This window comes from Larus michahellis, chromosome Z (genome assembly GCF_964199755.1).
Source record: "Larus michahellis chromosome Z, bLarMic1.1, whole genome shotgun sequence".
NCBI classification, from domain to species: Eukaryota; Metazoa; Chordata; class Aves; order Charadriiformes; family Laridae; genus Larus; species Larus michahellis.
In genome coordinates this window covers 39,170,646-39,242,734 of record NC_133930.1, presented here as the reverse complement: position 1 = coordinate 39,242,734, position 72,089 = coordinate 39,170,646, and the positions used below count along the sequence as shown (strand labels likewise).

Below are 72,089 nucleotides of genomic sequence, written 5' to 3'. Positions count from 1 at the left end.
AATCCAATTTGTGTTGAAACATAAACAAGTCCCTGATGTCCCTAAGTTTCATGGATCGGAGGTAGAACAGCATCTCATTTAAGTGAGGGTCCTCCTGTAGGTGGGATTAAGCCATTATAAACTGTTTATGGTTGCAGTAGAGATTGATGAAGATATTGCTTAAATATTGATTTACTTGCCTAAGGTGACCTGAACAAAAGTCTTTAGAGTTAGATCCTTCCGGGCTTGTCCCAGTAGGATGCTACTATATAGAAAGTGACAATGATTTTCTAGTGTTTCCTGATGCAAAGCTCTACCCCTTACACAGTCTAAGAGCTACAATAACATACGTTTGTACTTTTATTTTTTTCCTTGTATTTTTAGGTAGGTGTTGTAAGAAATCAGGCTCAGAATTTTTCTAAATCAGGCAGTCCTGGTATTTGATTTAGGGGTGAATGCAGCATTGTAATTTGGGTTTTCTCAGTATCACTGAGTTCAACAGTGAGAGCAGCAGGAGGAAACACAGTGGAATCAAATTCTATTTCAGATTTTCTTGATGTTTTAGAAGTCTGTGTGGGGTTTTACATGTTGGTTGTGGCCAATTTTCTCTTCCTCTGATTTCCTCTTAGGCTCCTGAGTCATCTTGTAGTGTAGTCACTGGGCTTTGGTGCAGAGCTAAAATCAAAAGTTTTTTTTCCTTCTGTTCTTGCCCTTGACTACTTTCAAATCAGATCAAAATGTACACTGTCACAAAAAAAAAGAAAAGGTAAAAAAAAAAAAGAGAGAGAAGAAAAAAAGAACTTCCTCTTTCTTTTAGATACTTTTTGAAAGAGAAAAGCTTTGGAAAAGATTATTTGGGGTTCTTCCCTTTATGAGAGTCTCTTACAGTAAGTGCTTTTTCAATAGCGAGAAAGCATAACACAGTATTTCTTTAGGCTCTGTGCTAGCTGTGTGTTTCTCCCTATGTTTCTCCAGTTCTTTCTAGGCTTGAAAAGAAAAGAATTTTGTTTGGGGCTTCAGCTGTCAGCTTTGATTATATGCTGTTATAAAAAGCCACAGCATGCAGAGTACAGGTAGTTATCAGTCATCACAGAGAGGGAAGAGGAGAAGCTGAGGAGAAGACAAAGGAGTCCATTTTGGGTTTAGTTTTGTTTAGGGTTTGGGGTTCTCTGATTGCTTGTTTTTTAATGCTTGTTTTTTAAAACAGAGAAAGTAGCTGGGCTCTAAAAATTACATGGGCATTATATATGTCAGAAAGACAAATACAAGTGGTGACAAACATAGCTAGACAGCTCTTTATCACAGTATTAATAGTTGAAGATGAACAAATATACCAAAACTAAGACAGATCTCTCAGGATCTCCATGGAGGAGCCTGGCTTGTGTTGGGAGGTTGATATAGAACCAGGAAATCTTATGCAGGCTGGTGGGAGAGAGGGAGTAGATAAGGAAGACGCAATTCATTGCTTCAAGCTATAAAATGAAAAAGACCGAAATCATGTTTTCCAATTTTGCAGACAGCTTTTTTTTTTTTTATAACACCTGCACATTTTTTATTGATTAGAGTCATGCTGTGGCCATACCAACTCTCCACAACTGCAGATTGTTTAAATGAAAGCAGAATCAATTAGAACAGAAGCAGTCAGCAAATTATCTCATGAGTTCTTACAAGCTCCATTAAAATAAAGGACTGATGCATACCTAAGATCTTTTTTACATGACATCTTACATCTTAGTGCTCACTTTATACAACTTTTCTTGGATTCATACCCAAAACTTTTTCATCAATCTGCTTTTTTTCCTGGCTTGTATCTACCAGGTATACCCCTTATGGCCAAAGGATCTTCAGTTTCACATTATTTCTCTTCACCATGGTATGCATTTTAATCTTTTCCAAGACAGATCATTTGATTAAAGTGATGGTCAAAAGTTAAAAACACACTTGGAAACCACATCTGTAGATATTCAGCAGGCTAAAAAAGCTGCATTCAGGGCCAGGCTGGGAACTCCTATGGTCTTAAAGCTAGACTACTTTTCAACTTTATTTACAAAAAAATATATGTGAAAAGTCTGCTATTGTAAACTGTGGTTCAATGGCACCATAAGCTGGTTAAATCGTCTTAGGCAGGAACACGAACTTAAGAAACTCTGGTAGAGTTTGTATTGTATGCTAGAGGCAGGTCAAGGTGAAGAATAACTTTGTTGTTCTAGTAGGAAGAGAATCAGAAGGAAACAGTGATAGAGAGAAACAGGACATGAGGAAGGTGGATAAAAATCTTTTTTCAGATTGCTGTGTCGTATTTTGTCTCAGCTATAAAATAACTCAAAATTTCAGCTGAAAAAGCAAACTCCTGGAAAGGCTATACAAACAGCAACAATTTTCAAATGGTCCTTTTGTAATGATGTGTCACCTGGAGGTCAAAAGTATGATTCTGGCATAAGCTTTGGTGAATATGATTTACATAACATTAGGAGACTCCATCTGAGGTTATAACAGCCTTTACTCCTACCAGGAACAATCCTGGGACCCGCACAATGGTCCTCAGAATGAAACAGTGCAAAGCAAATAATTACTGTAATAGCATAGTGAAAGACAGAGAAATGCAGAAATGAGGGGTAAAGTGTGGTAAGAGATTGCTTCCATCTCGTATTTAGGAAGGCTATAGAATGCATTAGCTGCAATTCCTAACATGTATTTTTATAAACCTATGAGTCCTTGTACAATACAGATTTTGACAATTCTCATAATATAAAATGGCTCAAACTACCATCACAATCAACAGCCATTACAATCAACTGCAGGAAATGGTAGGAAGATGCTGAAATGTCTTTTCTGCCAGGCTGTCATTCACTGAGACTGACCTCAGACCATTTTTTTCCCTTGCTGATTAGACCATCCCTTACTGCAGCTAGGACTCTGATTTGATACAAAAGAATCACAGAATAATTCTTTGTTGCTGGGATTTTTTGTTGTCTTGTCACTTTATGCAGATTTCCAACATCTTGCCAATGTCAAGAATGCAGATCAAAGATCTTCAGGGTGTTTTAACAGATTTGTGGGTGCTGGCTGACTACCACTGTCTTTGCTTATTTCATGTCACTAATTACAAGCTGAAGAAAAAGGCAAGCCTTGCCTCTAGAAAGATACTAGCAAGGACTTTCCACAATAGGCACCTGAAAAAAACCCAGAACTTCCCCCTCCTCCCCGAGTTGTCACATTGCAACCTGCTGCTCCCCTGGTTTGCAAATTTTTCTGTTGCCGTGTCTGAAACCAGTGTAGTAGCAACCAGCTTACCTGTCAGTCGCTGTTGTATTATGCTATTAACAGCTTCTGCAAACTCTGGTATTTCATTTCCTGGGAGTACTCTCACTTTCACCTTTGTGAAGGTAGCAGTCCAGACATAACTCCGTACAGGACAGTGAAGTGTTCTCCTAAGCACGCTGCAGAATTGTAATAACCCAATGAACTAAACCCCACCACAGACTGGACTGCGGGGCCTCTTGCTTTTTTAGTAACAGCAGAGTTATGCAAACAAAATTCTGCTGATGCCAGTGAGCTCAGAGAAAGTGGGAACAGAACTGGGAATTTCGGCTTTAAAAACAGAGTTGGCTGGTTTACATCACAGTGGAGATCTCTCTGGTAATTATCGATTGCAAATTAATTGCCATTACGGCATTTGCCATTGGATTAGAAACAGCATCTGGTTTGAAAGAGCAAATAGAATTGGAGATGTTGGGAAGAGGCCGAGTTTGGTATTTGTTTTTCTTCATTTTCCTTTCAGTGGATGGTCATTCATTAAATATCCTTTAACTTGCAGGAGCACGTGGTTGTTCACCAATATGTTGCAACAGTAGCTGAAGATGTATTACAAATAGTTATGTTGACTTTCTCACACCAATGCAAAATTCAGAAGAAGACCTGGATGACCTCAAAAAAAGACTTGCTTATGAGTGTTTTGAAACAACTTATCACCCATCTTTTTTCTAGGGGGACGACAACAGAGTATCGCATATATAGAAGAAGAGACAGATAAAGCAGCGTAATGTTCTCATAAGGGCAGTAGTAATGTTATCTACATATTTTCTGTGGGCTTTATTGATATTGCCTTAAATCTGCCTTCAAGAATGCAGGAAAGTTGTAAAATGACGTATCTCTTCTGGCAGTCCTTGTCTCCATTAGGTAATTTTTAAATTTTTTTTATTATTTTTTTTTTTAAAAGAGAAATCAAATCTCATCAGACACATTTCATATGGAACGATATTCAGTATCATGTTTTTGTTCATTTGTTGTTTCTGTTGCTAAAAGGCCATAGAGTTAATGTTCTAACAGGGAGGGACAGAATTAAATGAAAATGAACTCGAAGGATCTTTCCTATTCATTAGCACCCGCTGAATTAGTTATGGGAGTAGTCATATTTCTTCAGTGGCAAAATATACAGCTCCATTTAAAAAATGGTAAGACAGCTGTTGTCTCTGGAGTCTATGTGTGCAACAGAAATTATCTCTTTAACTCTGGTGTGATTTCTAGAAGGTGATTCTCTGGAAGGAATGTGTATTCCAAAGTAAAGGATGGGCACTGTAAGAGTATAAGAGGCATTCAAGGAGGATTTCCCATGAGTCCAGAAACAAGGAAGAAAACACAGCCCCCACCTTGGAAATAGCTTCAAAAGGCTTCAGCACTTGCTCCAAAACTGTCAGTGGAACTAGAAATCTGTTTGAAAAGGTAAGTAAAAGAGGAGAGTAAAAGACATATCAACAGCCATTCTGGCCTCTTCTCAGCACTTGCACTTACATGTGTCATTGGCCTTAGCGTCAGCCCTTAGCAGTGCTAAAGAGTATGTTGTGTCGTTCTTTTATGTTTTCCAGATTTGAATGTGTTCTCATGCTTCCGTGAACATGTCCAGTAAAATGAAAGCAATTATACACTTTTTTCATCATATGGCAAGCAACATGCTAAATTGCTTCACCGTTAAAACTGCGAGAAATTTTAAAGTACATACTGTGAAGGCAAGTTGTGAGCCAAAGGGCTGGCAAGATGTGGCCGCTGGGGATCTCTAAGGAAGTTTGACCACATGTGCTCTTTCAGATGTATCTTTGTGAATGTTTTCTTCCTGTGTGAATGTTTTCTTCCTTCCTTTCTTTAATGATGATTAACAGTAATTTTGGGTATACAATCTGTAATGTACAGTCACTGGAATAACTACTGCATGTGAGTACATGCTTAGATGTATTATTAAGACATCTCAATACAGTGCAGCTGTGGTCATAGAATCACAGAATCGTTGAGGTTAGAAGCGACCTTCAAGATCACCTAGTTCCAACCCCCCTGCCCTGGGCAGGGACACCTCCCACTAGACCAGGCTGCTCAAAGCCCCATCCGGCCTGGCCTTCAACACTTCCAGGGATGGGGCATCCACAACTTCCCTGGGCAACCTGTTCCAGTGCCTCACCACCCTCACAGTAAAGAATTTCTTCCTAATATCTAATCTAAATCTCCCCTCTTTCAGTTTAAAAGTGTTACCCCTCATCCTATCATTACACTCCCTGACAAAGACTCCCTCTCCATCTTTCCTGTAGGCCCCCGTTAGGTACTGGACGGCTGCTTGTCTTTTAGCTTGTTAATGGATATGTCTATTTCTATGTAAAAACACTCTAAACTGTACTATGAAAATTTATTCTTGATAATACTCGTTTAACAGAACATGGTACTTTCAGTTTTGACAAAGAATACCAGTATTTGTGAAAAATCACATTTAAAGAAAAAGATTATTTTTTATTTTACTTAAAACATCTCAGACTTATTGTGATTGGGATCTACATAAAGCACTTGTGCATGGGCAGATGAGTCCATCCTGAACACTAACAGCTTTATGCTCTTATTAAATTTTTTGTCTTCTAAGACATTATAAAATTTCCAGGGTTTAAAAGGCACTTCAGCTACCTGAAGATTATTAAGTCTAACCAAAAGGGATGTATGTGGCAACAGGGTATTTGAAACTTTAACAAGGATAGCTCCTGTCCCAGTTATTGAAAGGGTTAGTCTAAGTTTGTAATTTAGGACTGCTTTTTGAACACAGACTGTTCTCGTATTTCCATTTGGTTCACCTGATTGAAAGCATTTATATTGATCTGTATCTGACAAGCTTTTCATCAAGGGTCAGGCACACCACAGTGGGTCAGGCACATGTAACTTTTAGACCAAATCACTTTGGTACTCCCTACAATATCCTCAAAAGGCTACTGAAAGCTCTGATGCTGGATGCAGCTGCCCTTCTATTAAGCCATGGCAGCTGTAAAGAGAGTATCAGAGTATCTGCATCCCACTTGTTTCCACCAGCAGTCCAAAGCATTGACCGCTGGTGCTGCACATGCGCCCAGAAATCCTACCATACTTTGCAGGTGCCATGAAGGAAAGGGTTACTTACTGCAGTTCAAGGACCAGAAAAACAGCAAGGGGCAGAGCCGACCTGTGGCCACATTGTCTGATATTTAGTAATTTGTTTATATACACAGGACAGACTTACCCTGTTTCTAGGTGGGTGAAATGTAATGCGATGCTTGCTGTGAACCGAATCAACAAATTCATTGTATCCATAGACAGCAGGCTAAAAAGGTTACATGCATCTTTAGTCAGAGTGAGAGCAGAAAGTTTAAACAAATCAAGAATGCTAGTAATGCGTTGCATTTGCTTTTCTTTTACAAGTGAGTACCATTTTGTGGCAGCAACAAACTCAGTTTCAGAATCATCTTTGTAGTATCTGACAATGCATTTCAGGTTCCATAATGCAGGTACTTCAAGGGGAAAAAAAAATAAAAAAAATTGGATGGGTCTGGTTAAAATCAAACTTCATTTAGTGTAAAATAAATTATGTCAGTTTGGGGGTTTGTTTCTTTTTCCTTTTTTATAACAAATGGTTGAGTCATTGCTGGAACTTTTAAACTGTAGTAGTTTGTTTTGATTGCATTTGGAACTATCTGGTGAAAATGTGCAAATCGGCCACCCTAGAATTTAAATCTTCTTGTTGATTATACAAAAATGACATATACACAGAATGCTTGTTTTCATGACCCACTGTACCATAAACATACAAAGTAAAACTGTTTTGTTGTACCCCTGGGAGGGGCAGCACAGAGTTCGTGGCTCAAGGAAAGCAGACCCCTGTTATGAAACACAGATTAGGTACAGCCTGGGAAACAGATGCAAAAAATTACTTTTCCTACCTTCACAGCTTTTCACTACCTTTCCTTCATAACTTTTTCGTGACAGATATTTCTGAGGTATTTTTTTGTACGCTCTTTCTTCAGCCTGTGTACAAGTTTTGTAATATAGCCCTTGCCTTGTAAGACCTAGACTTTCCAATGGCAGCAGCTATTCAGAGTACAATTTTAGGCGTGAAAATCATACGATAAGTTACCGTCTCTGTACAGGAGGTTAGTAGTCCTCCAGCCGTGTTAATACAAGTAGCAAAATAAGGTAAACGGAGTAGGGGGGGGAATCCCCAAGACATGTGGAACTACTGAGAATTAAAAAATAGCTACTACATAATGCCAAGTTTTATTTCCTTTTTAAAAACCAAACAAACAAAGAGACAAACAAACCACTAACAACTAGGATTTAAGAATTTACTTTTCTACACATTCTATGTATTCTGTTCATTCTATGCAATTTCTTATTTTCAGGACAATGAGTATGACAAAAGAATACAAAAAAAGTTATACACAAATATGAATACATACAGTGAAAATGCACCTAATTTGAACAAGGCTTTTATTCTCAGTAGGTCAACAGTGCAGATATACTTGTTTCGCTTATAGTATCAGTATTTCCTCTCCACTTCATGCAATTACGAATTAGGTATAAAAAAAAAAAAGATCTTTCACCTCCAGATTAGCATCTTTGTTATCTTAACTATTTCCTTAAAGAGAATTCTTGGCCAGAAAAACCTAGAGAAATGACTCCTTTCTTTGTCTGAAAAGAAAAAAAAGCATATTTGTGGCATACCTATATCCCAGAATCAATCCAGACAGATCTAATAGATCCTTGTTTAACAAATTCTGTGTATTTGAAAGACAGCTTTCACCCAGCCTACAGAATTGCACAGAATTTAACTTGGTTCTACAGCATTTTGCAAGTAGAAATATCTGGAGATTTCTCCAATTTGTATGCATAATTTAAGGCTTTGGGGATACAAAAATTCTACCTTTAAAAAACCCTCTCTGAATTCATACGACTCAACATCAGCTGAAAGGCTTAGCCTGAATGTATAGCCCACAATTTATTTACCCCTAACAGAAAGGAGAAGGAGATGCAGAACTACTGTTCATAATAAAGTACATCTTCTTACATCAACTCTTGTAACTTGTTAAGTGACAGCTCATTCATCCTGCACCTGCCTGGGGAGAAGAGGTATACAGATACAGAAAAACAGAATTAAATCGAAAAAGAAAATCGCTGTGATATAAGAATAAATATCCAAGTACAATATTTTCCTTGGAGATTAATGACCACTTGGTGGATGCTAGACATTAATGACAGATAATTCTTGACTGTCCATCTTTCATCTGTCTGTTTCATCTGTGCCATAAGTATGCACACAGTGTGCCCCCATGCACCTGCACCTAGTTCATCATAAAATATGAAATCAGGCAGCAGCAATCTGCTGTTATTAGTTAGGATTGAAGAAGCAGACATGAGGCTAAGAGTATGACTTAGCAGTGGGAAGAGTTGGCTGGCTATGTGTCACTGTAGTCTTCACAGTTTCAGAGGAAAAACTGTAAAAGAAGATGCAGAAGGGGAAAAAAAGATTTGCTGTAAAACTGCCAGCCTTGCAGTGGGGCAGGAGAAAAAAAAAGTCTAAGTGGAAAAACAAGGTGAGGAGGGAAAGAATCAAAACTGTATCAAAATCGGAAGGAAGAGACAAAGGGAGAGGGGACATGAAGATGAAAGTCCTAGTGAAGAGCACCAGAGAGAGAGGGCAAACAGGCAATGATGAAAAGCACCAGTCAATCTCAAAGAAATAACAGGAAGATCAGCAAGAAAATTGTGCAGTATGAAAGGCAAAACAAACGACTAACCTTTCAGCTGAGAGTGAAGCCAGAGCTGCAAGTCAACTGGAGAGATGAGACTAAAGATTTATGAGGGTAAGGACATAAGAGAGTCATCAGTATGGAAGTTGAAGTCCTCAGAGAGAAAGAGAGAAGATACCAATGATAAAGAGAGGTCTAGAAGTCAATGTCTGAAAGGAAAGCTAACACAAAGCAAGAAAACAGATAACATATGGCAGTACAATGTCGAGGAAGTACAGCCAAATGCAGAAATGTCTTTCACAAAATGAAAAAGGTTGAAAAAGAGAAGAAGGAACACAAGAGACAGGGGAAAGAAGACTAAGCCAAAGACCCTGGGGTTTTGATGCAGGATAGAAAGGGGCAAGAGATAGATGGATTCTTCACATGCAAGTGGCTTCAGAGACAGTGCTGGAGGAAGAGTGGTAGTTCTCTACTTCAGACAGACACTGGGGAACTAACCACATACAAAGAAATTATTTCCAAGAGAGGAGCAGCTGTTCTAGAGCTACCAGTAAATGGAGGAAAAGGAGGCAGGTATGATGTTAGAAACCAAAGCAGGGCAGATATTGCCATGAATGGCAAGAAGAGCCTTCATATGAGATCTGAACTTCTACTAGATTTCTGCTATAACATCTTAAGGCCTTGACTTGTATTCCTATATCCCCAGGATATGGAACTTGGAAAAAACCAACCAACCAAACAAACAAACAAAATGAGAAATGAGGGCGGAAGGGTAAAAAGATGGCAGAGAAAGGAAAAACAGCACGGCAAGGCAAGGAGAGGAGGGGAGGGAAGAGGAAGAAACAACGTATTTTATGAGGCTGTCGGAGTGAGAGAAAAACTGCATTGAAGTCAGCAATGGCACGGGACTAAGTGTATGGAAACAGGAGTCAAGGAGTGAAATCAGGGGGACAGAAAAAGAAGCGAGAAGATTCCACTTATGGGGAAGATGAAATAAAACAGGAAAACTTCAGAAAGGGTAAAACTGCTGCTGTTTTTCTCCTGCCTCGGGAAAGATGCCTAAGAAACCAGTGCAATTCATTATCAACTTAATGCTTCAGGTATTAATTTTACTTTGAATTCTCGAGTTCCTCATGGCAAAACCCCTGGAGCCAAATTCTGGTTTTGTTTAAATACCTATAACCACTCTGACCATTAGACTGTTTCTTACACCGACGACCTACTGCACTGATGCCTGGACCAGGCATTTGCCAAGCTTTGAAAGCAAGATGTCTGGACAAGCTGTCAGTGCTTCTGTGCAAATCAGCTGGGCACCATGGAGGCAGAGTACTTATGGATTTACAAATGTTGATATAGGTGTATTTATACCACAGCAATTCCACTAAAAATTATACAAAGTCACAGAAGCACAACTGAGAGCAGAAGGTGGGTTCAAAGGACAAGTGCACAAGGGAGTGGATGACACCATTATGTGACATGTTATTTGTATCTGCAGCATATTTATGTTCATTCATCTAGGGATGTAGATGCAATTGTCCTACCAGAAGTTTGTATGTATAACACAATTCATGTTAATAACAAATAAAACACTTTCACTAACAGTAAACTAAACCCAAATCTTCATTCATCACTCCCAGTAATATAACATTCATAGATGTACTGGTACATGTGCTTGTCAACAGTCAGTCATTAACACTCTCCTATAACTACCATTTTATGATATAAACTATTCGTTTGCATTTGTCAGTTAGAAATCAAAAGCAGCATCAGATCCCTGGCTTCAGTTCTTTTTCATTCACAAGGTATGAATGAAACATAAAAGCCAGGAAAATACACGACCATATTAATCCTTTCTGTCTCCCTCTCCCTTAATGCACATTTTACAATTATACATTTAAAACGCATCTAAATACAAATGTATGTGCCTGCAAATATATTTCTCTTAACTATTGCAGAGGAAAATGATACTAAAAGTTTTGTATATGCTTACACTAATACCTTATTTTTGCAGATAAAGAAATTTGTATTTATACATTGTATTTTCTTAATTAAACTATTCCAATAAAATATTACAGAGTGGCACAGTCAGTACTATTTTGAATTTTACTATAGTACTAGTAGCTGGAAAAAAAAATTTCAGAAGCAGTATAGCAAGTCCGGTATTCTTATAAACGCATTTCCCATGAAAATGATAGAACAGAATACGGAAGATTTCTAGATATCACTGAAAATAAAACCTCATGATATATTTTAATTCACTTCTGCAAGCATTCTCTGATATATTGCCAAGTGGTCATTGAATTCAATAATCTAGACAGATTACTAGAGGACTTCTATTTTTAGGGATCCGTCTGGTATTGTGGCAATTGCAGCTGATCGGATTACTGCTATATCCTAGCTGTGTAAAATGCACTGATGCTGCAAGAGAAACCTGTACTACACCACTCTAGTTGCAATGCCAGGCTGATTGCTGGGAGCATATATCCTAATTTATTTTCAAACATCATTACTTTATAATTAATTCATGAAAACTCATGCCATGTTTAAATTCTATACTTTAACTTTTTGTATCACGTGTAATGGAAGAGAGACTGACAAATCGAGGGACTGTGAAAGTGGCTCCCTAATATTTTAAGTAAATCCACAACATGAAGATTTGTTTAAAAAACAAAAATAATCCAAAACACATCAGACAAAAACCAACAAAATACCTACTTTCTGGAGTGTTAAAAAAAAAAAAAAAAAGCAAGTTTTTCTCCTGCAAGTGTCAACAGCTACATCTAGTGTTTTTAGGCAGTACAGACAATTTCTCCTACATCTAAGTCAGGAAAAGCATTACGTATTCTGCATTAAGGGGAAAAAAAAATATTCTCCAATGTAAAGCTATGTAGCTTACAGCATGTGCTTCACTGAAGCAACTTCTTTTTTTTATTATTTTTATTTTGTGCAAATTAATCTGTGGATACTGGGGTTTCTTTGTCATTGTAAGTTTTGAGTTGTGTATTTGTAAGAGTTTCATATATTACATTGGTGTATTTTTCTTATTAATAGGATAAATTATATCTATAGACAAAATTAACTTGAAATTATAAAGTCAAAATTCTAAGATTTACATTTTGTGGAGTGGGATTAAGCAAGCTTGAGTAATTTTCCACATGTTCATATCTGCATTCAATAGAAAGACATTGATTCCAGACCTGGTTGGTGTACCACGGGTTAAAAAAATCTTCAGTTTTCCGTAAGACGAAGTGTCATGTTTTTAGACATTCTGGAAACATTCACCTCAATCTAATAGAGGCAAACTTGGTACATTTCAAACATTGCCACATACTGATAATTTCAGATAATGCAATAAATATTGCACACACAATTCTTCCCCTCTCTGCGCCCTCCCCCACCCAACGCCCCCCCGCCCAAGTCTTTTCTGAATAACAGAATAGCGTTTGCAGGAATAATAAACAATGTATGGTATTTATTCATGTCCACTTATTATTTGGAATAAAGAAGTCTGGAAATAAAATTATCAATTCATAAATCAAAAGTATTTATTTGTCAATAACTTCACAGTAAATGAAATGTGAAACACCTATAAAAATTAATTAAAAATCACATAATCGTCCTCATAATTAAAGACACATGACTTCACAAAGAATGGAGTGTTTTGCTCTAAAATTGCAAAAATAGCAGAAGAACCTTCACAATTCAGTTGGACTTCTTGAAGTCTAACATAGCCTCCCAAGAACGTTATAAGAAATTTGAATTAAGAATAAGCATACCAGGCAAGTTCTAGCATAGGTTAGAAGATGATAAGAGGTGGTGGAAGAAAAAGAAAGTATTGATTTTCAAAATAGATAAAACTGAGAAGTAAGAAATCCAAACTTTCTGTTCATTCATCAATTTAAATTCATCAGCTATTTGGAAAAATCAAATGGTAGTTTTTGATAATGACCCACAATCATGTAATGTGTATAGGAATGAAGGACTAAGTGGAGTTTGAAATAAGCATAGTGAATTTAGTTGCAGATGCAGGTTATTATTACTAGAGCCATATAAATGCATATTAGACAATACTCATTAACTGCAGCTCTTCAGAAAAACTAGATTAGCATCACAGTGAACAATTCAATGAAACCTCTGCATAGTATGATAAAAGAATATACAAGATCTAATTTCTGCCCTTCTTTATTCAGAAAAATCCAGAAACATCCCGATCTCTTGATGTGTAAAGAATAACATAGAAAACAATACCAAATATGGTGATGGTCACCTCCTTTAGCTATGATAAATTACCACCACTTTTGTAATATCTGAATTCCTTACAAGCAGTTTGTTTAGCTTTTCTATACTTGGTTGAGCTGAATGAAGGAGATACTTCAATAGATTACAAAACAAGACATTGAAAAATTAAACGCCAGATTTTCAAAGACTTTTTGGTGTGCCATAATCCAATGATTTTAACAAAAAAGAAGCATATAATAAATTCAAAAAGCAATTGAAAACATTCTGCACAGATGACCTCTGGAATGGAGATGGAAAACCAGTTTAATTTCCAAAACCAATTTGATGTCTTTTTATCTTTATGCTAAATAAACACACAGGGCTGCTTAGCTGTGTCACCTTGACATATCACCTTCCGTTATGGTATCTATTAGAAGTTCACCCTTATTTGCCCAAATCTGCTGAATACTAATCTCATAAATACCTCTGCTCTGAGCCTCCTGTGGACGATACAAGAGACAGAAAGTCAGGCTGTAGAGTGGGTGGGTCTCTCTTTCAAGTGCAGGGTTTTGTGTCAGCACCCACACACGTTTGATATGTTTTTGGGGGGGGTGATGTTGTGGGGTTTTTTTCATGTTCTACAGTTGTCTGTGTTCTACAGTTGTCTACAGTTCTTTCAGAAACCTCTCTTTGTATCCCCCCTTAAGAATACACAGTTCATTTTCCCCCAGTTCTTTCCTTTTGAAACCAAAGCTCCAAAAAAAGATATTGGATTAAAAAAAGCTGAACTGTTTTAGTCCTCATCATTCCAACAGCCTGGAAAACAATGCCCGGGTAAGCTTTTCGCCTGTTTGTGACTGAATTTTGGTTGTAATACGTTTTCTTGTCCTTGTTCTCAACTTACTCACGAGGTGGCACCAGAGTTCAAATTTTCTGAAACATCGTTTGGAAACTCCAAATGCCTTTTTCTAGCCTCCTGCAAATTTATCATTTGATTTGTCAGGCAAAGCCAAAAGGACCAGAATAGCATTCACAGTGAAAGAGAAAAGGGAAAACCTGTCGAACTGGTGCAGGAGATAGCTGATCAGAAAGTAATAATAAGCTAAATGTGACAAATGTAGCATTTCCAGTGCATTTTATCAAACAGTAGTGAAAAAAATGGTGCTATTTGAAGGAATCATTATAAAAGACTTTTTAGCTGATTAAAAAATCTCCATCCCTTAAGAAATCTTTTCCTGTCTTGCGTCACTGAAGATGAAGGGTGATTATTTCATTTACATTTGAAGCTCTGTCCTCACAGTACTTTCCTTCTTATAGGCTGCAAGTGTACAATGATTAAAAAAAAATCACATTTCAATCCTCTTGTTGCTTTTTTTGTGACCCCGTGGTCCCCTCCCCTTCCACCAACTTACATCATAGCAAGGAAGCCACCTCGTGAATTTTGCTATGGCCTTCCCTGTAAAATATTTCTGATATTTCCTTTCCTCTTGATTTAACCCCTCACCTCCACTTCTTCCAGCTTTAAATGGCTGGATGGCCATTCCCCATGAAGTGGATGGGCTACCACTCCTCAGAAGTCTTAGGTGAATGCAAAACGCCCCACCCTACTGCAATTCTAATATATGTCTTTCCAAGAAAAATACATCTGTCTGTCTTCAAAACATGACAGGTTACTTTCCCTTTATCCCGTTTACATGTGATTAAAGGCTTCTTTATTTTTGTAGGCTGTTATGAATGACTTTCCACACCTCAGAAGAGATATTATAAGATTCATACATTGTGTTTCACTAAAATGGTGGTGAAAATTACAGCGCACTGACTATACCTGAGCAAGACTTCCTCCAAATAGCCTGAGTGGTTCTTCACAGTCTAACTTTGGTGTGATGGAGTTTTTGTTTTGTTTTGAGAGAAGTTTAGAAAGACTTGAAAACACCTTTTTATCCTCTCCCCCCCACACCCTTTTTTTTTCTTGTACTGGTGGTTAATTTCTAATATTGATTAGGAAAACAGCTGCAGCAAATATGCAAACACTCGTCCCTGGTAGAAAGATGTGGACTCATCCCATGCCTTTAACCTTAGCACAGAGAGAAGCATGCTGTTGAAGTCCTTAGGGACTTACATGTCAAACTCATTTGCAGTGATTTTGTGTGACATTTTGTCCTTTGATAAGCAGAAAGATAAGAGCAAACTTTTCTCCTGTGGTAACCCAGCTTCTCAGTAATATTCTGACTAGAGTGACTTATACTTGGAGCTTCATTTATATTGCTTGGTTGAATCTCTTACTAATTTGCATAGAAACCCCTGCCTTATTTGTGCTGGTCCATTAAATACTCCCTCTCTCCCCCCAAACCACCCACCCATCCATCCCCGCCTTAGGTGTGCAAGTTGTGGATAGCTTTTGATAGGTCTTTAAGACAAGGACAGTCTTTTCGTTATGCCAGGAAACCACCTTGCCGCTTAGGTTTTGCTGTAACTGAAAACTATAATTTTTTTTCATTTAGAAATATCCTTCGTTTCCACTCAGACCATCAGGGAGCCTTCTGGCAGTGAAATGGGTGGTGCAATCACTCTGTTCCACAAGTATTAACCTGAGCCCTATTTTTTGCAGTGCTTGAAAAAGTTTCTGGACTATATTAGTTGGCTGCACATTTCCCATGGAAATTATGAGTAGTATAAATACATCATAACACTGAAGAAACTTGCGAAATGACCATATGAGCAGAACATTTTTTAAAAAAATATCTGTTTTTTTAAATTCATGTGGAAGTAGTAGCCTCACTGTACAGAAATACACATCTCTCAGGCAGAAGAGAATGTCTAGGGGGATTTAGCTGGCTTGCAGTGGTAGTAAATCTGTGACTCCTCATTGATACACCACTACACAGACCTCCACCAATTCTTCCTCTTCAAAACAAGCAGCATTTGAAGTCATAGAAATGGGCACAAACAGAAGACAATCAAAATGCAGCTACTCTTGCCTCAGCAAGCATATGTATAGAACTACAGTGAAATATCTTAAAATCAGGAGAGCTGTTTAAAATGCAGCAATGTACAGTAATGATTTCCTTCTGTTGCACAGTCCTGCAAAATTCACAATCAGATAACAACCATTTTTCTATTAATGACACACTTAACTTCATACTATCTCTTCCTTTACTCTTAATGAAAATTCTAGGTGCCCACTTGTTCACATTTTGAAGTTGAATAGTTAGGCTGGGCTCTCACAAAGAGCATGCTTTTCTGCTACCAGGCAGAAAAGGACCTGGGGGTGTTGGTCAACATCTGCCTGAATATGAGCCAGCAGTGTGCTCAGGTGGTCAAGAAGGCCAACAGCATCCTTACTTCTACCAGAAATAGTGTGTCCAGCAGGCCTAGGGAAGTGATCATCCTTCTGTACTTGGCACTGGTGAGGCCCCACCTCACATAGTGTGTTCATTTTTGGGCCCCTCAATATAAGAAAGAGAGCTGCTAGAGTGTGTCCAAACAAGCTGGTGAAGGGTCTAAAGAACAAGTCCTGTTAGGATCAGCTGAGGGAACCAGGGTTGTTTAGCCTGGAGAAAAGGAGGCTGAGGGTAGACCTTATCACTCTCTACTGCTACCTGAAAGGAGGCTGTAGCAAGATGGGTGTCGATCTCTTCTCCCAAGTAACAAGTGATAAGACAAGAGGAAACAGCCTCAAATTGTGCAAGGGGAGGTTTAGATTGGATATTAGTAAAATATTTCTTCACTGAAAGGGTTATCAAGCATTGGAACAGGCTGCCCGGGGAAGTGGTTAAGTCATCATCCCTGGAAGTATTTAAAAGATCTGTAGATGCGGTGCTTAGGGACATGGTTTAGTGGTGGACTTGGCAGCGCTAAGTTAACGGATGGGCTTGATGATCTTACAGGCCTTTTCCAACCTAAATGATTTCATGCTTCTAAAAAGAAAAAGACCACTTCAAATAAATTTAAATTTTCGATCATTCCTTCAGCTTTAATTGTAATTATTTTTTAAAATCCTGCTATAGAGTTTTTATTGTATTTTTTGCATCCTTTGGCTTCTCTGGTGAGCATACCTCTCGAAAAACAACTCTTTCCTATGCTGATGAAATCAAATTTTTTCCCTTTGCATAACTACTGCAATTCTCAATTTCACAATGACTGAAATGTTGAAACAAGAGTTTCATGATTAGGCCTAATAAGCTACTGGCTACAATTTAATTAGTTATGATCCATGCACTGAGTACAGGTTTTCTTGGTTATTTTATTTCTCCTTGGGTCCATCCAGCAACACAGGTAGTATCTCAAAATCCATTGACTGAAGTTTCTTCACTTTTAATAGGTTGTTACCCATGCCAAAGAGGTTAGCAAAACATATATGCTTTATGTGCTTATATATTTTTATATGTACTTATATATCCATAATAAAAATATATGTGATTATCACCACAAGTTCAAAAGGAAACCACAGCTGCAACTAATCATTCCCTTCAAGGGGCTTCTGGTAAAGAATCAAGATACCATCTTCATTTCATATTCAGTCAAGTTAGACTTTCCTTCCAATCAACTTTTACTGTCACAAAGAACCTTTCTAACTCATCATTATATGAACTTGGGGAATTGTATCTGCCACTTAATGCATTTTTCACTAGTGCCACACTAAAAACATACAATGTGGTTTGGTTTTGTTTTCTCTGAAGCTTGTCATTTGACCAAACATATCCCTCAGCACATGATCTTTGTGTATATGTATGCTCGTTTGTTTGTTTTTCTGTTTTAATTGACTACTATCATGTATATGTCCCATAAACTAATTTGGTTGGAATTTCTCTTCATCTTATCCTGTGGGGACAATAAGGACTACCAACAAAGTAAATTATGGTAGGGTGGGCACTATAGATCTTGGAATATAATTGGGGTACATCAAGTCTTGGCCCTGTGGAAGGCACGTGGGAATTTTCTCTCCAGCTCTAGCAATGCCAATGTTTCTTCTAGAATAAGACTTCACCTTTTCCAGACACCTAGTTCTGTTATCCTAGATCATCCCAATATGAAGCAAAGAGGGCCTGCAATGTTTAACATGAATTAGCCAAGAAGACCTTTGATTTCCCAATAGCTTATCATACTGTTGTTCAAATGAGTAATTGGAGGCCACCATAACAAAGACCAGTGTTTGCATGTAACAGAGAACCAACAAGTAATCCTTACTTCCACTAGTGCACCTGAGGGCTCATTTGTACAGCATCTGGCATAATCAGGACAGTAATGCCAGGTATGAACTCTGTCCAAAATAGGGGTAGTGACAGTAGTTTTTTCACTTTGCAGACGATATAAAAAAATTAAACAACTCATCAGGAAAAAGATAAAAGTCCTACATGGGCTGCGAGAGGTATTTTTTTCATTTTTTTTTCTTTTCCTATGTAAAAAAGGTAACAGGTTTATTTGCTCTGGAATTTAAATGAAAAAGAACAAGACAGAGATAGTGTTAGCTTTTGTATATTGTTACATTTTTTTAATAAGTGATCTTCAGTTATTTTTCTTACATCTGGCTTTCATAAACCCTAGCAGAAGTGAAATGGAAAGGTACAGGCTCAGCTATGGTGTGTGATACTGCTACATCCTTTTTTGATTATTAAGTTATTTACTGCTTTTTCTCTCATGCACTATATGCAGATAACTTGAAATTAAATGCAGAAAAGCAACAAAGGACATACAAAGTTTGAAACAGATCAGTTTTCTTTTTAAAAGTTTATTTGCTTTGCATAGATAAAAACTTTGCCTTTTTCATGATTAATCAAGCAAATAGAAAATTAGGGGCATTCTTTGACTTTGGATAAATAATGGCAACAAGAGATATGAACGCCATTCAGAATAAAGATACTGAAAAAATACATTCCAGGTTACAGGTTTTTGACATAATACATATGGACTAAGTACCATTCCAGAGAAACCTTACTGTTTAAAGCCTGTATTATAAAGACAGCTGAGGTAAATATAAAGACCTTCAGCAACAGTGCTTGAGTGCATTGCACAAACATGAAACTTAGTTATCACTTCCACATAAAGCCACCAGGATGTTTTCATAATCCCCTTTGAGTTCATCCTGTCAATTTAAAAATAAAAAAACCCACAATTGTTAGGATAATGGTCTCAAGGGAAATAAATTTCAGTATGCATACATACATGTACATACATCATTCCTTCACATAAATTAATCATTTGATAGCACATATGTGTTAGCCACAGACTGAGCTTGAACTAAGTATCCTCACTGAAATTATTTGTATGACCTAGAAATAAACACATTCATTTCCAGAGTGGAGCAGAGGCCAATAAAAATCCTGGTAGGCCTCATGGCATAAAGAAAGAAAAGAAGCACAGAAGATTTCTATCTGTCCAGGAGCTTAAGCTGTTCTTCTCTATATAAAATGAAAATGCCTTCCTTGACCAGCAATGTCCCATGTTCAGTAATATTAAAACACTATACACATTATATCTAGGATTATCTCAAACACAGGCTAATAGTATTGCATATTCAACTTGGAAAAAATGAATAATATGCATTACGTATGCAGTGTAATTATTACACCCTGTATTTTCTCATATTTGAATCTACTTTGCAGAGACATATGAATTATTCAGTGTAGCCAAACTACGCCTCAAGCCATTTAGATGCAATCCTTACTTTGGAAGAAAATCAGGTGATGTAACTACATACCAAATTACAGATCACACACACTCATGATGGAAGAATAAAAGTACTATTTGGCACCTACCTGAAAAAGTTGCAGACACCAATAAAAATCAAAAAGGCATTTTGATAGATGTAGGGAGCATGTTTCTACTCCAATCAAGACTTTTTTTTTTTTTTAGTGTAGTCTACTAGCCTCCACAAAGCAAGTTTAGCCTTGTTCAAGTCCCTCACTAGTTTAACTTTTCTGGAAAATACATTGGGTGGTCTGTCCCCTTTAAAAAGTTATTTTTATTTAAGTTACCTGGAAAGCAGGCCAAATAAATGTCAAGTTAACAAGATATTTTCAGGAATACCTCAAATGTTAAAAACAAATTGCCAGTTGCATCACATATCTCCCATAAAGCTGTCAATGTAATCATTTCCACTCTCCTGCCAATGAACCTTACATTTGCCCAAGCACAGGAACTCAGGCATATTGTCGTTTCCATTCAACTCTTGGTTTCTACTGTAAGATGATATCCTGAGACATGCACCACTACTAACAAATTGCTATAGCTTTCATGACAAATACGTTGTCCCAGAAAATGAATTCATTCTACCAGCATATGGATCCCAGAAAATGAATTCATTCTACCAGCATATGGATCATTGCAAACATGAATTACTCAGCTACAAGGAGTTACTCAGGACGAACGGGTGACTGAGGAGCAGAAGAGTTACGAAACACTTGCTGAATTTCCAAAATCATTCCGTTGTTTGCATTTCATACATTACCTGACTGAAAAACCTACCATAATGGCTTGGCGGAGAGAGATGCCATACATGTTCTTGTAGTAGCCTTTGATCTCATTCATATCCACTTCATGGCGTGAAACCATGATTCTAATGAGCTCTTTGTGCCTTGTCCCAAAGCCCTGTTAAAAGAAAAAAAAGGAAAAATGAAAAAAAGAAAAAGGAAAAAAGAAAAAAAAGAAAAAAGAAAAAAGAAAAGAGGCTACTTATGTCATTTAAACATTTTAAATCAAAGTTCTGTGTGTTAATCCATCACTTTGAGGGTGTACAAGACGCACATCCTATTCCTTTAACATCTCTCATAAGGGAGTCCTCTCACATCCCCCTTCTGTTCCTTATGAGCGTGATTCACTTCTGACAGGCTACCTCCACCCCTGGATTTCCTTTTTACACATTTCTTTTAGCTGTTTCCTAAAAAGAGGCATGTCCTTGACCATGTTTGCTAGACACCAGAGACAACGTAGACTTCACTGCCTTTTTTTAGTATTTTTTTTAAAGAGTGCAATGAACCGTATTTTCGTAATGATTCACTCAATTTTTCACATACTGCTCCTAACCAAGTCACAGGAGTTATGAAAATACCTGCACATTAGACTGTTTCAGGATCTTCATCTGCCTCACTCAACAACTTTGCCACAAGGACCACAGAGGTCTTGTCAAAGATTAAGCTTCTACACGGTTTTTGTCCAGATCTCTAATTGCTTTCTTACTTACTTTTCCCTAATATTTTTGCAATTTCATAAATAAGAAAAGTTCCAGTTAGCTTTCTATCACTGTCTAGAGTAAAAGATGTCCATGTGAATGGACAGATGCCTTCCTGAACACACTATAGCAAACAAAGAGCTCCTCCAATGGAAAGGCACTCAGAGGTTTCAAAGGGAAGAACAGAAGGACAGAGAGAAATACAGTGAATTTCCTTCTGCAGTCCTTTTCCATCACACAAAGGGCTTACAGACCTCTAGCTAACTTGTTAATTTTCATCTCGCAAAGCACCCCATGTTTACAAAGAGAAGTTCTTTCTTTATGTTACCTTCATGGCCAAGTGGAGTTTTTCAGCAAAGAAAGCTGGCTTGCTTGTGGCACACTTCACTGTAATGAAACAATAAGATAAGGTCACATCTGTTATACACATAGCTAGTAACAAAAGGCAAAAGTTTGGAAAGGAAACATTTTAAAAGCAGTCACTGCTGATAGCAGTGTTCCTACCAGCATATCCTACTTATCTACTTCTTTATTACCTTTCTTCAAAACGTGGGAGAAGTAGCAATTCCTTTCCTCTGCCTATTCAGAAAGCAATTCAATCAGGGGAGAATAGTTACAAGACTGCGCCCCCTAGTCTACTGCCACAAAATTAAGAAAGTTGTTGTAGTTCCCAAGAAGAAAATTGTGAAAGCATTTGCGTCTTCTACAGCAGAGCTGGGGGTTATGATCTGATGCTTTGTAAACCAAGTTATACTAAGTACTTGCCCTCCACTTCTGATATTAAAAGTGGTCTGGTGGGACTCATTCTTTTACGCAAAGTGAGCTTGACCTTGACACAAAAGCTGAGAACAAGATGGGTGTCTGGTTTCTGATTCCAGCCCTCATTCACTGATAAGAGTGATTTAAGTGAGTCACGGCCTCACCTTATTGTTCATGAGGACAAGTAATGTTAAGGGGTTTAGTATACACATTTATCACAAACCTTATAAGAATATTTTCTTGAACAAAAGTGCTAAAGTAAATTAGTTATAGTTTTAATAATCATGTATTATCCATGTCTTTGAAAAATAAAATTAATAGAAGGGGGGTTTGGTTTTGTTTTTTTTGAAGACAGGTTCAAAACTATTGGATTTTTGATACATATTGTGCCTGCTCTGACAGCTCTTTTTGGCATATAAACTTCCTGTAAAGATCTTCCTACGCTGACGATACATCTGTTCTCCTTAAAAGACCACTCTACATATAAGGAGAGGTACTTCTACTCACTCATCAGCTTTAACTGGCATTAAATAACTGAATTAAATCACTATGTTCATACTAGATTTTCCAAAGTACTATTTAGCAAGTTTCTCAATCAAGCAAGGTAAGCCCACCAATGGCTTCCTGTCAGAGCAAGCATAACGGAATTAAGTTTTCATATGGTCTGTATATATACCCAGTTACAATCTGAAGAACCACTTACCAAGGGCAGTTAGGCAGTTCTCAATATCACCTTTCAGCTCCAAATCCAGTACCTTGTTCATGTCATGCTTGCTGTATTTGGTGTACTTCTGAAAGACTAAATAAGGGAAAAAACCTCAGTGACAGTGATGAAGATACGTCACCCTCCCTGCATTGCCTCTGCCTTATTCTGCCCTCGCTGCTGCAGCAATGCACAGAGATTACTGATTGTAAACCATCTTGCTCATTTTCTTCAGTCAGCACAGCGTAAATAGCAGTGTTAGTCCATGGACTGGTGGAGTCAGCATAAGGAACGTGACTTTGTTATGATGGTAGTGTTCATGTTCCCATTGATAGGGACAGAGGTGTTCCAATGACTCCACTGGAGCCCGTGACATTAGGTGATATCCTTCTACCCAGGGCAAACTGGCTGAGGAGCAAGACCATGTTGGGGGGCATACAGAACCCCTGTCACACAGATCCCTTGTGATCACTAGCCATGTGAGGCTTCATGGTAATAGCTTTGTTAACAACCTAAATGATATTGCTCATCACTAGTACGGAAAGAACAGCCAAGCTGCCAACTTCACCCTTAGTCAGTAAGCATGTGCCCAATTAAAAAAACGTTTGCAGCAGTCACAGTCACGTCTTGATAATCTGTATTTTCTCTGAGTTCATGAGCAGACCATGTTCAAAATACAATTCCTTTGAAACACAGCTTCATCCAACCTACCCCTTCGGAGATGTGGATAGCTTCTTGCAGTAAGAACAGTAACAAACACACTAATATCTGTTCCTTTCCTTTTTTCTCCCGCTTCATACAAGGCCTGTCATAAAGAAAAGAAAGCAGTGAAGTTAACATCAGTATAGTAAAACTCAAAGAGAAAGGCTGTATCTCTGAGGCTTCCAGCCAAAGGTAGGTCACTGCTTGTCACTAATGAACTCTAGCCTTTGACAACAATCCATAACAGAACTCTACATAACCTCAAGCACTCTAGCTCTACAAGTAATACTTCATATTTTAGTTATGTCATAATAGTACCTAGAGAACACTATGCAGCTACAAAACGTATTTTTAGACATTTTATGATCAACATCTAGCTCTCCTGGTTATATTACATACTTGAACAAGGATATTATGCACGTATCATGATATGCTTAGAGGCTGTGTGGGAGCTTAACACAGGCAAGCTTTCTTCAGACAAACAAAATTATCTCTGATATTAACTGGACAAATGTGAAGGAGCAGCCTTCGCACCAAGTACTCCTAGTCTTTCCACAAATGACTTTAATGGAAAGTAAGAATTAAATCAGCCTCCTTCACTTTCCTCACCTCCTCAAACCTCTCTAGAAGTAATAATTAAAGACCTCCACACAGCAGCAATGAGGATTTAACAAAACTCCCTCCATACCAAGAGGAACAGTATTGAACTTTTGAGCTTAGGCAGAGTATTAATTTACTGACCTTTCATATCTAGGGCTGATGAAAAAACTAAACTCCTTATGTAGCAGGAATAGAAGCAGTATTGCTCAATGGTGTTTTCTTGGTTGGATTTTTTAAAAAAATGGTTTAAAAACAATCTACATTTAAATGGTATCAGTGATGTAAGAATTTATAGGTGAAAACTCAGGAAAGACTGCCAAGATTTAGCAAGATTTTAACAAGAATGGTCACACTAATGGTGGAAGAAATAAAGGAAAGATAAGTTGCTTATTTCAGAATTAGTCAGAAAATGACTGAGAGGTTTACCCAATAATCTTGAAAGCTTCATCATTGTAAAGCAATAGCTATAGCTAACATACTGCAGAGTTCACACTGGTGAAGGTATGGGAGCTGGTTCTGCGCATACTTGAGCACACCCTTGTCCCTCAATTCAAGAACTATGTTATAAACAGAAGAATGTGTCTAATTTCTCCAATTGTTGACATCTACTTCAAATGGTCTGCACACTTTACATGAACGCAAAGAAGTCTTGCAAAAATGTTTCTGAAGCTAAATATTAGGGTGAAGATTTAAATTCCTTCAGATACAGAAGCTTACATGAACTTTTTAAAATAGTATCCCCTCAGAAAAGATTGCTATATAACATACAAATCTCTGTTAGGTCTGCCGTGCATAAGATTCAGGCAGAACATTTACAGCTAGAGTTTGTAAACTCCGTAAGTTTACAGTTTTAAAAGTTTTAAAAGTTTTGTTTTGTTTTGTTTTAAAGTAAGTCAGATGAAGTATGATCTCACCCTGGCATCATTGTCAGCAAGCTCATCATTCACATGGGAATCTTCACATCGGTCAGCCTACATAAATAAACAGAATTTCACTGGCACTCACAATCATTCAGTTCAATCAAAACTCATCATTTTAGAGTTCCACCCTAGCATTCTCATACATAACTTAATACATAATTACAAATAGATAGAGTTATGCCAATCATTCCTTGAATAAAGCCATTGTATTTGCTAATAAATTGGAGATCACTTTTCTGAAGTGATCACGTATTTCTGAAGTCCACAGGAAATACTCTTTCTTAATGTGAAGTTGCCAGTTTGGAAGCTGTGATTTGCTCCATGATGACCATTCAATAGATTCCTTTCAATTTGGTTTGAAACCAAAAGCTGAAAATCAAAATGATGCACACAGATGTATCAAAAAATAATCTCGTGTGCATGTACAGGCTTCATATACATGTACTCAACAATCATGGAATCAAGTATTCATGCATTTTTAAAGGGTCTTTTTATTGGGCAGCTCCAGTATTTAAACTCACCTCCTTTTGAAAATAAATTCACAAAACACATTGTCCACTTGTTAGCTCCCTGCCCCTGTCCCACCATCTAATTATTAGAAACATATCTTAACAGCAAGCCAAAAGGTTTATTTCTCTAATTGTAAGCATTTTTTCTTTTTCAATTTCTAGTCAATTGCCAAGACATTATTGCTGCTATTTTTTCAAGTGCTTACAGACAGTCATCACACAAAAAAGTTTTAAAAAACATAACCGATAAACAATAATAAACATTACCAGTTTTTAAAATGCATTTGAGATAAAATCTCATAGCTTGTTTAAGAACGATTTCAGATGGTCTGAGAGATATGTAAACAGAAAACAATGCAAGGAAATAAATATTCCCTAAATTCTTATTTATTGCATGTCTTTCTCTAAAATAGTCTTGACAATGTTAATTTTTTATTATGGGTAATGTAACTCAAAATACTTAAGTACAGCATACCTTTGCTAAGGCAACTAAAGCCTTCTGAAAGTCTCCAGATGTGTCAGAGACAATGTCTTGTGTCAGATCTCTCTTTAGCACTGAAATCAAAAGAAAAATGATTCATAGTTTGTTTTAAAGTTATCAACTATGTTGACTAGATAATCTTTAAAGGTCCCCTCTGTGATTTTTTCAGTCTTTTCTTAATTTCCCACTTAAGTATGCCCACTAGAAATACTTTCCCTCATTTAGCTTTGAGAGAAGGCGTATATTTGTAACATGTCCTCTAGTCCCTGAGACGTGTTGTGAAATTGGTGGCTAAACCCAAAATCTGCTAAAAACATCCTTCACTAAGGTCTCGTGGCTGGCATTATCTTGGGCTCTTGCTTGTAAAGTACAAAAAAACCAAAAGCTTGAAACTTTTTCTGAGCCATTTGTCTTTCATTCTTATTTCTGATTGTTATCAGCACTGAACTCAATCACAAAACTCTTCTGAAAAATCAAACTATTAATTTGAGCTTCTAACTGAGACTATTTCAACGGAAATCTCTTTTAAAATTTAGCTTATAATCTCAGAAAACATGATTTAATTAGTCAACACTGATTGACTGCAGTAAACTACATATAGGAGAGATACTGCAATACATTTTAGTCACCTCTTCAAACATTGTCCATCTTTAGTTCACTGGTTGTTCATACTGGTAATGTTATCTGTTGCTAACTCAATAATCTTTTTTTTTTTTTCAAGCCTAGTGAGATCTTAAGAGGTCAGCCAAGGCTTAGTTACAAGAGAATTAAAGCAACTGGGTTTTGCTTGTATCCTAGAAAGCACCTAAATCCATGAGACATCTGCAGTTCTGGCAGTGATGACGTGCCTCTTCCTTCTGTTTTGGGATCTACATAGTCAGAAAAAGTCAGTATGATCTCCTCCCCTGCAAATCCTTCAATCTTATGTGAAGTTTCACATGCATCCTACAATGTCATCTCAGCTTTAAGAAGCTGAGAAGTGGAGCTGTGACTGTAATGTGTCTACTGTAGACTTACATCACTAATATTTCTTTCTTGCTCTGAATTACCTTCTTTGTAGTATCTGCTGGCTTCTCTGATCTCTCTGTTGTTTCTTGAGGCCAAAATCTCAATTAAGGTATCTTCATCAGTTCCAAGCCCCTGATAAAAACGGTTGAATTTTTAGACATGTTACTTGATACAACAAACTTAAAATTTAGACCATAAATGAGATGAAAATCATGGACTTGGTTTTGAAAGCCCCATGTGGAACAAGAAAGGAAAATGAACATTGTGCTTCCATGCAATATTGTTATTTCTGCTCTTTTGGAATTAAATTTTTACCACGTCTACTATGGCTGGTACGCAAAGGAAGAGTTAAAGAGATCAACCAGTGCACGTAAAAGATAGGAATGTAAAATTTATGAAGAAAAATACCCCCTTCACTTTTCGTTTTCTCTTACACAAACATGTATGTAAACACACTATAGTGTTCTACCACTACCTCAGCAAACAGTTTTCAGAAGGCAGAAAGAGTTCATTCTCACAAAAGAATACCATTTGCAGCCAATCTCCTCCAACCTTGAAATTCAGTGGAGTCTGCTGGGTCTTGTTCTTTACCAGTATACCAGTAATTACCTGATATTACCAGTATAGATTTATTTTACAAAATGGGGTTAAAATGTAGACACAAGCTTTGAAATCCAAGTCCAGTGTCACTTACAGGCCCTGAGAATTATTCGTGGTCATTAGGAAAGTTTTTTTCTCAAAATCTTTTGCCTTACCTTCATAGAGGCTCTCAATTCTTCAGCATCAAACTGAGCTGGAGTTTTGAGCAGAGCCACAACAACATCTTCCAGGTGGCTTTTCAGAACTTTTTTCAAGGCTTCTTCCAGACTCTGTGACATGAAGAATAAGAAACACACTAAGCTAAAGAATATTAAGAAGCTGTTGTTCAGCGACAGTCCAAAAATTAAGTCTGATCTCTCATTAATCTTAGTCTACATCATTCCTTTAGCTACTAGAAAGAATTATGAAGCTCTAGTTGAAAATTGTAACTTGTCACCTTTACGTTAATCAAAGTGTCAGGGTTTTTCAGTAAGTATTCAGGAGTGTTGTCACACAACATAGTTCCACCTTATTCACACATCTACAGCATCAAAAGAAGGCTCAAAATAGGCTTCTTGTATTTTACAAGAAGGTACTACTCTATTGCTGTCATAGTTATGACTGAGTTTCTTATCTGGATAATATTTTAATTCATCCATTTATTGCATAAAGGATACAGAACTTGCAGTGGAAACTGTGGGCATACTGTCATATTGTCCTGCACAAAACTGCAAGTCCTGAAGTTAAGATTTAGGTTATATCCTAATTTTACCTAAATTTAAGTTTAAAAAAAAAAAAATATCGGATTTATTCTACCTCCTATCTGGAAATGCTCAGTAGTCTATTTTGTTACACTAAAAGTTACAGCCAGTGTCTCCACCAAGTCCGTGTCAAGTCTGTGGCTGTAAGAGTCAGAAGGTCAACCTGCTTTGTCAGGATACATAAACCAAGGAGATTATTTCAGAAGCAAGCACTATGTCCATAGTTAGTTCTGTTCTGCTTTTGATGGTATGCCAGGAACTAGGGTATCTAATAATCTAAAGGCATTTGTCTCTCTGTGTCTTTGAAACTGTATTTTAATTTAGGTCCTTAAAAAATATAATTGCAAGGCTGAAGTTCCTCTGAGGGTGGGGAGGGATGTGAAAACCACAAGTGAGGTTTCCTGAACGAAAACAGGAAATCTAGGCTAAAATGAGATATTAGACTTATTTTCTAAGTTGGTCTTTAAGAGTTAACACCTAGAGTTTCAAAGCAAAAAAATCAAAGGAATCACTTTCCAAGGAGCAAATGCTCAGTAACTCTGTATGGCAACTGTAAAATTGTAATTTCAATTCAATTTCAAGTTACAGGTTCAACTGGATAAAATTTTTAATAGAGAAAAGTAAGAGCAATTAAAACCTTTTCCAGAAACATGCAGTAATTTCTAAGTTACTTAGTTCCAGGGAGTAGCAGTTTTACCGTTCAGAGGTAGAACACTGGCCCCTGTACACCGATCCCCATACCAATGTTGAAATACTTGTGTACCAGCATTATGGTCCTACAACCTTCTATCCTATTTAGTATTCTATCTGGGATTGAATATTCAGAGAAATGACTCCAAGTCGCCTTCTCCATCTTTCCCTTTCTCTCAGCAGGCTGTCTCCCAGGTGGTAGTGAAAACTCTTGCATTCCCAGCAATTTAGTGATTTAAAGGATGTCTAAAGGCATTCAAAAAGATGGAAAATCAGAACTTCAAAATTTGTCTTTTTACTTCAAAATAGTGGCTGCCATATTCAAAGGTTCAGCAATGGCAATATAGTTGCAGGGTATCATCATTTTGTTATGGTTTTCACCAGCTACAGAAGGCAGGAGACTGTAACTTTTTGTGTTATGAAGCTAGAGCTATCTGTGCCACCTGAGCCGGGAGCAACATTGATACTCTGGGTGTAAACTGAAGTTTGACTTGAATATACTTTACCTTTCCTTTAGCTTGCTGATAGGCTGCTTTGATCTGCTGACGCTGAGCATTTGTTCTTTTAGTCAAGATGGCAATGATGGTGGCTTCATCCACACCTATGAGTCACCAAAAAACATGTCTAATATATTAGAAATATAGCTGATTCTAGAGCGTCATTTAGCCAAATAATAATTTTTACATTTTATTATTTGCTTTATGTCATATTTTGATTTCTTGAAAACTGAAGTTTAACCAAAGGAAAAAGTGTAATCATCTACTGACTTACAACTACTGATGTAGTGAAGAAACCAAATTAATAGATTCCCACAGAATGCAGAAACCTATGTTTCTACAATTTCATATAGAAAGTCTTAAAGTGTTCTAACTGCAGAATTTGCACTACAGAAAAACTTAGGAAAAATAAAATAGAATTAGATGGCACACTCATTTAATCCCAGTAAGCCAAATTGAAAAAGGTTTCAAAGCACAGGCAAGGTGCCAAATGTGAATTTCATTAAAAGAGAGAAGCACAATAGATGCATACACTACATTATCAGCATATTCACTCTCTCTTGCAGGGATTTTATGGAAATCGAATTAAAAAATATTAGTATGATAAAATATTTTTTGTTTTTTAGAAATTTAATTTTTACAACCCTTCCTTCAACATATTCAAGAACTTTAATGTAGTATTAAGGTCTGAAATTGTAATACAACATCGGGATATCCGAGTTGAGATTCTTTACCAAGTGGCATAATTTGATGTACTGACAAACATTGAAAATGCAGAGCTACCTCTCCTGCTTGCCACTGCCTCTACGTCTGGCATTTTATTCAGTGCTATTATCAACATTTCCTAAGGAAGAGTCCTAATGTAGCAGATTAAATATTTGCTCCTTTTACCCTTTACAGTAATAGCTCTGTCCAAAGCAACAACATCAGCTGATGGATCAAAATTAGGGTATGTCTGTACTCCAGGGCCACCTTTTGAGCTTTTCTGCAGAGGGAAAAAAAATAAATAAATAAAATTCCTCATTCCAAAGAATATTTTTATAATGAAGTGGTTTTAGATGTCTTGATAAACTAAGTATTTGGGATTGCCTATTACAGGACTATCAAGGAATATACACAGCTTTGTACCTACAGAGAACTAAATAGACTCAGTAATGGATATGCATTGGATCTATTCCTTTCACACCTCTTACATTAAACAGAAAGTACTTCATATATTGAAGACCTATTTCTCAGAATCAGTTGGATTCCACAGGAAAATTAACTGTCATGTTAGGCAATTATGTCCAAAGTTAAAGGCTCTAAAACCACAATTAAATCCTACAGGCACTGACAGTGAACTGCTACTGATTTCCTTGCTTATCTTATGCCAACTGACTGTGCATCACATTAAGTGACTTCTCAGCTGCCGCATATGTAAGGCTACAAGCACTTCTTGCATGCAAGATCTTGGAGAAGAGTTCAAGTCCAATCCTACAAGGAAGTGGAGAACTGTTACCCAACTTCTTTGAAATTTGAGACTTAAGCCACATGTTCTTCACAGGCATTATCCACTGTCTGCCTTAGGTGAATCCACTCCTAGACAGGCACTCCCTAGTCAATGTCTAAAGTGCTCTGGGAATAATTAGGGATGATGAATTCCACTACGTGGCAGATTACATGGCTTGCCCTAGGTCAGCAACATGACAAATCAAGTTACTGGAAGGGCCTAGTATCCAACAGCGCTATCTAACTGATGCCATACTTGTTTCCATTTTTTACAGAAGCTATAAAATGCCCCAAGATGCTTGGATGAAATACATAAAATTCTCCTTGGTAAGATATATGGTGAGATTTTTTATTAAAAAACCCCAACACAATAGTTTAGCTAAACTCTTTCAGAATCATCCATGCTGTTTTTCCCTTTTTCAACAATTCATTATTTTATTTTTTTCCAATCCCATGCCACTAAAGTTAAATAGCACAAGGCAAATGGCAAGGTCTTACAGATACATGTTTTATATACAGCATTCTGTATAGAATTTTGTACACTTCTAACATCTGATAATTAAATATTCAATTCACCACCCATTTCTCTCACTAGGAGTATTATGAGAGCAGAAGGACTGCATACTTAAAGCAATGTCTTGCATACTTCTGTGATAAGCACAATGACTTCTGTGATAAGCCAACAAAGGAATGAGACTGGTTTGATGCCTTTTTCCTGGGCATACTAGGTTAGTCTTTGTATACTGGTTTCCATGAGAAACATCTAGTAGCAATACAAAACTGTCTGTAACCAACACAACCAGAATGACTCAGGATGCTGGGAATGCAAGGGGGATAGGATGGTGGAGTCAAAGGTTTATGCCCAAAATGTTGCGGAGTCAAACTCACAAAATCCACAAAGGTCTAGAGCAGAAAACTTTACTGACATTTCCCCCTGTGTGCAATTTTTTTCAAGATGAAAGTTCTTTCATGATCTCCTGTGACTTCACAGTGTGCCGCTTTACCTTTGCTGACAGTCATTTCAGTATCTTAATCAACTCCATTATCACAAAGACTCTCCATGTCATCCTAGTGCAATAACTTTTGACTTCTCAGCACCACAAGCCTCCCTTCTAATCAGTATCAGTACTGATCATCTGCGATGTTTTAGTACATACTGTAACTACTTCCACCGTAAGCTTCCACTCCTTCCATGACACATGATACAAAAAATAGGACATACACTAGTGACTTTAGTTCCTCCTTTACATTCCTGAGCTCCAACTCATGGCTTCCTGTACCTCAACCTAAAAGTCCCTGTTTATCTCATGTGCGTCATCTGAACATGCTCATACACATTCACACACCGGTGCATCAGATTCCAACTTGAAAGGGGATGACTTGAGTAAATCTGTGATTGGCCGCTGAGAATTACAATTTCATTGCAGTAACCAGGAATTTATAACCAGACTGATACATGCAAATGAGAGTAATTTTTCATCTGATACCAGACTTACTAGGTTATTAGATTATATTAAATTATTGCTGCAATTAAAATATGTTCCAGTTCTAATCAGCTAGAGTTTTCATTGGTTTTCTTCCCTTCGAATATATGAGAGACGTTTGGTGGCCTATGCCTTTAAATCACTTATAAAAGTACTTGAAAATAAGCATGATGCTCTCAAATGAGATGATACTTACAATACATTCCTGCTCCTGATTTTCCATGAACCATGCTTGCTTCAGAAATTCTGATACCATAGCCATGTTGACAGAGTTTCTGGGAAGAGACGCATCTAGTTACAAACCATTTTTCATAATTTTCAGCACCAATGCAACTCAAAGTTTCCCATTTTCAAAAACCTTTCTCTTGAACTATGACCTCCTGGGGTTAGTTTCCCAAGCAGCAGGTGGCCTGTGCTATTGGAAGCAGGTTACTTTTGTTTGTGTTTGGCAGGTGACGCAATCCTCTACAATTGCTTGTTCAGCCCTATACCCTTAGCTACTTGCAGATGTTTTCGATTAGAAATAGATCACTAACTTAGTTGGACTATTTGTTTATTTACTATGGCAATACCTAAGCATTAGCATTAACTTAGAAAGGGAAGTTACCAGAAACAAATTAGAGTCCGTATGTCCCTATCAGTTAATGTATCAGCTATGCCCATTTAGCTTATCGAATATTTGATTTTGTTCAAATTCAGTGGTAAATAAGTACTCTCGTCTGATCATTTACTGGGGTTGGAGCTATTGTGTATTATGTTAAGACAAAGGATATTATCTTGTCAAATACATTCTCAAGTAATTTCTTCAACTTGCCTCTTTCTGAGGAAGACAAATACAATCTGACTGTTTCACCTACGCTGTTCCTCATTTCTTACGTATTCCCTCCAATTGCTACAAAAGAATAGAGCATTGCCCATTTAAGAAGGGGAAAAAAGTGATTTTTGCTTTTTACCGCTCAAAACGAAAATCAGTCCAGCTTTTATATAGGATACCACGCAGAATGGGAAAAAAGACCAATGGTGATGTGGTTTGACATTACGCATGCAAAAATAATGAATAGGTTGCTTCATAACAACCTATGTTGTTATGTTATTCCTATGCGAGTTTTAAAGCATACATATAAACTATATAAACAATAAAGATAATGTTACTGGGTAAACTGGAGTGTCTTTGAATCTAGTGTGAAGAGACAAGATGCTATCCACAGTCTTGGGGGGTACAGATCATATAATGTTGATCATATACAAGAGTATAAAAAATTATGTCGCTTATGCTGCAAACTCATTTGCCTTGCTTAAGCCCTGTGTCCCATTGAAAAGGCACAGAGTAGTCATTTAAAAGTGACGCACATCTAGGAACACGCGGTGTAGCTGCAGCCCAGGTGTTTCTTTTCCTTATAGCAAAACTGTGAAACTTCCATGTTCAGCTGCCAACAAAGTGGCAGTTACCTTCCAAAGCCCTCCTCCAGCCCAGCTCCACCCTTCCCACCCCTCTCCAAGGCAGGAGTCACCTATACTCCCTCTTCCTCAGAAAACCTTTGCTTTTGTGCCCTTCCCTTGGCCCTGAGGGCACAAAATTCAGCTCTGCCTGTGCTGCTTGAAAAAGTGAAACTGATTTTTATTTATATGTTACTTAATATAGGCCTCATCTAGGTAAATAATGGTCAGAATATTATGTTGTAAGTTGTAAGGATCAACTTTTATGCACACATCATTTACTGAGGATCAGACTGCTATTAAAACCAGTATTTTATCAAGCTGTTATAGTGACTCCTGCATCCTTATTGTATTGACAGAAGAAGTCCATGAGGCCAGATGAAGTGCCATAGTATCTAAAGTTCTGCTGCATTTTATAGCAGCACAAACAAAGGCCATATGCAGCAGGATAAAAACATTTTGAAGTCTCCATACTAGATGCACTGAGTCACCAACAGTGACATGTACAGATACGTCCGTCGACTAACAGATTCATGGAGTGTGTAACCATTTAAAACTAAGCAACAAGATTCAGCGCCAGATCTGAGAAGAGGTGGGACCAAAACTGCGTTTTGGTTGATAAAAGTAAGACTTCTCAGGAATAAAGCTGGTAGAGCTGGCTCCTCTGAGAACTGCTAACATCTCAGTTTCTTCTGCCTGTCCCCACCCCCACCCCTCACACCCAGCTCTAGAGGTTTTACTGCTCTTGGGCATGACTAGAGCAGAAGACTGCTAGCGTACACTGATACTTTTTTTATTGAGCCTCTAAACCTTTGTGTCTATCCTAATTTAAATTGGAGATACAGCAAAAGAATTCTGTGCCTTAAAAACTACATATATTTTTTCCTCCTTTTAAAATAAAGACAATTTGACATGCAGATCCATCTATTTCCATCTAGTGAATAAGTAAAGTAATTTTAACAGAAGTCAAAGTAGGCAATGGCTCTTGAGAGGGGCTAAAGACTTAACTCTGCTTGAATTGGCCCAGAAAGTTAAAAAAACAGCTTACATAGAAAACTGTTTACCTCCTTTATAAGAAACTATGGCTACTAAGAAAAAAGAAGACTGTAATCTAGGAAGATAGCCAGCCCCCTGACAGAATAGAGGTCTTTCCCGATGCTTTGACTCATGCCACTCTAAAATGCAAACAGCTCATGTAAATAATACCTAGATCCAGGAGGGATAAACTCAGTCAAAATTATTTTAATTTAGTATGAAAAGGACTGGAAGAACTGATGGCTTTCTGACATATTTTCCTTTACTTTCGAGCTCAGGACAAAGTCTATGAACAGGGAGATGAAAAAATAAAGTCTACAGAGTGGTGGGAACAGAAGGTACCACAGGAAAGTGTGACACTTTTTTGTGGTTACGCCATACCAAATACCTATTTGAGAGTTATTCTGTTTAATAAAATATTGTCCAGGCCATGTGTCCCACTTCCCAGGCTGGAATCTGTAAACATCCCATTTAAAAGCAAAGCGGATCAAGAACTTAAAATTTCTCAGTTTGAAAAAATATTGTGATTGGAATGCATTTTATCATTCCTAATTGGAAAGTTCAGCATTGCAACTGCAATGGAAAACCAAACAGAGATCCAGACTGAAAGCCCTAATTGTTGCTTCACAAGATTTACTGCAATGTTGCTTTCTGTCTGGCTCCCAGCCCCCAGAAGAAGCACCTTTGAACTAGACATATGCAATTTTTTAAAAGTTTTGAGAAAATATTTAATACTTGTTGAAAATATTTAAAGACACAAACTAGAGTTTTGCACCACAGTCTCATCAAACACCACCATTTCTCCATGCTTATTTACTCGTATAATGAAGTGTATCAGTTATATCATCTCTGATTACTGTCCAATGCTAGTTACCAGGCTCTTGATGTAAATTAAGGTCATTACACCCTATCAGAAAAACAGGCAGTAAATCTAACACAATAATTTATTTTACAGTGAGAAAGTCTACTAAACATGAATGAAAACATCAGAGAGAAAAAACATCTCATCCTTGGAAAATTCAGTCAAAAGTTTTAGGAGAACAAACCCCAAATGATACAGCCCTTATTTATCTGGTTTTGCCTAAGTTCTTAGCCACAAAACCAGGGTTTGGCTTTTATATTTCTAAAAGGCTGCTTTGCCTTACTTTCATCACTTCATGACCAAAGATCCCTCTACCGTCCCGAAGCAGCAAACTGTTGAAGTAAAAACAGCTGTTTCTTTTTTTAAGTTTCTATACAATGCACATTAGTTTTCCAGCAACTCCAATTTTACTGCAGATTTCTACAGCAGCCTACTACAAAGGCAGAGAAAGCATAGGAGACAGTCAACTCCCAAGTAAGTTTACTTTTAATCTTTTAAGCTTTTTTTTCCCCCAATTCTTTACATGCATTAAATAAAAGCAGTAACTGTCCAACCCCTTTCAAAACTGAAAGAATTTCTCCTGCCCACACCCATCTTTGCCCATGCCAGCAAATCCAACCCACAGAAAATTGTACCAGGTCACTTGACAAATTCAGTGTATAATTCTTAAAGTTTGTCAGGTCTACAGAGAGCAGCAAAGAACTACAAAAACCTACCTTCTTCCTTACGAATCGTACTTTTCAGGGTGGCACAGTCAAGAGTAAGAGAGCAGAGGGCTTGCGATGCTTTTATAGCACTGCGCGGGAGACCCCACCTAGCAACCAGCATGTTTGCACAGCCCCAGCAACGCGCTGCTCTTTGCAGCAGCTAAATCTGGGTACTGTCCAAAACACAGAACCACACAAAAAAAAGTCATTGCGAAACTATGTGCTGGAGAAAGCAGGAGCAGATTTCAGAAGGGAAAAGATGACGAATGAGCATGCTTTAGTAGCTCTATTCCCCTGCCATGGCCACGTCCCTCACTGCAGGAAATTACCATAAATCTTCTGGTATTGCAAGGTCAAAATGTTAAAAAACTAAACTTGAGTTACTGCCTTCATATTTTGACATGTGTGATACTACTTCAGCGAATATATTAAGATATATCTTTGTTCAGCCAAACTTTGAGAGAAAAAGGAGGGAAGAGTCAATGTGGCTTACACACTTCATTGAGCTCTGGTGGCTATTAGCTCTGCTTCCGCACATGGGCCTGTGGAAGAAATGGTCCAGGAATAAGACATGCCTAAAACTTAATATCAATACCCTATATCTTGGTGTTTGGTGGGTTGGGGTTTTTTGGGTTTTTTTGGAAAGGAACTACCTGGAAACTGGCAGGCTTAATAGTAGAGCAATAACTGGCACCTACATAATTAGAAAGTGGTTGAAACATTCAGATTAAACTCTGAAGTTCAAAGTGAGAGTGGCTTGCACAAGATGAGGGATTTTGCCAGCCTGCAGGAAGCAGTTTTCTGCAAGCATTTCCTCACCAAACCAGCCAAACACATTTTCCAGAGCACGTCCAGCACAGCTCCACGCTTTGTATCACTAACATCTCAGATTGGCCCGGAACATGATGCCCAGTAAAGAAATACCACTTCCTGAAACAGAAGCATTTGCATCTAGCAGATTGGCCTGCTGTCCTGCTTTCTGCTGACTTGGACATGCTGCAACACACAAGTACCTCCAGAAGGAGGAAGTATGGCTGATCTGCCTCTGATCATGAAACGCAGTCTGCCCTTGAAACCCAAGTGTAGCAATTAATAAAATGAGGAGGAAGGGGAACAGACTGCTAGGTAGCTTTAGAGGGAACACTCACAAACTCTTCAAATTTAGCACATCATTGTGCTGGGTTGCGGGTGCTGGGAGTCAGCTCAGGATCAGCACAGCCAAGAGGGTGCCCATCCCACCGGGCCAAGGGAAGAGCCTTCAGTAGTGCTGTGGGAGGCAGTGGCCAGGCCACCCCAGCCCTGGGACCTGCCTTCCCCTGCCACCTGAACGCTTGGTCCTCACCTAAGCCACCACTTTGAGCCAGGCTGGGGCTGGCAGTGGGATCTGAGCTGGGCCCAACCTGGAGGCTGATGTCCTGTCCCGCCCCATCCCCATCTCCAACCCCAGGGAGGTGCCCTAATGCCTGGGGCCGGGGCTGCCCCCAGTGCCCCATGGTACTGTAATGTTCCCTTGCACATTGTCCTTTCTTTTTTTTCCTGTGCATTTCACAAGTTATTTGACAAAAGTCTTTCAGATATTTTCAATAAGCTAAATAATTGAAGCAAATAATTGAAGGAGCTGACAGCGATATTTTGAGCAAGCTGGCAGGTTGTATTTTGTTTTGTTTATTTGATTATGATGTGTGAAGTTCAAATTACTCCCACCCCCTTGACTTTCTCCATGTCAGTAGGACACTACCAGTCTTACTTCACTGCTGTCAGATGTTGGCCAAAACCTCTGTTTACACTCTTTTTCTGGGACTGTTTCCCTTGTCTATTAATGAGTGTGGCTAATTACAAGCCATTTATACTGAAAAGCTGGAAACCTGGTGCACCTAGCTGAGTCTTTTGAAGTACTGAAATAACCTAGAAAGCTGGGTAACACAGTTTTAGAGCATCTTTATAAGTAAGTTTTTGGCATTTTGCCAGTGAAGAAAATAGCACAGCAGCATTTACTGCAGGCCTGTAAATGTAGGAATCAGTGTGTTACAGGTATTTTGTAAGACTCTCTTCCATGTTGACTCTTTTTTCTAATTTGCTTTCTCAATAATTGGATTATTATCCCATTTTCATCATGGTAGTGTTTCACCTCTTTTTTATTTTTTTAGTCGTATTGTCTTTCAGGCCTGTGTTTCTACTTTCAGAGTGATCTGACTTGAGGGCATTGTGCTACAACTCATTTCAGGAGCTGTTTGCATTTGCTTTTCCTACTTCTTAGTGGGTGGGGAGAACTTGACTCATTGTCTTCCTGAAGCTGGAGTGAGTCACCAGCTGAGCTACAGAGCTTTATTGCACAAAACCCTTACACTAAAAAAATGTAATTTAATTGGAGGGAGCTTTAGTGTTTATTTTTAAGTTTTTAACTGTAACTGCATCGTTTGTTTCACAAATTTGTAGCAGTTTGTATATTGTTTATTGTTGACCTGGTATTGTTTATTCAGAAGCGGCAAAGCGTACAGCTTCTGTTGTAATATAAATGAGAAAAAAAGAAATGTTTTTCTTTACTTTTACACTCAATGTGACATCTCTCCGATACTGCTACTGTTACTATTTTGATATAGTAGTCGACATAGTATGGAATACAGTTGTTGCTTAGAGAAACAGAAATGTTCAGTAAATGTAGAAAAGAAAAATAGACGCTTTTGGTAAACTGCCAGATTTGGCTTTGCCAAATATTTCTCTGGAGGCTGGTGATGTCAGCTCCTGTGGGCAGATGGAGTTTTCCCAAGCAATTCATCCTACACAGGTTGATAGCAAAAAGGGTCAGGAATTTTGTTGGAGGTTGGGAGAAAGGTCAGAGGCCTTTACGTCCATTTCAGAGGCTTATGCCTCCCCTGCTGTAGCTCTTTGTTTGTTCTACCTGTGATGCCTTAAAGAAGACTTAAGTTTTGGGGCATTAGGGAGAGGACCGTTCTACCCACATTCAGCCAAAAAAAAACATTTTACAAGTGACCTTCAGATTATCTTTGAGATAAATGTTAAGTGGAAATTGATGCTAGCAAATTGCATTGTTATGAAATAGTACTATCCTGCAGGAACTCCTGAGTGTACTAAGTCAAACAATATGTCATAAAACAGAGTTCTGACTATTTCATACCAGGACAGTCATCCATTTTGAGCCAGCTGATAGCAAGCCAGAACCACCTGGAATCTGTCTCTCTCATCTTTTGCACCTTGTGACTTCATTGATCTTCAGTAGCTTTTATCCACGGCCTACAAAACTGAGGAGAAACACATTACTCCATTTCCTTAGACAGGCAGGACCTGCAGGGTAATCAGCTGTACTCAGATTTCAAGTAATAGAGACAGGGATATAGATGATATAGATCTAAGAGCATGTAATGTCACCCCTGTATGAGTTACAGCAGTCCTACAGAAGGCAGTAATACTTCCAACAAGACATCCCAGAGCATACGCAGTACTTCTTCCACTAACACACATTTACCAATTCCTGTACAAATTCCTGTTTTAGAAAGCATGTCTCAGTTACATTATTCAGGAAAATATCTCTTCTGCATACTGAAGTATAGTGCCTCCTCAGACCTCCGTCTCTGCGACAGTACAACAGATTAGATTTTCATTTCAGTGGAAACAGCTATACTTTCTATGCATTTGCACTTAATCTGCATGATTCTAGATAGGTCCATTGAGATTCGGATTGCTGTCATGGATATCCCCATGTTCCTATACCATGGGCTGGGTGGCATAGGTCTTCAAATCTAGAGACAAAACTTCTTTTTTAGTCTCATATTTAAAGAAAAAAAAGAAAAAAGGATATTCATAAGACAAGTAATCAAAACTGTGTAATATCTCATATGGCTTCTCTGTTAAAGGGTTTATTTTCATTAATGTGTTATTTCACATTCAGACCATATTTCAGCTGCAGACGTTTTTGCAAGCTTGCAAGTAGGGAAAAGATTGGACAACACACATTTGTGTCTTGATACTGATTTAAAATAGTTCATAAATATTTTTGAGGAATTTTCTAACTAGCATTAATTGCATTTGGTTTTGTACTGCACAACATATTTATCTTTCACGTCTCTCTTTCATCATGGATTAGCCAATAATTTGTGAGTGCCTCATGAAATACTGAATTGGCATTGATCCGCTGGCAACAGGAGCTCCATGCTTTAATCAAACATGCACCTGTTTCCATAATTATCTCTAATACTTACTATTCACTTAATTGCAGTATATATCTTTTTGTAGCTCCAGAGATTTCTAGAAGTGCAAAGGGATTTTCTGAGTCTCATGGTAAACCAAACCTTGGCTACCAAGAAGACACAAAATGTAAATGAACTGCCCCCTACATAAAGAAATAAAAATAGCCCATGCTGTACTAGAAACAAGCAGAACAGCTGTAGTTGAAGTCCTGTCCTGTCAAGATGCCATCATTTTAGGAATTAGAAGTCCCATTCAGCTTAAATGAGCTCAAGTTTCGTCACTCAATTTAATGGAACCAGGAATTCATCTTAGGGATGCAGGTTGAGAAATGCTCCCAGAAGCTTTTTGAACTTGCCAGATTGCCTTCCAGGCATAAGCCCTGACTCCACTATGGTTGTGTGCCAAATTAATTTATATGGGGAAAATCTGGACCTTCTAGGAAGCCTCTAGAACAAAAAAGCTTTGGAAACTCTGGTTACACAAATCCTCCTCCAAATCTCTGTAAAGCAAAACAGACTTGTACAATGATGAAGTTGTGACAAAAATAGTAAATCACTGGGGAAGGTATACCTCGGTGCACGTGCAGTGGAAAGTACTAAGGGTACAAGACAAAGAAGTAGGAACACAAAAGCTTTTTACTGTCCTATGGAGGCTATAATGCTAATCAGAGGGTGTGTATTAGAAGTGGCATTCAAGAGAAGGGAACACAAATGACAAATATTTACTTTAAACAAATAAATAATGTATGATTGCTGTGTAAAGCTCAGCACCCTTAATGGAGAAAAGTCTTGTGAAAATAAATAAAAAAAACAAACAGAGGAGCTGGTGGCATGTCACGACTGATCCTACGAGCAGTGGACCTTGGCAGTGTCTCCCAGTGAGACCAAAAAGCAGGATGAGCAGTCCTCTGTATTTCAAAAGAGACTGAGCCCTGCTGCAAAATTACACTGTTGTAACTTCAAAGAAATTAGAGACAATACTAACTAGCAAAAAGCTAATAAGCAGATAAACCACCTGTGGTGTTGCAATATGTAGGTTAAATTTAGCTATCTGGGGCGTTAAAGCTTATTTGGCGTTCTGAAATTGATTTGATTCTCTTTACATCTTCTGCCATTTCTAGGTTCTCTTTTCCCTTTAAAGAAAATTAAGTATTAAACATTTCCAATATCTCCTTAGCAAACTGTGCTGCTTGGTTGTTGAAATGAATACCAATGGGTGGGTCTATTGACAATAAATATCCAAGTTAAAAGAATAAAACATATCTTACTCCTCATCTAAAACAAGGAGCAAGTATCATACTCTGAAGCTTCAGAATCTCCTCAGTCAAGCTGAGACCTGTTTGGAGTGGCACAGACCTTGGCTCCCACTACCACACAGAAACAGGAATGACATAATAAATGAATAATAATAAATGAATAATAATAAATGATGTTTTGCTCATTGTCTACATTTTGGGTGTGATAAGGACAGTCAGAAAAAAATGAGGATATTAGACATTCCATTTTCTCTTGTAATACCTGACCCTAACTGTTCCGATTATTAAAAGAGGGATTGTTGTGGTTAAGAAAAGTCGTCCAAGAGATCTTGGGTATTACTATTTCACTGAGTAGCTTACCTGCCAAAATTCAGAGAGCAATTTCTATGCAGAACAGACAGAACTAATTTACAACTAGTGAGTCACAGCAAAATTTACTTGCTTCTATGGAACATTAGAATAGTTGCATCTCAGACAAAATGAGATGTAATTTTTTCTGGTTTCCTCCATTTTATGTGTTTTAACCTCAATTTAAATATAAACCCATTGTTGACTTTCAGCAAAAGAATTTGCATCTGGGAGACCTGTTACAGACTTCTGTATTCCGAAGTTGAACAGCAATTGCTTGTTGTGCTTACAGCTAAAAACCCAGAAAAATCCTGGTTCTGTGTTTCAGTTTTACTCTAGACTGTGTTGCTTCAAGGCTGTTGCTGACTGGGAAGAAATAACATATAGAGCATAATGGATGACATGGTGCAAACCATAGTTATTCATGAGAAATTTTAAAAGGTTTGGTCTTATTTCTATTTCAAAGAGAAGAAACTTCAAGGCATGTTTGTATTTGTTGTAATTTGTCCCATTATAGAACTGCCTAAAGGTACATAACTCACAGCTTGATTTGCATCTGAGTTTCCTCAAAGGGGAAAGGTGCAGATGTGACATTTCAAATGTGGCGCAATTCTATACTACAATAAATTATTTATCCCTGGAGCTGCTACAAGGTTTTCAAGAGAATCAAAATGATTGGAAATATACAGAGAGGAACATGAGATTCCTAGCCCTAGAACTTTACCTTCTCATAATTATGCATGAAATATTATTGATAACAAAATACCAGAGGCAAGAATAGCAGAGGCAAGAATGGAATAGTGAGTCCCAAGATGATGGTGATTTAAGAAAAAGACGTATATGTAATTGATTACTAAAGGGATTTTTTGAAGGATGTTTTACGTAAAAATGTAGAGAAGGTTTTTCATGTAAAGATTCTTCCTAACGTAAGATTAGCAAGAACACTAGCCAGAGCAAAAGTACTGAAACGAGAGATCTTAAGATATCTGTGGCACAGCCAAACTGTTTTATTCTGTTTGTTTAACAGCTAGCACAATCAGGTCCTAGTTCAGGACTGGGGCTACTACACACCCCTTAAATATTAAGGAAAGCAAGAAAAATTACAGTGAATGTTAAAAAATTGAAGTAGAAACCTAAAGTACCATAGTTAAATATAACTTGGAGTCAAGTCTTTTTCTGTTTTGCCAGTTTCCTTTTTTTAGCAGTAGTTGTAGCGCTAGTTGTACGTCATACATTATTTCACTGCTGTAAAAGAATTGGAAACATAATCTGTCAAAAATGTTTTGATTTTTATAAGATTCCAATTTTTTAAAACCAAACACCCTCAATTGTTCAGATGGTTGCTTTTCTCTTGTTTTTTTTTCTCCTTTTCCATTCTTTCTTCTTTTTTCCACCTGTAGCAAGATGCAAAAGAGGAACAAAAAAGACAAAAGTATACCCTTATATTTTTGTTTTTGTAAAAAGAAAAAGTACAAAAATATTCCTTTTATATAAGGAACTCTTTCAGAGAAGGCTGTAATCGAAGTCCCATATCATGCTATATTCTTCACATTGCAGTGAAGCAATAACATATTCAAAATAGAACACTACAGAAACTCATCATACAAATGAATTAGTTGTGGATTATTTGGAAAAAGATTCCCAATCATGCTGCCTCCTATAAACCCACAGTGAAACTCCTTGTTGAGTTAGTGATACCAAAAGCCTTCTTTTCGGACTACATTCTAAAGGCAAGCTCCTGTTTTTAATCCTTTCTGACATAAGGGTGGGGTGCAGAACAATAGCAGTGAGGTAGAAACCCTGAGCCACGGGTGTCACCTGCCTAAGCTGGATCACACCAGCCTGAAAACAGTTTATTCTGTATTTGCTTTTGCAACTGCTAAGTAGTACTTGCTTCTCCCAGTTCCTGCTGCTCTATTGTTCCTATTACTATAGGAATATATCACAAGTTATGTGCCTGGAGTTACTCCAAGAGAACAGCACATTTGACCTACAGTTCAAAACAACCTGCCTGTCTCATTAGCTGAGACCAGTCTGAGCACAATGGTATTGTCAGTGATAAATGTGGCTTTTTACCTTTAATTAGCAGAGGAGGGAGATGGCAATATACTTCCATGAAGCAATCCTCCAAAGCAGGGCAAACTTTGCTCTAATGTAATAACAGTCTCATCTGGAAGCATTTAATAACTCTGTTTATGTGAAATTAGGGCTGAAATTGCATAGAACACCCCTTTATATCTTTACTAGTTTCACCACTACTGAAAATGTAGTAGTAGTATCATGTTTCACATTCTTTCAGGTGAAACAAGGAAGTATGGACATTTGCAACACATTCTACTGAAAACCTTCTGATCTTCTGAACATTTGTGCTTTCAGGTGTATCACACCTGAAACAACCCAAAAACAACTTAGCTGTCTTCTACAGCTTTGAGTTTCACCTAATAAGTTTTGGTCTCCTGGCAAAACAGACATGGCCACAGGAAAGAGTGAGGAGAAAACTGATCCGTAACTCCCGTTTTATTTTCTGCAGGTATCTTATTGCCTAGTGAAGCTCTTGCATTTTTAAGATTAAATATTTATGTGCACAGTGTGGGAGGCTGTCAGAAAATACCAGAAGTTAACTCTCACCTCTGTGGAAGCACTGACCCTGAGAAACAAACAGATTACAATGGATGAAGGTAATTTTTTAGGACATGTTTATTTTGTAAAAAAAATTGTTCGTGTATGTTAAACTATGGCACACTGTTGTTGAGAGCGGAAGGGTAGAGCCAGGCCACTGCTATATTAAACAAGCTGAGTGAAAAGTGTGAAGAGGATAACCGTCTATTTGTAATCTTCTCAGCTGTCCGTGAAAGTCAAGGAAAAAAAGAAACCACTGATATGAAAGATGTACTAAAAGAGCCAAGTTGTTTACGTGGCAAAAAGATCCACAAGTGAATGAAGATAGTTTTGAATACAGCTACCTATTTTTCAAATGCTGTCTTGGTTATCTAGGAAAAAGTATATTTAAGTGGTAGTGACTAACTGGAAGGTTGTGTACGTGCATTTATAAATGCTTAGAAAAGCATGATAAATAAAGGCCACTTAGTAAAACCATTCTGGGATTTACAAATATTTTATGATTTTTCAGAAAAACGGGATTTCAACATGCTGATGAGTATTATTTCATCCATGGCAAGTGGTTATGTGTGCTCATATTTATATATTGTGTCTCCCTTTAGGGATGTTGTTTCAAGAAATATAATGTTAGAAAATAAACTAGAAGGATTGTACAAGGGAATGATCAAAAGGCTAATGAAAGCAGCTTCTGGTGAAAGACTGAAAAGTGGGTTTGGTGGGCTAATAATGTAAGAAGCTTTCCATTCTTTCTCAGAGGAACGAGTTCAGAAGTCTTCAAAGGCCTTCAAAGTAGTTGTAGGACAAGAAGCAATGAACCTAAATTTAAGGGAGGGAGTTTCAGTTGGACTTTAAGCAAAAAACATGCTAACTAAAAGGGCATTTAACAAGAAACTAGATAAGTGATAAAAAATGGGTTAAGTAGTTAGTCCTACTTTCTTTTCTATGATATATTTTATTTAGCAATATTTTTTTGAAAGCTTACACCTTTGCTCAAATTGTCCTTTCCCTGCTGCTTATTTCTTCCCTGAAATTTTAACTCCTATTTGCTGAAAAGAATCATTTGCAAGGCAAATAATTTTACCAGAGGTTTCTGACTCAGAGAAGAGAACTTAATGCCACAATAAAAGGATAAAAATTTATATTGCCAATTTTTGTGGTTTACCTACTAGATTTTCCACAGAGATAACATGTATCCTGACTGTGACATCCTAAAATTGTCATTGAATTGCAGCTGTACTCTTAAAATAATTTTTGTTATACAGAATATCTCTTACAAGATGATACTATTCTGAGTGTTCAAACTTCAGGGCTTTTTTGGTACACACCCTGGGTTGGCCATATTTGGGAACTAGCAGGTAACCAAGGTTGGGCCTCAAAAATTAAAATATTCAGCATCTACGGTCATTTTTAGTTTGAGACATTTATTGCATATGCATTTAGGGGTTTAGATAAGTGAAAGCAAGAAGGCCAGATTCTGTGAGTGCTTTTCAAGGGCGTGTAATTAAAAGGTGAATGAACAGTTATGCAAAGCCTTTAATAAAAGCAGGATGGTTTGCCTTGCACCACCTTAGGGAGCAGGCTGCTGAAAAGTTGTGTCAGGGAAAGATGAGGAACATTTGTGGCTGTTTCTATGCAACTTGCAGATCTTGTCCATAAATCATGAGGGAACAGTCTGCTCTTACCTAATATTAACAAACGCATTTGAACCCTTCCCACACACATTAGTAAAAGTACTTTTTTCTCAGATGTCAAATATACTTCTTAAGCATTGTTCTTAAAATTTAAATGCATTACTAAAGATGGAAATTAAGGGAAGATTGCCATGGCTGATTTAGACATGAATAGCACTCCATTAGTGGGGCATTGTGATCTGTTTGTATTCTCAAGCAGCTGACTAATGAATGAGCAAAGACTGGGAATACCATGAAATACCAAGTCTACCAATATGAATGGAATAGCTGTGTCTATAAATAAACATACAAGCACACATCATTTTCCGAGGAAAGTTAAATCTAGATTCTCATCTTTGCTCCAGTATCTCTGTGGCTTATAGTACAAAATATATGCCTTTACTTTGATTTTCAAGAGGAAAATAATGATAACATGGACAAAATACAGCAACAAAAAGCCTTGCTGTCTGTGATAACAAGCTGTAATATTAACTGTTGACATAAAAGTTTTGTTCCAAATCGGCAACTTACTAGCTGGTAACTTCTATATATATTCTTCTTCATGCCAATATGCTACATCAGGATAATTAAGAATTTTTAATGTTAAAAGAACTCAGCTGACTGACTTTGTAACCTTCTCTCACGCCAGAAGTTAAGAACAAGTTAAACAGCACTGTCAACTCTGTTAGGTAATGCCATTGGGCAAGGCTGCTTCTTAAGGTAGTGTAACCTGAGAATGTTAGAGAAAAAAATGTGGTTTGACCAGAATGCATGAGAAGAAAAACTTGCGTAAGGCATTTGCATCTGGAAAAAATACGAGTTGTACCTTGGGACAATGTAAACAAAACTGTATCTGTAAGATACTGTCAGAGTTCATTGTTACGTTACTTTCAGGGGATGGATGGAGTTATAAAAGATATCCTTCTCAGAGGATGAATCTTCAGATTAACAACACAAAAGCTGAATTCATATAACAGCAATCGTTGCTATAAATGCAGGCTTAAGAACAAGCTGATATCAATGTGATGCAGTGCTCAATGAGAAAGAAGGGCCAGCCTGTAGGTAAATAGGAGAGGCAGCTACTACTCCATCCACAACAAGAGACGAGTCCCCAGAAGGCCCATTTTCAACCACCCAGCTATGCTGAATATTGCAACTACATTCTCTTGCTTGGCTGGTTGCATGAGTGACCAGCAGCAGCATTAAAAATAACCATTTCCACTTTCTTCTAAGCAACAAAGAGAAACAATGTGGTCTTGATTATCAGTGCTCATTTGTTCAGGGCATTGGATAAACAGTTATTCTTTATCCACATCAAGTTTCATACCTCCTTTTCCACATAACAAAGGGAGAAACGGTCTGTAGGTCTGCCCAAGCTAAAGAAGCAGTCATCTTCTCTTTCACTATGGCTCTTCTATTTTAAAGACACTGCCACCAACCCTAAAAGTCCTCTCTCCCACTACCCTTCTGTGTCTTACATCAGAGCACAGAGGGTAGGATAGGCTTCATTCATCCCGTTGACGCTTTTATAAGAAGCCCTGGTGTATGCACGTGCATTACACCTATGCATTACACGTGCATAATGTCTAGATGTGGCGCTTCAGGGCATGCTCTAGTGGCAGAGATTGTAGGTTGTTTGGTTGGACTCGATGATCTTAAGGGTCCTTTCCAACCATGAAGATTCTGTGATTCTGTGATTATAGAGAATATTGAATAGCAGAGAGTCTGTATATTGCTAAAACAGTCCCGTAACAAGGAGCAATAAAGAAGCTTACCCTCAGACAGCCCCCCTGCACAAATTTATTAAAAGAACATTTGTTTTATATATTATATATATTCTTATGTCATTGCAGATAACCGTTTTGTGACATACGGCTACTTCTCAAAAATGAGTGGGTAAAATTAGAGGTATTACTCACAACACAGGGGTGGGGCCCAGACCTAGTACTAAGTTAATTTGCCCCCCCGCTCCTCACAAATCACAGATCTCACCAAATTCCTGCCCTGGCAAGGTTTGAGAAATTGCTGTGAACGCTAAATTCACTCCACTACTTTGCCATTTTGATGAAAATTGTAGTGTTCTATGCCTGGGTCATACAATAAGACACGCAATGACTGTTAAATACTTTTAAGAAGAAACAGATGCAAAGATATTCTTGCTTTTCTATATTCTTTTTTCTTCCATAGCCTTGAAATGTCTATTTATTGCATGGAAATTAAACTGTGTGGGCTTTATCATACTCATATAGTGAGATGCATTAATAATTTAACTGTGTGCATTATTGATTTAAATACTGCATTTGTGGAGTCAAGGAAAGATACCATACAAACCTGGGTGATTTCTCCACCCTTTTACAGCATCCTTTCTCTGATGTCTGGAGTACCTCTCGGTAGAATAAGCTGTGCTTTGTGTTCCAGCAGTTCGCAGCCACGTAACACACTTGCAAAACTTGCAATTTCAGTGTTATTACCTGTCTGATGATTTACAGAGACTCTCAGAGCTCCATTATCAGAGCTGGTCTGGATTGGCTCTAAGTATAACCAGAAGCCAAGGAAAGCTCGCCCTCATTTTGAGACCACAGGCCTGTTTTAGCTGTTTCCCTGTATCTTATATGACATTTAGCATGCAACATTGCAGTTAGTAAAGTACCAAGATTCATCAGAATTTGCTGTGTAGGGAATCTCCAGAGGAGCAACCCTATACATCTGTGAGATGGCTCTTAATCCCTAATATACTAAGAATTTATTTAGTTATTTTTTTTCATCTGAATGACATTAAATTACTAATACTCTTGCTGGCAATACTCTATGTAAAACATCCCCCACTGTGGACTGAATACTGAGACATTAGATTAAAACTGGTTCAAAGACACAAAAGCTCCATGTGAGGTTGCAATACTAATTTTTTCTTGGCTATATGCAGATCATGAACGTGCTCTATCAGAATAAAATAACTGATCTTAATGTGTCTCTATGGAGATTTTCTTTAAATAATCTACTTTAAATACTAGAGAGTGTGACTTTCTCCTTTTACCATAACACATGATAAATAGGAGTTCCTGACGATCTTTTCTAAATTCCCTTAGATGCATTACTATCTGTAGTATGCATATTAACTGAATCTATGTTTTTGTTTTGTTTTATTTGTTTAACAAAAAGTTACACTAACTACTGGAATAAGAATTACTTTTTCAGAATATGTGATTTGATGTGGGGTTTTTTTCTGTTACCATTTTTTGTTTGTTTGTTTTTTTCACCTTTACTTAGACCAGTATTCCTATTTTGAAGAAAGTATTCCCCTGTCATCACAATCCTGGTTCTGGAAGAAGAAAAAGAATTCTGTTTCTCATGCCACTAAAAACCAAAGCAAAACAGGTAATGTTAGCCTCTTTTATTTGCAAATGTTTGCACAGACCAAATGGTTAGAAAACTATTGAACGGCATATGGCACCACTATAATGGAGGCATGGGGTTTATTAATTATCCACCAAACTTTTTAAGCAATAAGATATAACCTAATGAAGCGCAGCCTGAGAAAAAGATGTCAGGCTCTCCCACTTGGCTGGTGGTCTGGATCACTCCTTTCAGCAGCTAAACTGTAATGCTTTGCTTTAATTGCAGATATAACACATGTGGAGCTGGGAGCACCATCTTAGACCAGATTGGAAACCTTTTAGAGGCCACAAAAACAGGACTGCAAGTTTGAGGTCTCTTGTCCCTCAGACTGGAGGTAGTGTGGCTGAGACAACAACACATATCTGACTTTTGGAACATTACTGACACCAGTCTAGGTTTTTTATAAAACTAATCTATTCTGTCCTAGTTTTAGTCCAGGGGTCCAAGCAAATTCTCAGCCATTCCATTTTTATATTTCAATGTGTGTGTGAGAGGGAAATACAAAAGAGCATTTGGAAGAGTAGGATCTGGCTGTGTCATACCAATAGCTAGTTTCAGACATGACCTTAGAATGACACTGACCAGCACATTGGCATTGTGATAGAGCAAGTGTCTTTGAGATTGGAAGACTAATGGTGTGATTTGTCTTTCCATGCAGGGCTTTAGTGTACATTACAATAGTCCCTGGCCCAGTTTTTTTCATGTGCCAGCTAAATCTTTGTGTGTTATGATGAGACAATTGTGTGTTAGCAGTCACCATGCCACTTGAGTAGAAAATTATGAAACTGTATGAAACAGTATCTGTTTGAGTGACTAAATGCTCGACTTGCTGGAACTAGCCAGCCTAGGTGGGTCCCTAGGTAGTTTTGGGACAGAACATGAATATACCTGCCACCTATGTGAACATCAGTAATAGCATTGCAGTATCCTTAAAACTGTAAATAATATAGCTGTTAAACACATGGCTCCACCTTACCCCAAGGTTAGTTTGAGACCAAACAATTCAGTGACTCCAGATGTGGAAAAGTGACTGATCTAGAAGGTTCAACATAGTTTAAAGAGGAAGACATAATACCTCTGTTAACAAGCTATACTACTATTTAAAAAAACAGAACAGAGATATTTTTGTGGGGCTTTGTCATTTTTTAACTCCATGAAACTAAACTTGATTACATAGTAGTAAAGAAACAATCCTTACATCACTTTTTCTCTTTCAAAGATGAGAAGAGGGAGACACAAGAGCTTTTTTTACATCTTGAACTGATACTGCATGCAATAGAAGTAACTGATTCAAAATACAATCCTCTTTGCTTTGTCGTTAGCAAATTTCAGAACTCAAGAAATAATTGCCTATAAACTTTGCAGGATTTAACAACGTCAGCTGCATAAGAATCTCAGAGGTGAGAGGCCAGGACAGAACTACATTAATTCAGCTCCTACTGAAGTCAATGAGAATTGAAGTTATTCAGGGTATTGACTGCTAAACTTTTAATTCTTTAGGAAATGCAAGTAAAACCTCACAACGATCAAAAATCAGGGAATAAGAAAGATATTTTGCTACTGCTTTTCTTGTGTCTTTTGGTTTTTTGGTTTTCTTTTTTCTGTCATTTGGATACAATCAAATTAGGCTGTTGGAACACTGATTCCTGTTACTCTGATTGTTTCTGATATCTGATCCAGAATAAAATCAGGGAAAAAACTGTGAAATTAGAACTGACTTTTCTGAAAAAAATTTCACAAGAAAATGTACAAGGGGAGGGTGAGTTTATCAAAATCATAATCTTGTGTGGGGATACTGGGACGTTAAACACATAACAGCATTCACAGTGGACCTAGAACAGAAATTGTTATCTGCACGAGAGAGGGATCTACTCCAAAATGTGCATTACCCAAAAAGTTAAGGCAAGAATTTATGTTCTCATTCCACTCAGATTAGGAAGTTAAATGTCAGGTTATGCTTCAGTGGATTAGTACACACATGGGAAAGCTCAGCCCCATGGCACTCCTTTCTGCCTTTCTTCTCATGCTAAAACTTCCATGCATGCTCCATGAGCCAATTTCCTTACTACCATGCAGAGTGGGTCTGCCTGTAAAATTTTCTGAAGCTAGTTGCAATAATGCAAGACTTGCATAGGCCCGAGGCAGGTTCTCATGACTGCTACTCAGATGTTTATATTATGGGGCAACCACACCACATGATGGCTGGCTTGCCAGTGCTTTTTGTGCACTGCTTGTGATCATTAAAAATACAAAAATTTTGAACATGACTACGTGTGTGCATGTTGCCTCAACTTACAGCTCTTCTTACGCAAGGAAACTGCAGACCTCCCCGGCTTTATACACACTATCTTACCCCAAAGTCTCCATGCTTTTAAATCAAAGCTTGTTACAGTGATAAAGTTGGCATGCAGCTATTCCTGGGCATGAAGATCCCATTTCACAAGGTCCAATCCTCTGAGATGTACATCGCTATTGAGATCCTGAGCGTACTAGCATTTCAAGGGGATTGCTCTGGTGTGCCTGCAATTATATCATAACTGGTCATCTTGTCCTACACCTTTTCCATTTGGTAAACTCACAGATAAACTTGGAGTTAAATGTAAAGACTGGATTACAATCAGTCTCTTGTTTTCTTGAACTCTGTAAATATATTGCCCTGTTCAATACACAATGGAAATACCTTACCAACAGAGAATAAGAAATTTTGTTGTAGGCTAATTTTTCCTGACTAAAAAGGAAAGAATTTCCTGAGAAGTGAAACAGATGGTATAAAGATGTGCTCGTAAATATTTTAGTTGATGTGGACGGTGATTTTCTCAAAAGGTAACAGTATATCTTGAGATTATGCTAATGTGGACAAATAAAATCATATTAATTATTGTATCTGGACTTTGTGACCAACTTGCACTAAATTCTTACTTTTGATATTTATTTTACAGGGTAAAAAATTAAATGTATTATATAATAAGTCTTAACAGATATCAGTGTTTTCTGGAGAGATGTTATGCCCTTCGCATAGCCCTTTCTATTTTACCTCAGACCTGTTTGCTGCAGGCAATTAGATACAGTCAGATCAAATAACTCTTAAAAAAGTTACACTGCCTTAGGACAACAATTGGATTGAATACAGTCCCGGTGCAGTCAAAAGAGGTTTTCATCTTCCATGGTTTTTCCATCTTTTTCCCATCTTTTTTCCCTTCTGTCTCACAAATGGAAGTGGTTGCTGGAGGACAAGCAGCACAGGAAAGTCTCTTCTTCATAATATTAGTCAATGTCATCTTGAAGATTTTGATCTTATAGTGAAAAAAATCCCACAGATTTTAAATATACAGGATTCATGTTCATGTGTGAATTATTCAGGTTGTACTTTTGGTACAATGACTGTAATTTTTCTTTTGTGTTACATTTGAACTGATTGCTATTATCTTATAAGTTCTATAAGACACACAGTTTTGAAGTTTAAATCTGTATATTTTCTCCAATAGTTGAGTACTGCTGAGTGGTTGCTTCTGGCAAAAGAAGCTGGTTATTAGTCAATATGAAATTAAAATTCTGTAGAAAAAAATTGTACGGTTGCCTGTAATTCTGTATTACTCTGAAAAGACCTATCAGGCACAACTTCCTTGTCATAAATTGTCTTTTCCTTTTTGTAGAACATTCCTGTAACTACAATAGCAGCTTTTATACCTATCAACTAAGTTACTGCTAAGGATGCAAAACATAAGACATATTTCATAACTGCAAAGAAATTAACAGTTGCCTTTGCTCTGAGTTCCTCTGAAACATTCTTTTTATGTAACAACACACAACATTGCACATCTGCTATGTCTTTTCTCTCATCTGTTTTCAGGAGGGATTTGTTATGAGGAAAGAGGAAATTGAGAGTGCAGTGCAATGCCATTTTTTATGTTTTACATTGTTTTGATCACTTAAAAATGCAGATTCTAATATGCAAATACTTTTAGAGCATGAGGAAAATGTGTCCTTAGAAGGCAATATTATAATATTTTAATAATGATATAATAGGATCATGTTTTCCCATGCTGGCATGCTTTGATGTCTTTATTTTTTTGGGGAAAAAATTCTCTGGCTCTGGGAAAACAAAAGATAAAAGCTATGAGACTTTGGAGCTACATCCCCCAAAATAAGTGGTCCTCTTCCGTCTTCTTTGCCTGTTTTAACAGTAATATGAAGATACTTCTATTTATGTCCATCTTTCAGAATTGCTACTGGCCACTTTTATAAAAAGAAATAGCCCCCTGTCGCTAAGCAGTATATGCTGGTGCAAGGCATAAAATAGAAGTCGCTATAGCAAAAAAGTAGCTGAATGGTGAAAAATGCGGGATGTGATAAAGCTACAAGACAGACCTCAGAATTTATGCTGGATGCCTCTAGATGTTAAAGCAGTAAATTTTATTGGAGTTGGCATGAAACAGCACAGAAGTATCATGATAAGGGATCAGCCACTTTTAGCTACAACTGCATCTGAAGTGCATTGTTAATTCTTGAGCATAAGATAGCAGGCAGTGGCCTAGCTATAAACCAAGCATGCTATAAACCAGGAGACTGACTGCTCCTATTTTAAGTTGTATGTTTAATAAAAAAAAAAAAAAAATAAAATCCCTCTGTGCTTCCCAAGCATCAGTTTTTAAGTATAAATTAAAAGTTCAGCTCAACCAAGCAGCTGTGTTTCTCAGCACAGCCTGCCATCTAGGTCCTCCCCCCAGTGGAGATGTAGCCACAAACAGTTATTCATTTTCCTTCCCAAGACAGCAGATTATGCATTGATGATCTGCATTGAGGCTGATTGTTATGTTTTCTGTGCAGACTGCACAAGGCGCATGTTTACACTTCAGTGTGAGGATTATGAATGTGAGAACATTTTGTGTTTCTCATCAAACTTTTAGCAGTTATATGTACACACAGGACAACAACCAGATAACACTTGAGAGAACTAGTGACAAGAGTGCTGTCTGCTAAATTTCCATGGATGGAAGACATGAAGAAAGTTCCTGTGTTGACAGAGGAACTAAAACTTTACATGAAACTTAAAACTTCTAGGTAAAAATTATACCTGTCTAAATTTCAGAAATAGTCTTGGACATGGAAACAGTTTGATCAGGGAGCTAAGGCTGAAGGGAAATAACATTGAGATCCACTTTTGGGAGTGAGGGTGACATGGAAATTAATCATAGAATCATAGAATGGTTTGGGTTGGAAGGGACCTTTGAAGATCATCTTGTCCAACCCCCCTGCCATGGGAGGTTCCGTTAATCTTTTTAATAGTAAACAAGTCTATTTGGGTTGTACGCCAAGGAATCTGTTTGCCTCAATTTCTCAACCTGTAAGTCCCTCCTTTTACATCTTAGATAATGCTGGGCAGAAACAGACAATATGTCAGGGAAAGAAGGGATGGCAAAATGTAGTTTTGTAGAATGATCCAATCCCCCACTTCAAACCCCAAAGCTAGTTGTGCTATGTCTAAAATACTATAAAGAAATGACTGCAGGTTAAATAAAACTCTGAGCTATTTCTAATATTGTATTATTGATTACTGTCTGCGCTCTTACTCTACAGATGAAGCAGGTGTTTTCACACTGCTCATTAGAAGCATCCACTATCAAAAGTCCTGCTCTGCAAGATCAAGCATAGGTATTTCTTTACAGAGTCTTTGGTGGAAGCCCCTACTTACAAAGACAAGACTGGGGTAGAGTCCTCTGTCAGTAAAACTATGTGGGTTTGTATTTATTTTATATAATGAGGCTTTTTCCAAGTTCAAAGGAAGACACATCTAATGAAGATCTTACAGTCTGAAAAAATAGTACTAGATACCTTCCTGAATTGTGAAAGTACTTTCATTTAGACTGAGTTGTGATCAAAAGATGAATTTTTCTGGGAATCCTTTCCATTAAATTGCAGGCCAGTTAGCCTGGCCATAAAGAAAGATGGACTTTCAGCCTCAGTCAAAATAGGTAGCATCCTGACTGTATGAAGAAAGTTCATCAAAGCTTATTGAGTTTAGTCCTTTCCTTCTAAATTACTGTTATTTGAGGTGCAGAATTGAAATGGATGATAGATTAAGGTACTTTATAGTGTAATCTTATGCTCAAAAGGGAGTGTAAAAAATCCTAGTTTGTATCCCAACCACAGTAGGATCAAACATATTACAGCTTTCTCTTCACAGATACAAGTGTCTTACTAGTAAATGCTATACTCAAAAGTTGCTCTCATATCTAATCTTAGCTTAAGAGGTATTTATAAATATTTCTCTGGTGTTTCCTTCACTCTTCTGACAGTGCTTCTGTGTGTGAGTGAGAGTGCTTCTCAGTTTCTCTGATGCAGCCAGTAGCATCAAACAGTACTGTATTTGCATGTAGCCCTCATCAAATCTTCCTACTCAGACAGCACTAGAGCTTACATAAATTTGTTTTCTGGACAGAGTTTTTATGCTTCAGCTTTCTTATTGCACAGATAAGCTTAAGTGCTTATTGCATTAACTTGGATGAAAACCATTGTTTTCAGCGTCAATAAGTTTTTGCTGAACTCCCAGGCTAATATCACCTACATTTCTTGTAGGCTACTTGGAAGCTGTGCTGATTGTGGCTGGGATAGAGTTAATCTTCTTGCCTGTGTGATGTCATAGGTTTGTGAACAAAACACTGTTGATTGATAAACACAAAATGTTTTAGTTATCACTGAGCAGTGCTTACACAGTGTCAATGCCTTCTCTCTTTCTCACACTGCCCCACCAGCAAGTCAGTTGAGGCCAGCTGTCCCAGCAGCGTCCCTTACGAAGTGCTTGTGACCCTCCAGCCTACTTGCTAGGTGGGGCATGGATTAAACCACCAGAGAAGCTGGTAGCTATATAGGAACGTATTCTTGTGATGTTTCTTTAACTGGTGATAATGAGAAAAGTGACTGTCGAAAGATATAAAAAAATTCCCAACTGTGGTGATCGTGGGAGGGAAGGATTGGTAAAACCAGCTTGATCTTTGTTACAGTGCAATGATTGTTATTAAATATATTAAACTGAAATATTATACAATGATTTTAAGTTTTCTCCTTAGGAATTTTCATCAACAGTGATAAACTGTGTTCATGTCTGAAAAAGGTCTTCATTTCTACCACTTACACATAATGAAGAAAAAAGTATATATTACTAGAAAGGGATACAAAGAGACAAACAACTACTTATTTACCCTAATAAAGCACTAAAAACAAAATTAAAAGTCTTTTGGCATTGGAGCCTGCTGTGCAGGCTGCAGGTGAATCTGAGTTTAAGCTACACCTTCTGTATAGAATGGAGAGCTGCAGTCATTAGAGGATATGCTGAACCATTAGCCTAAAATGGCAGTCTGAGAAGCTCTTTGCAAGATGGAGTAGTGAGTGGTACTTTTAACACCTGCTCTGGTGTGCTGTACTTCAGTGTTCTGCAGTCACCTGCAATAGATTCCACTCTGAAAAGAAAAGCACCCAGGCAAGAAAGAAGGTAATTAAATTTCTTATGATATTTTTCTATGGGAAATGAACTTTGAAGAAAGCATTACAAAATAAGAGTATTGAGCTTTGCCATGAATGTTATTATCCATTCTAGCTGAGAAGAAGGTCAGGTGGGGGTCCTTTATCCTTAGAAAGCACAATCCCTGCTCAAACTCCATTTCTCAATCTGCCATATGAAAACGTTCTGTCAGCTTCATTAGATATATACAACTTCAACCAGTCCACGTTACTTTCAGTAGTTACTTTGCCAACATCATAATTCTTGGTGACCTCTATTACTACTGGAAAGGTAATTTTAAGGCCTTCTCAGTGTGCATAAGCCAAGTTTTCAAAGGCTTTAGGCTTTTCAGTGCAATGTTGACCAGCAGTGAGCAACTATCAACGGTGAGACCTACAGCTAGATAGGTGGAAACTCTGTAATGACATGAGTTCAGTTGCTGAACTTACAGTCACCTCGATTTTAATTCCTGTGCATGTGCTCTGATTGCTTCCTGAAAAGCCCATCTTTTGTATTTCAGTTTCATAATCAAGTATTTATTTTCTTCTTCATATGGGATTTTGCATCAAGCTGTTCTGTACGCAATGAAGAGCTGGAAAACCAGTGTCTTTCTCTATGGAAGTTACGAAGCTGGCAAGGCAAAAGAAATAAACGCATATTGATGTGTTTGCCAATTCAGCTAAATCTGACAGTCAAACCAAGATTAAATCACCAAATCGTGTTAGATTTCAAATGACATAGAAAGAGAAGACCCAAATCTATGGGTTTGCTTGATCAATTTCTAAGAAACTCCTTCAGGTTTACTTCTAAATTGGCTGACAGTTTGTACTATTTTAATCTTAAATTCATTTTGGGGCATGATGTTAAAAATCGGATTTTGCTTCATGATATCTGTTCCCAGGCCTCTCAACTGAATACCTCCTCCTAATATTTTATTAAGAATTACTTTATTTGTTTTTTCCAGAAGCATGGGTGCGAACAGTTATCCCTTCAGGCTCTCAAGTCCCTGAAGATTCAGTAAAAATTGATCCTGAAATTAAACCACAGACCACCTTTCACTCATCTGTCCCTCTACCAGGCAGTGTTATTGGTTATTCAGAGGAGATACAAGAACATCCATCATGTGTGACTAAAAGTGTTATGATTGAAGACACACCTGAGGAAGGTAAGCAGTACTTCGTGCCTCAGGTGTTCAGACTGAGAGTGTACGTTGTTGTTTTCCATGAAAGAGCAGATTGGTACCCCATTAACACACTGTAGTCTCACAGAAGCAGAACTGCATAAGCATTATAGTTCATATTGCATCATCAGTGCTGATATAGCTTGAATATGGATGGATGTGAGTATGGACTAAGTGGACTAGTTCCTGTCGTGATTCAGCATATAGATAATGGAAGTGGTTCTTAAGCTCCTCATGTACCAGAGTTGCCTGTTGGCTTTATACCCATTAAAACCAAAGCCAGAAGAACAGCACTAAATTTATTATGTGTACTGTATCTGTTATTTCTAATACAAGGTGTGCAACCTACCAGACTCTAAAAACTGTCAAGAAATGCAGTTGCAGTTATTCAGAAACAGGAATGTAGCTGCCTAATCAGTGCTGTATACTCTGATTCTAATTGTAAAGTGAGAAAGGAGAGACCTCTGGTTTGAGGAAGCTTACTTTCAAAAGGGATTAAACTACAGGCTACTGTCGTGGTTTGAATGCATTTAGAGCCAGTCTGAGTGACAGTATTGAAAAGAAAGGGAAAGAACTGTCAGAAGTATCTCGTCCCTGCCATACAACAGAATTCTGCATGAGTTAACTCACAAGAGTGGAGTGAAACGGTATATTCAGTAGTTTTGGGAGTCACATTCTCTGTGAGATGCTAAGCTAAAGAGTATGTGTGGACTGATTTTTAGCATTCATAAATTAACTTGTGGGAGTTTCAAATATTTTTCTTACCAGTGGACTGTTATAGATGGAAGGGGAACTTTGCAGTTATTTCATCAGGTGATATAGTAATGCATTTTTTCCAGTAGGAAACAATATCTGTATGTCTGTTTTCCATTAAGAGTTTAAGATTAATCTTTATCCTAGATGGAAAGACAGATCCTACAGTAGCTAATGCTGTAGTGTCTAATTTTACCAAAAGTAGGATTATGTAAAGTGGAGGCCTTTTTCAAGAATAACTGTGGCTTCAAATAGTCTCCAAGGTGATGGAAAGAAAGCCAAATATGAACAAAAAGGGTGTGGATGTGAGAGGTCAAAGTCCTTTAAGAAGTAGGTATTCCATATATAATTTAACATGTGTCCTTCACTGACATAATTCACAGATATATGTATTTAATGTATAGTGATGAAAATAACGAATTCAGAAAGAAGAATAGAGCTAAGGGTACTCTTCTCAACATACACTTATTTAGTTACGTATTTTATAAATCATCAAAACTGGCTTTTGAAAAACAAGACTTTTATGGCTGCGTGGGAATAGGATCTGGTGATTCCACCTAGTAGCTGGATAGACTATATTTTAAAATAGTACATTCTGTTACAGTATGTCCAATAAAAGCATTGTGAAGAGACAGATATTTGGTCATAGAAAATACTGCACCATGGAAGTAAATTAATATTGCTCCGGGATCTCAGGAAAGGTAGCTATACATTTGGATTTCCCCAGTGGACAAAATTGCTTAATTTCTGATAATTTTTTCATCCAATTCAGAGTCAGAATACTACTTTCAGACACTGTTCTACCTTTCACACCAGAACACCAGAAGAAGTTGCTCATGTTGGGTGTTGTGGCTTGGGTTTCTCTCAGCAGGAGTGTTGTACATATCCAGAATGCTCATTAATAAACCCGGGTCAGATATATCTCATCTAACAATGCAATCCACCCCTGCCCCTGGACACACACACACAGACCTATTTTCAAAGATATTGGGCAAAATCCAGTTTGTTTTTGTAGTTCTTCACAATAAGAGAAGATTTTGATTTAAGATGAGAAACAAGTCTGGAGTACATACAGCCTTTGGATTCAATAGGTCCCTATTTTCAGGATCAGGTAGAACCATTCAAGTCTCAAAAACATATTACACCATTTTTATGCTTGTAGTTCTCTCAGCGACTTCCCTATCTCTTGTTCTTTTGTATCCCTTTTACTTAATTAAAACACTTTTTGTCCCAACGGAATTAGTACATGCCACATTTAAATAAAATGAAATAGTGAATCAAGAGAATTCAGAGAATTGCGATGATTTTCACCTGATTTTAGCACCTCAATTTTGTTAACAGATGAAGAGGGAAACTCATGGCTGTACAAGCTTGGAATGAATATAAACAAGTGGTCATTTTTGAATTCTCTGGTTGGATGGAGTGAAAACAGAGCTGTTGAAAAAGGTATATTTATATAGCAAGTATATTTCTTGTTTTCTGGAATACATGATACATTACATAAATGGGGAGAGTTCTTTATTTTATTTTATGTGAGCTCTGCTTTGATGAAGTTGTATAGCTTGGATTTATACAAGTTACCATTCTAAGTAATCAAATCAGTCTCTTTTGACCTTATATACACCTGTTAGTTAATTATGATACTTAGTTAAGGTTTATGATAGTTGAAATAATTTTGCAATAGGAAGTCATCTACTGTGTGAGAGAGAACTGACTGAAAAAAAACACCACATAAAGATATATTTTTAATCAACAAAAAAGAAGATACTAAGAAATTTTAAAATTTTATATCATACTCTGATATAAACTGGGTCTATCAAACAACTTGTAAAAATAGTTTTGAAGGAGGCTTTAAAGTTACCTCTTAGCTGTCATAAAAGTGTTTTCTTAAGAGGCAGCATATTTCTGCATGATTTTTTTTTTTAACCTAAATTTTCATTTATAGTTTTAATGACATAAATATATTTAAGTAATTAACATCAGAGTAGTCATGGACAAGTAATTGTCAAACCACATAACTATGTGTGATGGTGTTCATAGATCAAAGCTGACAAGTCAGATTTGCTAAAATTCTTCTCCCAAAGGTCTATTTTCTTTGTTGTCAGAAAAAAAAAAAAGTTATGTTTTAAAGCTATACTTGTCATCTCTAATAAAAATTTTAAAATTTAATATGTACATCTGGTGTTGCTGTGCATTTTAGTTCTATCTTCAAGTTGATAAAGTCATTTTTGTTATACAGTAGATCATCTGAACACATCTGCAGTTTGTTCTGATGCTGACCACAAAGCAACTGAGCTGGAGGAATGTACAACCAAAGAAGAAGTGCCATATATTCCATACAAGTTAGCTACACTATATATCATCAAGGTAAAAAAATCTGAACAACAAATACCCCCTCCACTGCAAAAAAAAAGAAGCCCCGTTGTGAATGAATAATTTACAATAAAAAAAATTACTTGTCTCTTTTTATAGGATATAGTAAATGAATTGTGATAATAGTTTTCATCATAAGAATACAATTCAAACAATCTTACTGCTTAGTAGGTTTCTTCTTCACATTTGGAAGCCTGCACTTAAATTTTGAATATTAACATAAAAATGCAAACATTAAAATGGAAATACAATCTTAAGATCAGTTACTGAGTTGCTTAAATTTGCCTGTTCCAGGTAGTTGTCTAAAGATTAAAAAACTGTCTTGTAACTGTATATGGAGAAAACCCCTCCTTCCCATATATTTCTCACCACGTTTCTTGATTGTGGGAAGTGGCTTTTGACTTGCAGTGTGAAGTTTTGTTGCTATTGCAGTATTTCTGCTACTAGTTTGTTTTTCCTGCCTAACCAGTTTCTTTTATGTTATGCAATATCTATGTGTATACGTGTCTGTGTATATATATATATTTCCTGATTTATTGGTTTATTTATTCCATTAAATATGGTCTTTTACTTTTGTTCTTTTGTTATGCGTCAAAAAAGTTCCACGGTGACTTCTGTGGTACAGGCTACAGACCTCTGAGCTAACTGTAAGAAACAAGTTCAAACATCTGGAGCAATCTAGTTAAGACAACTCAGAGCTCTGTGGGTGATAAAAGGGGTAAACTCATCTGGATCTTTTCATTCTTCTCCTAGAAGAGGCTTTTCTTGTGTCTTGACCTTTTAATTCTGTCTCTAAATTTCCTCCACTTCTACAATAGTGTTTTTGATGGAGCGTAAATAGGACAGTATTTTTCAATACCACATTGCTACTTTGCTACTTTTATATCATTTGAACTGTGATAGTGTCAGATGGTAGAGATTTTACACTCGAAATTAAATGCTTTTAAATACTCACAAAGATTTAATCTGTCATCATAGATCAGTGCTAACAACCACAACTATTTAAAAATAATGCATCAGCCACCACAAAAAAAGTCTGAGATTTTTTCTTTTTCAGTTTTATTTTGGCTGAGCTGCTCACTGTCATCAGAATCTGCATTATATTAAGCTTAAATGAAGAACTGAAACCAAGGAAATCTCTATAAAACCCCTAGATTTTTATCATTTATGTATAATCATGTTCATTATTGCTGTAATTCCTCTATAAGTATCTGTTAGCCTTGTTTGAGATGCACAAGTATCAGTGTTGTGTAATTTGACATTGCACCACCAGATGAGTATGTCAAAAGTGGACAGCAGAAACTGGGATAGGAGTAAGTGGAATTTTCCTCTTGTGACTATTATGAATTCATTATAAACAAAATGAATAAAATGGAGTCACTAAGGACCCTGACGCAATTTTAAGATTAAATGACTCATTTTCAAACAGAAAAAAAGTCATTTTGCCAGTCCTTTGTGTACATATCCATTTTTATTAGTCATGAAAAATGCCTGTAGTACATTTTAAAGTTATATAAATTTTGCAGGTTTTAAAATTATTTTAATGGAATACAAAATAAAATTGAGTGTATTCTGTAATCAACTTGTGTTATCTAATTCTTAAATGCAAAAGTGCAATCTTCTCTACTGCCTTTTTTTTTTTTTACTTTTTTCTCAGTACTCATCTTCACAATGCTATTTTTCTTTTTCAATAACTTTAGAGTAATGGTAATGACTGTCTTCCATATTCAATTCGGATCACTACAGTAAAAAGGAAGAGGTGGAGATGCAATACTAAAACTAGAAAAGAAAATTCATTTCAAGTCAAATACAGATTTTTATTCAATAACATAACATATATTCTAGCTGTGGAAGCCTGAAAGCTTTGGCTTGCAGTCCTGTTGGCTATTATCTGTTTTCAAGATCAAACTCTTCACTGTACTGTATCTGTCATTTTGAGAAATGCACCTCAAAATTGTTTGATCGTTCATTATAACTGGAGTTGCTAGTGCTCTGAGTTGATAATATCCTTCATCCTCTACAGATTGTAAAAGACATGCAGCAAATGAAAAACAAACACATGAAGATAATAAGACAACTAGACAACATAAGGAAAGAAAACCAGGTAATTTTTCTGGAGCATTAGCATTGTTGTTGTGTCATACCATTAGTCAAATTGACACAGAGGGATAAAATCTGCTTCATTCACATTTATATCTGCATTCAGGTACCCATTCTAAGATGCCAGAAGCAATGTCTATTTATCTTTAAGTATATTTGATCTTACAACTTTGTGAAATCTGGTTTTACTCTTTGTCTCACACAGTTTCAGAGATTTTTCTAAACTTTCTTTGTTACTAGACTTTTCTTTTAAAAGCCACCTTCTTCCAACAATTGACACTGTGGTTAGAACATTTGCGTTTATGTAGGTTGTGCCTCTCAAGAAAGATCTTGCTGTAAAGGGCTGTGCCAAGCTATACTGCTTTCCCTCATCGGAAAGTTGTACAGCCTCTTCCTCTATGAGCACTTTCTCCTCTACTTTGCACTTAACTTTGCTTTAGCCTTGCAATTTTTTGTCAATATGGTTTACGGAATAGCAGAATCCCTCCACCTGTAAACCCCTGCAAGATTACAGTGAGAATCCTGGGGTTCCGGTCCTGTGACCATAACACTACAGTGCCTCGCTTTCCGTAGTGGAAGCATTTTTTCATTCCATTAGTCAGTAATTCTCAAAAAATATGAAATTCCCCATATCATCTTTGGCTACACTGTTCTGAAACCTTTTCATGGAGCCTCTGCGTCATCTTACTGCTTATTTGTCACATCATTCTCCTTTTCCAATCTAGAGTAAGACAGGCACTTAGTTGCTATGCAGGTGTATGTTTTCCATACAATTAAATTTTGTTCTGGGCAAACAGAAAGAAGAGATTCAGAATTTCCTCTGGAACCTCCAAGGGGAAGGGAACAAACTCTTCAGTCTGTCAAGCAAACCTGGTAGACTTCCCTGTATGTAGCATACAAAGGCTCCATATTCTTTAGTAGGGAGCAGGACTTTGTCTTATTCTCAGGTTATCACATCTGCACAAGCATTTCAATACCTGTGTAAATGCAATTCTGTGCTTCGGTAGGAAAATAACCCTTGCACAGTCACATCTTACACTTTGAATTTACTCTGTAGATCACTAGGGGCAGAGAAAGAGAGAAACAGGAAGAACAGATGCATAGTAAGAGAGAATCACCTGCTGGGCACAGAGTGAGCACAGGGAGTGTAATGATCTTTCTTCGTAGAACCTCTTTCATTTTGGCTGCTGTAAGATGTTATTAATTAAAATCTCTGAAATAAAAATCATTCCTAGAAGCGCTGGAAATATCTGTGCTTTTTAAAGTTTCTGATTTGTTTCTATTTCTCATAAAATTTTATTGCTTTATTTAGATGCTTCCTGGGGCTGAGAGTTATTTTTTGTGCTACTTATGTTATATATTTACAAGCTTTTATTTTCTGAGCGAAACTTAATTTCTTCAAAATTGCTTATAGTGTGAATTCATTCTGGTCTGCTCTCAGAAAGGTTTTGGCTTTTAATTCTGCAGAAAAACAGTGAAAAGATAAATTACTTTAGCAGACAGCTTTGCTCCAAATCTGCAGCAGGTGGAAATACAAACCTTCTGTGATCAATAAAAAATGTTTGCAGATAATAAAAAGCATTGAAGAAAGAGAACCAGGGATTACCTGTTGTGGAAATTGTTCTCTTTAGCATGCTTGGCTTTCATGTTTTCACTTGCTATTCATTTTCTCAATAATCTTTTGTAATACAGGAGCAGACTATAACTACTATAAAGAAACATTATGGTGAGAAAATGAGGAGTCTGAAATCCCAGTTAGAAGCTTACCGAGAGCTGATGAACAAGAGCAGCACACACTGGCAAGATACAGTTAAGGTAACCACGTAGTACAATTCTTACATGTAAGAATGGAAGGTACTTCCAGAGGTTGCAGGCCTTTTTGAAAAATGAAGTACTGGTGTAGAAATTTTTATCACTTTTGCCTTATTCTACTGCCTTCAGAGCCTGAGGGAAAGAAACAGACAACTGACCCAGGAGAAGGAACATCTCCTTCACCAAATGAAGCAAGAAACAGAGAAATGGGAAGAAGAAAAGGTAAAAAAATCTCGTTTGGGTTTTCCTTTTGGAGTTAAACAGTGTTCTCATTCCAATTTCCAGCGTGTGGTGTTTCCAGGAGCCTAAGGGACATGGAAATCACATTGTCTGCCTTTAGATATGTACATCTAAATCAGCTAGGATTGAAATGCTATGCACCTGCCTTCCATTTTTTCAGAGCACTTGGGCAGTTTGTTTGCCTTTAAACACCAATGAAGATAACATACGTTTTTCTGCCATACTGTATTGCTCTTTCCACTGAAAATTATTAGATCAACATTTCTGTCTTTCATTTCACATTTCACGTTTTTTGAAGAATGTTAAAATTACAGTAGAGCACATTAGTTATTTTTGATTCAGCAGTTAGCATTAGGAATCAAAAAGAACTTCACCTTATTTAAGCTCCTACAGCACTGCAGTGCAACTTGTTGACCTAGCAGCAAAACTACTTCACTTGGTAGTTCCCAGGAAAAACAGATGTGCTTAAAATTTCTCAGGTTTTCTAAATTTCTCCATAATAATGCAACTTCAGTTTACTGAAGATCTGAGATGGCTGTAGAGGTGGAAGAAGAAAGAAATTTGTCGGGTTTCCTATAGATAGCATTTTTCTATGTATGTTCTATTTCATGTAATATGTGCAAGTCTTTCTGTAATTTTGCAAATTTTCAATGTTGCTTTATAACAGCCAGTTTTCATTGCAGTGTGCCAAGACACATATTCAGGGAGATCTTAGCTAACATTGTGTTGGGGGTGGTGGTGGTGTCTCAGAGACGGATTCTCTTTTGCATTTACAAAACTAAGTCCGGGTCTCTGTGGGATTTCAGAGTGAAGGTCTCAGGGAAGAGTTATTTTTTTTTAAATGATGTAGCACCACCTTTCGATTTAATTTTGCATAGCACCAGTATTTAAAATAAAGGTTTTCTCATTACAAACATTTTCAACTTGTCTACCGCTATAATACTCTATTCCTGGTTGACAAACTGTGAAAAAATCATGGGGTTTGCAAATCCTTTGACTTGATTGTTATATATCAAGGAAATGTAGCAAAAATATTACAATAAAGAGTAGGAAGTGATGAGAATACAATGTTCTAACGCTTGTAGAGAGAAGAAATACCTTCTATTAGACCAAATAATGCTGACAAGATTTGAGACACACAATCTTTTCTTCATGGCTGCCTTAGGACTGTGCTTCCACAATCTCTTGTTTTTCAGCTGTTTCAGGACTCTCTATAATTTTTATCTCTTCTTTCATTCCAGTGAAGTGAACAAATGCTAAAGAAATATAAACATAGGACATCTTGGGACAGGGACTTGTGAAGACACTAGAGCGTGAGCAGTATCTGATTTATTTCTGTATCTTTTCTAGTAACAGGCAATTACTGCACAACAGCCCATTTGTGTAGGCTGTGCCTATAAGTGGCAACAACATTAAGTCACTAATACTGGTTATTCTCCCCGAGGAAATACAATTAAAACTGTTAATATTGATTTCCTTCTATCTTTTTTTCTTGTCTTGCAGGTCTGGATTGTAGAAAACTTGCGTAAAACCTTAGATTATCTTTATACCCAGCACACACTGAGTGAGTTTTTTATTTCAGACACAGAGTTTCTTGATCTGTCTATTTTCTTTCCTGGTTGTTTCTCTGTTTACATTGAGGTGCATACCAGTTGAAGCCAATATAAGATTTTCCACTGCATTACTATGTCACAGGTGGAATAATAAGGGAATGTTGAAGCTACAAATAATATCTGTCATGACTCCAAACTCCTTAGCATAACTGGGTTATTACAGTCAGCATCAGTTTTGAGGAAGTTTATTTCAGCACTTGTAGCTTTCCCTTTAGAACTTTAAAACAAAACAAAGCACAACCCCTTTAAAATTCTTTGCATTTTAGTAAATAAATGGAATTCTTGATTATTAAAATTTATTAGTTGATTATAAGTTCTTGATTTCCAAAGGGAGATACTTTGGCCTGCCTAAGTAATATTCTAGGAACTGCATATTAGGTTCTTTCCTGTTTTTCTTATTGTTTTCAATTCAGCTTTGCAGGAACTTCACAACATCAGTCTATGTGTGGAAAGAGTGCTTGGCCTCATGAATTGCCAGACAAAATTTCTTCAGCAAAAGTCTGAAAAGAAAGGAGAAAAAGCAGATGTGTCAGTGGATTTACAATTAACAGAACAAGTGAGCAGAAAAATAGAAATGTAACTGGTTGGTTTTAGGATTATTGCAGGTATTTCAGAAGCAGTCTATCTGACTCCAGCAAAGGCTGAAGTAAACCATGGGACTAACTAATAGGAAAAGCTGTGAGAAAATATATACATGGCTCAGGAATGGTAAGTTGGTGATGAATGATTAAAACACCACAATAATGAAATGAATTCTTATTCTCCTGGAATCACTGATCAAGTGCTATTGTTCTTATTATAATATCAGATAGTAGAAACTTTGCTACAAAATCTTTTAAAGATCTAGTTTTTTTGGATTATAAAAACTATATTCTGAATGTTGGAACCAAGTAGCCCCTCTTATTCAATGTTTCTTTTTGATTTTCTCCATTTTTGCTCTATATTGCTCATTAAAATCTTGGCAATTTCATATGAAAGAAATGAAAAACTAGATCCTGTCTTAGCGTATGAATTATCTTTGTTGCTCCCCAGGTAACTAATGAAGAAGAGAAGCCTGAATGGTCAATGGAAAAGGAATATCTTTGGCAAGCACACACCATGCTGCAAAAGATACAGGAATCTTTACAGAAACGAGAGAGAGAAATCACTGAGCTCCTGCAAAGTGAAAGAAAACATAACAAGGCAATGAAACCTCAAATCTCAGGGACAATATTCTTGAAAACTCTTGTCAAGAAGGTAAGAACTTGGTTACTGCAAAGATGAAAAATGATTTGCTAGGTTTTCTAAAAACTTCAATGAGGAAAAATATGCAGTTTTATTTATTACTGTTATTGCCTTAAAAATTGGAAAAGTTATTTTGTATACGTTGGTTTAAAGGGTACAGGTGAGATTTTCAGAAGAACACATGGAATTAAAGAACCATAAATACCCACTGAAAACAGCTTACAGAAGACTCATTAGACGAACTTGAACATTTTCAATTGGCGTTATTTTAAGATAAATTAGTGAAGCATGAGAATGGCATCAAGGAAAAACATGTTTTTCTGTCCTTCCAGTTGATATGTGAACTACATGAATTACAAAGAGATGTGCCAGCTTTACAGGAAATATGACCTAATTTTTGATCTATGGTAGGTTCACACCTTGTATTGTGATGTTCCTGGGGCACAACAGTACATCAGTCAGCTTATCAGGAAGAACAAGAATGAAAGGACTGATTGGAAAGAAGCCTTTAATAATGCTCAGGCTGACATACTATCCTATGAAGTATTTTATGGAAATGAACCTATGGATGACAAAAGGTATATTGTATATTTAATAAAGCAAAGATAGAAATAATACAGAAAAATACTGGGCTGTTTTCACAGAGAGAAAACACATTTTAAAGAATGCTATTATAATTTCCATGTATAGTTGTGGGGGGTGGGGAATTAAAGTAGAGTCTACATTTATATTAAGAAAGAAATCAGGGAACATAGAACCTCCAGCTACAAAAAGCAGGAAAACATTTCAGCTTAACTGGTTTATGCAAGTTTTATGCAGTATATTATAAAATACGCTGAAATAAGCTTATTTGGCAAGCCTGTTCTACATTATCAACATTTTTTTGTTCCTACATTTTTACAGGATGTTTTTTCCTCATTCTCAGTGGTTGCATCTTTCTTGTGGTTTAAGTAACAGGTTCCTTACAAACTCTTTTTTTTTCTTTTTCTTTTTTTTTTTTTTTTTCCTCTTGAATGACAGGACACAGCTCTCAATGAAGCTTTTCAGAAATCTTGGGAAAGCAAAGTCCGAATTAGAATATGTTGAAACAGAGAAAATTGTGTTTGATTGTATCCAGACAGGGGAAATCCCCAACTGGATTAAAAGGGATTGTCTTTATGTAGCTTTGACAGGTGAGAAATCCTCTTGTCAATTCAGAAAAGCCTAATTATCTTTAGCCAACTCACTTTTGAATATAGGAAAACATAGTACAGCAGTAAAAGGTGCTTAGACGGTTGCTGCTGGCATGCCACGAGATATCTCATGAAACATCTTCAATTATGTGCATTTTAATGAATTACTACATGAATTTTAATACTAGGTCATGTCTTGTAAACACACAGTTTCCACATTTATACCCCACTGTTCATCTTTCCTTTGGTATCTTAATCATTTTGAAAATAAGGTGTCTTTTGTATACTGTGTTTAAATATCTCAGTGGGTGCCCAAGCTTGACAAACCCAGAATCCCCCCAGATTTGTCAGCCATGCACTGAACGCAACAGCAAATGCAGAATTCATAAGGAAGTAACCACTTTTGAAGAAAACTTGAAAGTATCCATTGCATGAATTTAACACACTGTGCTCTTCTGAGGGGACTAGTAGAAAACCTTTTTCAAATATTTGGCTTGCTTTTTCTATGCTTCTGCAACATAAAACCTGGGTTTTGTGGTTTACACAGTTGAAAAGAAGGCAGTTGTGAACTTCTGTTTGGGAGAATGACTGTTTCTAATTTACATGATTTCTTGGGTTATATATTTATGATTTGTAACTATGTAATTACTGAAACTCTCCAGAAGACCCTGCAACATACTCTGAGGAGAAAGAGCCACCATCCAAAGGAACTCATGCAGAAGTTTAAAATCGAAACGATGGTAATATGTTACAATGTATCATCCTGCATGGTTTTAAAGGAGGTATTAAAAATGCCCTCCTTTTCCTAACTATTCTTAAGAGTTTTGAGATTTGCTCTGGGTTATATCCTGTAACGTCTGTAAGTGCATCTTTTTCCAAAAAGCGAATCTCAATGGGTATTACATACAGAGATGTGGAGTCATGTACCTGTAGCCCCTAAGCACATTTACATTAAAGAATAACATAGCTTTGCTAACTAGTGAATTATATGGTCACACCCTTCTGTCTATTAAAGGATTCCCATGTTCTACTTTTACATCTGTATATTTTAAGATTTACATGCAAATCTTTTAATGCATCTTGATGGCCCTGGATGCCTGTTACAAGCGAAGGTACATTAATGTGTTCATACATCTAATAATTCAGGATGCACAGATACTGCTTAGTAGTAGGTTACAAGTGAAATACTGTCTCATCTGCTTTTATATCAGAGTAAATAAATGAAAGAAATAATTGTGTGAATTGTGTTTTTCTCTGATGAAAGTGACCCAAACACATACTTTAGTGATACAAGAAAAAACAGAGTGCAATAATCATAGAATCACACAGAATGGTAGGAGTTGGAAATGACTTTTGGAGATCATCTGGTCCAACCCTAGGTTGGACTAGACCTCAAGTTCACCTAGAGCAGATTGGACAGGAACTCATCCAGGCAGGTTTTGAATATCTCCACAGAAAGAGACTCCAACATCTCTCTGGGCAGCCTGTTACAGTGCTCTGTCACCCTCAGAGTACAGAAGTTCCTCCTCATGTTGGGATGGAATTCCCTGTGTTCCAGTTTGTGCCCGTTGCCCCTTGTCCTGTTGCTGGGCACCACTGAGAAGGGTCTGGCCCCATCCTCTTGATACACACCCTCTAGATATTTATAAGCATTGATGAGATCCCCTCTCATCAGCCTGGAGTCTTCTCATCTCCAAGCTGAACAGACCCAGGTCTCTCAGTCTTTTTTCCCTAAGGGAGGTGCTGCATTCGCTTGATCATCTTTGTAGCCCTCCGCTGGACTCTCCCCAGTACTTCCTTGTCTTTCTTGAACTGAGGAGCCCAGAACTGGACACAGTACTCCAGATGTGGCCTCACATCTCCAGGGTGGAGTAGAGGGGGAGGGTAATCTCCCTCGACCTGCTGCCACGCTCTTTTTAATGCAGCCCAGGATACCATTGGCCTCTCCACCCAACTCTCTAGCTTGTCCAGGTCTCACTGAATACCAGCATAGCCATTCAGAGAGAATGAATTTATGA

The 72,089-nt window shown here is 37.2% G+C and overlaps 1 protein-coding gene across 1 annotated transcript; it reads right to left on the bottom strand.

Annotated features, from left to right (window-relative positions):
• Positions 1-18,617: 18,617 nt before the first annotated feature.
• Positions 18,618-36,787, bottom strand: ANXA1 (annexin A1). The gene is made up of 13 exons (XM_074569306.1): positions 36,622-36,787; positions 32,768-32,846; positions 30,491-30,584; positions 29,609-29,703; positions 27,828-27,941; positions 27,114-27,204; positions 26,059-26,138; positions 25,069-25,125; positions 23,564-23,657; positions 22,853-22,948; positions 21,719-21,777; positions 20,688-20,810; positions 18,618-19,305 (listed from the first exon to the last, which is right to left on the bottom strand). Exons 2-13 carry the CDS (start codon positions 32,831-32,833, stop codon positions 19,246-19,248), a joined length of 1,029 nt encoding a protein of 342 aa, XP_074425407.1. The 5' UTR covers positions 32,834-32,846; positions 36,622-36,787; the 3' UTR covers positions 18,618-19,245.
• Between the last annotated feature and the right edge of the window lie 35,302 nt (positions 36,788-72,089).

What these genes read in the sequence shown, in the direction of transcription:
- ANXA1 (XM_074569306.1), bottom strand. Translation starts at nt 32,833, where the DNA reads ATGGCTATGGTATCAGAATTTCTGAAGCAAGCATGGTTCATGGAAAAT. An exon ending in AATTGAGAGCCTCTATGAAG is followed by an intron (nt 27,205 to 27,827) that starts GTAAGGCAAAAG and finishes CGTTTTTATCAG; the next exon opens with GGGCTTGGAACTGATGAAGA. An exon ending in GAACTGCCTAACTGCCCTTG is followed by an intron (nt 21,778 to 22,852) that starts GTAAGTGGTTCT and finishes GTTTCATTACAG; the next exon opens with TGAAGTGTGCCACAAGCAAG.